Raw genomic sequence first — 61,775 nt, forward strand, 5'->3', positions numbered from 1 at the left:
GCACACTTCAGTAAAATGAGAATAACTTTTGAATGCGACATGCTAAAGAGTTCATTCTTTTTTTGGGTGTTTACTGTTAACAACCAGAACTGTCTGCAGTCTGCTAGAGCACACAGAACCAGAGTTATACACTATCAAAGACAGTATTTACAACATAAAAAAAGAAAATTTGGTGTTTTATCCTATGAAAAACCACATAAATAACAATATTTGTCACAAACAGCAGCTTTTTATGTAACTTCAAAGGGTTTTCTGCAAAATGATATAAAGATATTGCATTTATTCCACTGTATGTGGTTATGGGAGCACTTCAAATGTTTTTTGGCTGAAATTGTACACCATAAGCGTATTATTCCTCCCATCAGTTGGAGTAAAATAACTTTTGCATTTATTATGATAGAGAAAAAATTCATTTTTCCTCTGTAAGCTGGCAATTGCTAGAATCAAACAAAACTGTCTGCAGGTTTCGTTCCCACTCAGGGCCAGAGTTATACACTTTTAAATACAGACTTTAGAAAAAAAAACATCAAAAAGCGCCTATTTATTTTTGTGTTTATTAGAGGACTGACAACACATACAACCATGTTGAGCACTTTTAACAGTGTTTTATGTAATGTCAAAGGGTTTCCTGTAAAATGATACCAAACTTTTGTATGTAAACCTCTGCTTGTGGGTATGAGAAGCTTTTGAAATTGGGTAGGCCAAATCCAGGCGAAAATCCCCAAAATAGCCTGAAGCAGCCAATTAAGGTCTTACTAGGCATACTAGAAACTTTTAAGCAGGTGTGCTGAGGCAAGTTGGAGCTAAACTCTGCAGGACACCGGCCCTCCAGGACCGTAGTTGCCTATCCCTGATCTATGGTGAAGTTCTCCAAGAGTGCAAATACTCAAGAACCCTCTAAACCAGGAGTGGGGAACCCTCAGTCCTGGAGGGCCACTGTCCTGCAGAGTTTAGTTCCAACCCTAATCAAACATACTTGAATTTAATTTCCAAGTAATCCTGAAGACTTGAATTAGATTTTTCAGGTGTGTTTAATTAGGGTTGGAACTAAACTCTGCAGGACAGTGGCCCTCCAGGACCAGGGTTCCCCACCCCTGCTCTAAACTCTCTTGCGATACATTAATGTCATACGCTGATAGGTCTGCGCAGTGCTGCAGAAGTTATACACACTTCAGTGTAATGAAAGAGTGGCTGCTCAATCCCCAGAACAAAAGTAAAACTGCAACAAGATGTCATCTGTCTGAGGTAAAAACACAACAGGGTCTGCATTAATCTGCCTTCATGTGTTTATTATTTATTAGCCAACATAATAACATAATATGGCGGCGCGCACAGTCCCAGCGGTCTCTACAGCTCCGATATAGAGTGTAAATGTCGGTATTAAATGTTTGTTGCAGCAACCAAACACGGGTTATCAGGGAAATAGGGAATCCAGTTTTAAGTATAGCAGTGAAGCTCTTAAGATTTTGAGCTCAAACAGCAGCTACGGAACACCAATTTCAAAACTGTTAACAGCGAAGCTACAGGAGCTAGGACTACTACGCAGTCAAAGGTCCACCTCTGCGTCGCCTGACTTAGCTGCCCGGGAGGTGAGACACCGAAAGCTAGAGTTTTTAATGGTGAAAGGCCGACCGTTTTATTTACCTCGGGAATTCACTGCAATCATGGTTGTGGAGGTGTATATTCCTCCAAGTGCTAATGCTAACGAGGCGCTGCGTGCCAAACATGCCTGGATGAATACACAGACAGTGTGACTGGGTACATCGAGAAGTGTATCGAGGATGTCACTGTTGTAAAGACTGTAACTACACGCGCCAATCAGAAACCGTGGCTGACAGCAGAGACCCGTGCCCTACTTAGGGCAAGAGATGCTGCCTTCAGGTCAGGAGATGGAAGGCTCCACCGAGTAGCAAGGGCTCAGCTCTCCAAGGCCATCAGGAAAGCAAAACGTATGTATGCGCAGAAGATACACAACCACTTCTGTGATGCCAAGGACCCCAGACGTATGTGGCAGGGTATCTAGGCCCTAACAGACTACAAAGTTACAACACAGGTCAACAATAGTGACGCCCCCCTCCAGATAAGTTAAACAACTTCTATGCACGGTTTGAAGCCATGAACAGCACGCAAGCTTCCATACCCACCCCTGAAGAGCAGGCACTGCATCTGTACCCAGCTAACATGAGGAGGACATTTTCCAGAGTTGATCCATGCTAAGCATGCTGGTCCGGACAACATACCGGGAAGAGTGCTCAGGGACTGTGCCGACCAGCTAACAGGTGTTCTTACAGACATCTACAACATCTCCCTGAGCCAGGCTATGGTCCCTGCGAGCTTCAAAAAGACCATTATTATTCCAGTGCCGAAGAAGTCACTAGTTACATGTCTAAATGACTACAGCCCTGTGCCGCTGACTCCCATTTTGATGAAGTGCTTCGAGTGTCTGGTCAAGAGGCATATCCACTCTTCACTCACCACCTCACTGGACCCTTTGCAATTTGCATATCGCTCCAACCGCACTACTGACGACGCCATCTCCTACACACTGCACTCTGCTTTATCACATCTGGACACTAAGGACGCATATATCAGAATGCTGTTCATCGATTTCAGTTCCGCATTTAATACCATCACCCCCTAGCAGCTGTTTAGCAAACTTAACCTCCTGGGCATCAGCACCCCCATCTGCAACTGAATTCTGGACTTTCTGATAGAGAGAGCACAGTCTGTGCACATTGACAGCAGAACATCAGGTTCCATCACACTGAGCACAGGTGCCCCTCAAGGTTGCGTTCTCAGCCCATTATTGTTCACACTACTCACTCATGACTGTATAGCCAAGTTTGAATCCAACCTTATTATCAAGTTCGCCGATGACACAACAGTGGTTGGCCTCATCAGCGGCGATAACGAAGCACGAAACAGAGAGGAGGTGGAATTACTGCTAGGTTGGTGCAAAAACAACAACTTATCTCTTAATGTGGATAAAACACAGGAGATTGTTGTTGACTTCTGCAGAATGCAATCTGAACATCGCCCACTGTCTATCAGTGGCTCAGAGGTGGAGAGAGTCAGAAGCACCAAATTTCTTGGCTTACACATTTTTGATGACCTCACCTGGTCTGTTAACACTGGTACCATATTGAAGAAAGCACAACAACGCCTGCACTTTCTGCGGAGACTAAAGAGAGCACGGCTCCCCTCACCCATCCTTAAAATCTTCTACAGAGGAACTGTGGAGAACATACTGACCTACTGTATCACTGTGTGGTTTGGAAACTGTAAAGCACACAAACGTAAGTCCCTGCAGCACATAGTGAGGACAGCAGAGAAGATTATAGGGGTCTCTCTACCACCCATCCAAGACTTCTTTACGTCACACTGTGTGCACAGAGCTTCTGCCATCATAAAGGACCCCTCCCATCCCACACATAGTGTGTTTGTCCCTTTACCATCTGGTAGGAGGTTATGCAGCATCAGGATTCGCACTGTGAGATTCTACAATAGTTTTTTTCCACAAGCTGTCAGAGCCCTAAACACCAGGGTGACAGTCATCATACCGTTGCCATAAATTGCTGTTTCCCATCCCCCACCCCCAATGCAGGACTAAGAGCTAATTATCTTTAAATTATAATGACTTCCTTATGGTTGAGTTGCACAATTGTTTTTGGTTTTTGCTGTACTGTATGGGTTACTGTTGGTATGTATTGTGTGTATCAGGTGGTGTTGTTATATATATTTGTATATGGTTGCACGCACACGGATCTGTATGAAACAAAATTTCGTTCAACTATATACATGTATACAGTAGAATGACAATAAATTGACTATGACTATAATGGTTTCAGAAACACAGTGTCATGAGTTTAGTTCATCTCAGATTTTTACACGTTTGTTAATATTTTAATCACAATAGTATTTGTAATTTGATTTGTTCATATTTTCTGATTAGCGCAAAGGTTACGTGTTTTATCACCTCTGCTGTCAGTGTGAGAAACGTCTCAGGTTACGTATGTAACCCTTGTTCCCTGAGAAGGGAACGAGACGCTGCGTCAGAGCTTACGCTATGGGGAATGCCTACAGCGTGCCGGCGTCTGAGTATGTATATCAAATTCGACCAATGGTTGGGCGTGACATCATAGATGGAAGCCGGAGAGAATAAATACGGCAGAAAGGAACGCCCACTTTATCTCGCATAAGCCGAAGCTGGTATTCAGGCACGCCGGAAGTATGGCCAGGAATACGCAGCGTCTTGTTCCCTTCTCAGGGAACAAGGGTTACATACATAACCTGACATGTTCTCTTTCGAGGGAACTTCGACGCTGCGTCAGAGCTGACGCTATGGGGAACGTTATACCCAATCCGCCAGACTACAAGTGCCTGTCTGTGTGTAGAAAGCACAACTGAGACCAAACCGAAGCATTTAAATAACTGCTCTGTTCACCGGCAGTACTATGCACATACATGTCCATACATGTCCTAAGCATAGCAAATAAAGGGCAATCTGGCTAAATCCTTAAAAGGTGTAGGGCTGAAAGCCTGCAATATTATGGGGCATGGAATATTATTCCGAACCTTAGACCCGTAATCCGACCTAGGGTAGAAAGCCTTCACCATGCCTGGAGCGAACCCGAGGCAAGTGAGTGAAGCAGGTGGAGCCAATAAAATTCCTACCCTCTAAAGGGAGGTAATAGCTAGGAGAAATATAGTTTCCAGAGTAAGAAACTTTCTGAAATGGTATCAAAGCTCAAATGGTGCCCCTGATAAGTCCTCCAGGACCACAGACAGATCCCACGCAGGGATCCTAAAATGACTTGCAGGCCTCAGCCTCCGAGTGCCACACAGGAAACGCATGAATAGATGGTCTCTACTTAATGAGGGACCGACCACTAAGGTAAAAAAGACATACATAACTGCCACATAAGCCTTAATGGTCAAAGGAGGCAGCCCTGCTGCAAACTGCTCCTATAAAACTCCAGAACTGTACCAAGGGGCAGTTAACTGGGTCATATAAGTGCTCTTGGCACCACGTAATTAAAGTCTTTCTTCAAATGCGTATAATTTCCTGGTGGAGGGAGCTCTGGAAGTAAAATAGTCTGCACAACCTCAGTTGAGAGACCAGTTTCCATGAGTCTGTCCTCCTCAGAGGCTAAACCCAAAAACTCTAGGCAGGGGTAAAACACAGTGCCCCTTGCCTGAGATTACCGATCCTTCCAGATCGGCCCCTGAAATGGGGAGCCGTCTAGGAGGGAGACCAGGTTCGAAAACCACACTCGGGTCAGCCAACACGGGCTACGAGCAACAGCTGTGCCTGTGCTGCCGGACCCTCTCCAGAACTCCCGGGAGCTGAGCAATTGGGGAAAATCTCACCGGAGGCCCTCAGACTCTTCCTGTGTCATGGCAACCAATCCGAGTGGGACTGGGTGAAAGAGAGAAAACCAAAGAGTACAATGGGAATTCCCCTGAATTGCAAACAGGTCAGCTTTCGCTTGGCTGAACCTGAGCCAAATTTGCCCACCCACGTGTGGGTGGAGTCTTCATTCCCCAAGCTCACCGCCTGCGTCAGCAGAACGTCTGCTCCATGTGGACCTACATAGATTTTGACCTTATGGTGCTCCATAGCCACTTCCCGGCCTTAGAGGGATGCATCCGTCGTAAGCCTGATGTTACGACCCTGAGCCCCCAATATTGGCCTTCATGGGAAAGAAACCATGGTTTCTTCTATAATACTAAGGCACAAAGCATCATGAGAAACGGGTTGCCCCTCAGGGAACCCCATGGTTAAAGGATGGATTCTATACGAGCAGGAGACAACCGAGCCTGCTATCGTAGAAATCCATACTACACCCAGAAAAGAGGTCCTCTGTACTGGAGAAGCACACTTTTCCTGGCGTTTTAGCTGATTGGACATTTTCGTCCTTTTGGCATTCCATAGCTGATCCTCAGCTTAAAAGAGATGCATCTGTCATTAATGTCATGCAGCGACCGACCACACCTCACCTCAGGCTTTGAGACAGAAACCCGAAATCTTTACATATTCTAGAGTAAGAAGACATGTGCGCGTAATCCTGAACATGCAAAAAGGGTTGCCCCTCGAGGAAAAACCCCGATTTTAAAACCACCACTTGGTGTGCGATTGACCTAGCTTCATCTCATTCACTTATGTGAAAAATGGACATGACACGAGCAGGAGTCTTTACTGTGCCTGCATCATCGTCGAGTTCCATATTTTCCCCAAAATGTGATCACCTGTGTTGGGACTAACATACTTTTCTTGGTGTACAGTCTCAATGCTAGGTATCTAGATGTGCAAGCACAACATCTCGATGCTGTACTGCCATCTGTGCTGACTGTTCTAATATTAGCCAATCGTCAATATAAATAGTATGCAAATGCCCTAAAGATGCAATGGCACCAGGGCAGCATTTACACATTTTGTAAATGTGTGAAGGGATAGAGCTAGGCCGAAGGGAAGGCTGATATTGGTATGTCATGCCCCCAAAGGCAAACCTGAGATTCCATTAACAAAACCCAGTCCTCGGATCTGATTTGAGATTAATGTGAAAGACCGTCAACATCATGAACCATAATTTTGTGACAGTTTTGTGTACCCTTATGAATATAAGGAATTCCAATTCCTGCTCTAAAATTAGGGATGTAGCCCAATTTATTCATTTATTTTTGTGCATAACACCCATAGATAAATGTTTGGAATGTTTTTCCCTGCTATTATAATTTTTACCAAAGGAACCTGATTTACTATGCTCTGTACTACGAGAGGCAGAGTGTTCACAGTTAATACAGGAGGGCACTGAGAGGTGAGGGAACCCGTAAATGGCGGATAAAACCCACACTCCCCAGGAGGGCATACCCTGATATGGCTTTATACATATATTTGACAATGTTGGAGGCTTTAGGGATGAAACCACTCATGGCAAGATAAAAACATATAGCCTATTATGTTTAAAAGCTGAAGTGCTTGTGTAAACATGGTCAGAGAATGGTCTTTTCCATGACTTGCATAATAATGGAGATCAGGAAAGAAAGGAAGCCTCTGTGGATGCAGGACTTAAGCCGCGAGAAACGCGATCATTGTCTTGACTCGTCAAAACAACGACACACAGCCCCAGTTTTAGCATGTAGGAAGGGCTCTGGCAGCTTATCGTGCGGACGCTCTTCCGTCCATGCGGATTAAACTTCGACACATGCAGCTCTTATACTGAGCTTGATTAAATCATTACATGGCGGAGGGAGGATAGCTGCGCATCCTCACTACCCTGTACTCGAATATATCAACCCCCTCGAGGGAAGATTACACGAGATCACGTCCCTCTCAATGAGGGGAAGTAGCTGCAACGCAGGCTTCCACACCCAGAGAAGGAACAACGGAGCATTTTGAACGGTTAGTTATCATAATGAACGCACATCACACCACTCCCTCAAAAGCGGCGTGAGCATGCTCAGCTCCTAAACTTTCTGATTTCTTATTTTCCTTCATTATCAGCCACACAGTTAAACTATTCAGTCACACCGTTTAAGCTATTCAAACACTCTTGATACACACACACATAGATAGCCACTAAGGCTTGAAAAGATAAAGTGGGCGTTCCTTTCTGCTGTATTTATGCTCTCTGGCTTCCGTCTATGACGTCACGCCCAACCATTGGTCGAATTTGATATACATACTCAGACGCCGTCACGCTGTAGGCTTTCCCCATAGTGTCAGCTCTGACGCAGCGTCGAAGTTCCCTCGAAAGGGAACAGAGAAAAAAACATTTATCCATTTGCCTTATGTGATGTTAAACATGTAAAGGGCTGCAAAATCTATGTACAACTGTTCTTTTCACAAATAAATAAACACATTTTAACCTGTATGCTCATCTTGTAAGTTCATGATTAGAAATGAACATGTGACAAAAACAATTATTATCATTAAAACATTAAATAACAGATAATTGACTGTGACGGAATTTTTACAACACTGTTCATCAAAATAAAAGGAGATGGAAAAAGTCTAACGCAACCGCTGGCATGTGTGTGTGAGCGTGTGCAGAGGCGCACCTTGTCAACAGGCAAGGCAGGCAACTGCTTGGAGCCCCGAGCCACTAGAGGGCCTCCGAGTTTGTTTCTCGGATGGCCAGCTACACCCGGTAGATGAACAACATGACTGCATATCAAAATTCCGATTGGATGGAATGTTGATTGACATTGACTTAGCCCAGTCAAAATCCAACCCAGGTGGATAACTTGCCAGTTTCGAAAATGAACGTAGCGAATGGGTGACGTTGTATCCTTCAGTCGTGCTGTCGCAGTTGATCCGTACGGATCACGACTCACGGTTTGGCTTGCGATTGCCAGATTAATACGCAAATTTAAATAGGAAAAGTTTATCATTTGCACGTGTTTGAAAGGCTTGCAAATGCTAACACTCAAATGATTTAAAACAATTTAACCGCAAAAAGGCGCTAAAGTGAGCAGCCTTGTACCCACATGTGGTTTAATGTGTCCGGTCCAGCTCCAGTCAGGCACGTGCCCAAGTGTAAATCTTGTGTGCCCCGGTGTAAATCTCAAGTTTAAATTTCAGCAGTTAACTAGTGCAATCCTTTACAAAGACAATCGCGGCAAAAACTGATCTATATGCAATGTAGTTACCAACCAGTCGCAATGACGCGTACACGCACATATTCATGTCCGCGCGCGTCTTTGCGTTCATTCGCGCACAACCGCATTCAAAAGACGCCACGCAAGTGAGTTAGCTTATGAAAACATGACGAGACTAAAGGAAGTTTCTAAATAACAATGCAAATCCTATTTTGACTCGATCATTATTGGCTTCTGTAGATGGACATCAGAAATGTTTTGTGCAAAGCAGGGAAAGGGAAGAAGATATGAGAGATGATGAGTTCATTAAAGGAGGTAAGACAAACTACATCCTCACCCTGTCAGGTCTCAAACATTATCAAATAAATCTCTGGAAAACCTCTGTCAAGTCTGTAGAATTGCATTGTTGCTGAGAAAATCAACAGACGTATGTGTTATACTGTTCTGTATTTTCAGATATGAAATTAATATTTAGTTTACTAATATTTAACTCTAGGACACTAACTTACATAACAGTTAGCAATAACTTTACTGAGATTATTTAGTATAGCAGTCATAAAATGACTGGTTTCTGAAAACATTCTTGTAAAAATAAGTTATTAATTATTGCTATCATTGTATAATGTAGAAAATATTTCTCTGCTGTCATTATTTCCAAACATGTTATGCCATTTATGCATCCAAACATGTTAATAATGTTAGGTATGATGAAGATTACACTTGTATATATGTATCTTTCGCAATAACTGTTGCACTGTAGAATAGTGGGTTAAGCAAAGGACATTGTATAGAAGTTTTGCACACTTCTTGCACACAGGGAATTTTCTGCTTGGGGCCCCCATAGACCCTAGAATCGCGTGTGTGCATGTGTGTTTGAATAATTACCTTCAGTGGCGGCGTTTCACGAAAACCTAGGGTATGGCAAAAAATCTTCGTACAAGAAGGCCATTTTAAAATAACGAATCTATGAAACCACATAATATGTATACTACATACTCCACCAACCTGTACAAAATCATACTATGATTGCTCTAATGTAACTTTACACTTACTGAAAACAATACGGAAGCAATACAAATGAAAAACAAAAATAGAAATCATGGTTGTTTAAAATGCTTTTCAAATGTTGTCATTCTTAACTAAGTGCAACTCAGCAACAGATAAACTAAAACAAGATAATATCAAAACATACTGTAACATCCGTTCACAAATCTTGTCATGACAACCACCAATAAACACTTAATAAACACACAATAAAGACTTTTAAATGATGTGACAGAGCACACGTAGTTAACCGACTAAAACACTAAATAAAACTCTCAGTAAAACAGGGCTAAATGTAAAAACAAGTCTTACCTTTGTCGTCGTGCAGTTTTTATTCCACAAGTGACCATATTCAAAAATGCGCGCAAATAATTAATACAATTCACTTCGACTGCGCTACACTTTCCCAGTACAGAACATGTTTATTTATTCATAGAGAACAAATCATATTACTTCTGAAATAATGTATGCAATAGGCATAGCGCGAGTGTGGGGATGAGCCGTGAGTCTGTTTGATTGTTAAAACAAAAAGATTTTACTTGCGAAAATAAAGATTATAACAGCAGTGGTTATCATGAGACGTCCTGCAGAGACTTCAAGCTTCGCTGCAAGAACGAGAGGCTGATGACATCAAAGTACCGCGAGGGTGAGGCGAGGAATCATCGGAAGAGTTTGCTTTCAAACCGCTCTCGCGGCATGTAAATGTCATCCGCATGTCGGTTCCTGTATTATAGCATGAAGTCGAGCAAACGTGTAAATTGTCCATTTTAGTGATGTACCAATGTTCAGAAATGTTCTACTGAAAATTTTTAAAATAATCTTTAATGAGCATCATTATTGCCTGTTGATTTCTGGTGTTTTGTCTGAATGCTAGGGTATGGCAACTGCCATACCCTGCCATACGCAAACGCCGCCCCTGATTACCTTGATTAGTTCATTACTGATAATAAACCCAAATTTTTACTTAAAATTACAGATTCATAGTACATTAATTTCATGCTGTAACAGTTGACATCAACAGAAACATGTTTTGCATTTTAGCTAAGCAGTAATGTCGTCACATGATAAATGAACAGTCCTGCATTACTACAGTAAAAGTTTGTTTTTGAGTTTGTTGCCCCCACCAGAAAGCTTTAGCCCCAGCCGCCACTGCTTAAATGAATGGATCCTGTGGTGCAGGCTCTGGAGCGTATGGGTCAGGGACCTGGCATTTAATTCGATGTTGGTTTGAATCCAGCATTTGCTGACCTACTAGGGATGTATTGATGCACTCTGAGCCAGTTGAAAATCAATGAAAATATCTGACGATTCGTGTTGGTTGAGATGTTAAAAGAATCGCTATACGCGTTTTAACCAGCAGGGGTGCTAAAGCAGTAGCCTATTCTGACCTCGATTTACAGGTGCGATAGCGGCGAACAAGCTGTAGCTTTTAACTCTTTCGCCGCCATTGATGAGATATCTCGTCAATCAACAGAAAACGCTTCCCTGCCAATGACGAGATTTTCCGTCTTTCCGCAATATCGCTATTATCCACCAGGTGGCCTTCCGCAACTTTTTAAACCCGGAAGTATTGCCCCATGGCAAGCGGCTGCATGTCCTTGTCTGTTTTAAAGATTGCTCTGAATGTGATCTCTATGAAAAGTCCGTCACAAAAATTGAATTATCTCTGCTTTTTGCTCAAAATGTGGTGTTTTTGCAGAAACCTACCCATATTCAAAAGCTGATTACAAAAGAACCACTGAAGGTAGGATGAAAAGTCTTTTCTTTCATTTGGTGTATTGTATGTTTATATATTTAAAGAAGAACATTTTCTGGAAGGCATTAAACTTTGGTGAAAATCATGAAAAACGCAGGCGCTGGCTGGCAACTTTTTAAAAAAAATGCTGGCGGTGAAATAGTTAACAGAAGCAAAAACGTGAATGGGGGCTTCAAAAAGCCAACCATGGAATTGCTGTGGTCACGGACAACGCAAGGAATATGGATGTTGCTGTCAGAGAGGCGGGGCTGGCCCCCCATGTCAGGTGTTTTGCCCACACTTTGAACTTAGCTAGCCAAGCGGGTTTTAATGTGCCCAGCGTGATTTGTTTGTTGGGCAGAGTAAGACGTATTGCTGCCTTCTTTCACCGAAGCTCCACAGCCACAGCTGCGCTCGCAACCAAACAGATACTACTGGAGCTTCCACTGCATAAGTTAATCATCGATGTTGCAACGGGCTGGATCAGCAGTCTGGATATGATCAAACACTATCTCGAACAGCAAGCGACTGTGACAGCAACTCTCATGAGCAACGACTTTCAATGAAATGTACGTGACATCGATACTTTGGATGGCTCAGACATCCGTGATGCGGAGGACATTGTGAATCTTCTAAATCCACCCAAAACGGCCACAACTGTGCTGTGATGAAAAAACCTCAGAGTGTCTCTCATTGTGCCCTTAAAGCATATGATCGAGCATAACATGGCATTCAAAGAAGAAGATTTCCCCACTGTGAGCAACATAAAGAGAGCTATACTGAACAACCTTTACAACAGATACACTTCAGAGTACAACCACCTGCTGTGGAGTGCACCGTTTTAGACCCCAGATTCTGGGCTCTGCCTCATCTAGAGAAAGACCATAGCGATGATGTATTCCACAGACTGAAGGAGAAAGCTGTACTAATGTTGCAGACCCAGGTAACCTATTGTATTTATTTTACTCTTTCTCTAAATTGATTTTTTTATAATTTGTTTATTATTATGGCATCTTTTTCTAATTGTGTTTCCAAATGTGTTTGTGTAAACTCTGAGTAATGATACAAATAAATTATAACAAATGGTATTAAAATCTTGTTTTTATAACAATGTGAAACCCCTGTCAATGTTTTACTTAGATTTTACTTAGTCTTTCTTTATTTCTGCTAATCCTCTGTGAAGGATGTGGGCAAAGAAGGTGCCAGTGGTCACCCCCCTGCAGCAGAAAAGCCTCTTGACCAGACAGACAGAGCAGGAACAGAGCTGAAACCACCCCCTTTCAAAAAAACAGAATTGGAAGATCTCCTTGGATGGACTTTTGATGAACCAGTTGCACAGCACATCAGTCAGATTGATGGAGAAATGATTAAGTACAGAGCTGAAACATCCATTTCCCTCCAGTGCGTCTTCCATTGTTCTTCTTAGGTAACAGATTAAAGATAGGTTAAAGATAAACGCTTCTCTTCCTCAATGTCCAGACATAAATGAAGATATTCCTCACGTGTGTGTGTAAAGTTTATCATCCAAACAAGTCTTTAAATCTGATCAAACTTTACGCTTTGTTAATTATTGTTGGAACTGTTTGTCTGTTCATTACCATGCCAACAGTGTGTACCGCCTGTGGGCATGACCGCATTAAAGATAGTGAAGTCAGCCAGGAAAAACAGTACTCCCTTTACTTCAATGCAGATTATATAAACAGGCACTACTTGTTTTCGATTATAATTAGCTTGTTTAAAAGTAGACATTTCAGGCTTTCTTTGGATATGTGTATCATGTTTGGGTGATTAGTATTCGCTGAGTTTCAACTGATTTTTGAAACGTGATTTGAGAGACAGCTGGCGGAGACAGAAATGTCTGAAAGCGCACCCTGTTTATTTTCTATTTGACAAAAACACAAAGATCTCTTGTTATTGTGAATGTACACTAATTAAAGAGGACCCTTCACAGTTTCAAATGATGTCAAACACGTAAGTGTATGATTATTAATGATGGAGTATTTTAAGTTGATTCTGTAATGATAAGGAGGAAACACGTCAAAACGCGGCGCCACGTTTTTGGACCCCTGGGGGTTAAAGTCTGTTACATGAGTAGTTACATGGGTAAGTATGGTGGCAAACAATAAAATGTGGTGATTTTCCAAGCTGATAACTAAAATGTATGGCGGAAGAGCACTTAGTTTGCAGCACTTCAACCTTGGGCGCAGTAACATCATCATCTATCCCCTCTCCCCCAACTTCCGAAGTCAGAAGTGACTTTCTGCTGGGAAAATAGCCACTTTTTATTTTGTGCCACCATACTTACTTTGTCTAGCACTTTTTGTATGTTCGTGAATGCGGGTAGACTACCATTATTCAACAAAGACAAGGTTAAATGGTTTTTCATTCTCTGTCCCCTTTAAGTGGCATAATATAGAGTTACATTCTGGATAACGGCTTTATTTGGATAGAAGCGCATTTTGGGATTGATTATGATTATAATCAAGACATGTAGTTACAAGAATACACTGAATTTACAAACATCCAAAGTGTGCAAATGGCATGGTAATATAAGACTTTATCAAAGACAGTATCTGAAATGTGTAACTGGCATTGTAGTGCAAGATAGTTCGATCATAGCAGCATAAATATGTGTGCGACTGGCATGTTAGTGCGAGGACAGTCATGGGGGGCTATCAAAATGTGCAAATGGCATGGTAGAGTAAAACAGTATCAAAAACACCACTTGAAATGTGCAAATGGCATTATAGTGCAAGATAGTTCAATCCTAGTAGCAACAATAAGTATGCAAATGTATGATAGTGCAAGGACAGTCATGGGGGGTCATCTTATTGGCGGCCTGGCGATTGAGGGGAAAGAGTTCAGCATCCTAACAGCCTGGTGGAAGAAGCTGTTGCTGAGTCTGGTGGTGCGGGAGTGGAGGCTCCTGTACCTCTTCCCCAGATGGCAGGAGACTGAACAGGTTATGGGCTGGGTGACTTACATCACTCACGATTGTGGTCGCTTTGCGTGTGAGGCGGGTGGTGTATATGTCTTGCAAAGTGGGAAGTGGGGCACCAATGATCTTTCCGGCTGTATAAACTATACGCTGAAGAGCTTTCCTGTTGTATTCAGTGCAGCTCCCACCCCACACAGTGATGCAGCTGGAAAGGATGCTTTCAATGGTGCCTTTATAGAAAGTGCTCATGATGACTGGAGGAGCCCTTGCTCGTCTAAGCCTGCGCAGGAAGTAGAGACGCTGCTGAGCCTTCTTCACCAGAGATGCAGTGTTGGTTGTCCAGGAGAGGTCTTCTCTGATGTGCACCCCCAGGAATTTGGTGCTGCTTACTCTCTCCACATCGGCACCATCGATGGATAGTTGCAGGTGTTCAGTGTTCCCTCTCCGGAAGTCAACAATAATTTCCTTTGTTTTGCTGACGTTCAGCAGGAGGTTGTTATTTCTGCACCACGTGGTCAGAAGGTCCACCTCCTTCCTGTAGTGAGTCTCTTCTCCCTTGGTGATGAGACCCACCAGAGTTGTGTCGTCCGCAAACTTAATAATGTGGTTAGTGTTATGAATTGTTGTGCAGTTGTGTGTCAGCAGCGTGAAAAGCAGCGGACTGAGCATGCAGCCTTGAGGGGTCCCTGTGCTCAGTGTGATGCTGCTTGAGGTGTTGTTGCCAACACTCACTACTTGAGACCTCTGACTGAGGAAGTCCAGTATCCAATTGCAAAGTGAAATACTCAGTCTTAGTTTGTGAAGTTTGCAAATGAGTTGATGTGGAATTATTGTGTTGAATGCAGAACTAAAGTCTATGGATAGCATTCTCACGTATGTGTCTTTTTTTCATCTGTAGATCGTTTGGCTCGGTATGCAAACTGGTAGGGGTCCAGGGTGGGTGGGATTATGGATTTGATGTGTGACATGACAAGCCGTTCGAAGCACTTCATAATGATGGGTGTCAGTGCCACAGGTCATTAAAGCAGGATGGTGCAGGTTTCTTTGGCACAGGTATGATGGTGGCTGCTTTAAAGCATGATGAAACTGTGGCTTGCTTCAGGGAAGTGTTGAAGATATCTGTGAAGACCTCCTTCAGCTCCTCTGCGCAGTCCTTCAGTACCCGAACAGGGATGTTGTCTGGACCTGTTGCTTTGCGGGAGTTAATTGTGGTGAGTGTCCTCTTCACGCAGGTGGTGGAGAGGCACAGGGGCTGATCATGGGGAGGGGGAGGGGTCTTCTTTGGCCTTGTGTTGTTCTGTTTTTCAAAGCGTGCGAAAAAACTATTTAAGTTGTTGAGCAATGAGGTGCTGCTCTCACTGCTCTGTGGTGTGGGCCTGTAGTCCGTGATGGCCTGAATGCCCCGCCAGAGACTCCGAGCATCTCTGCTGTCTCTGAAGTGGGAGGTCATCCTTTGTGTGTAAACCTGTTTTGCTTTCCTGATGCCGTGCGACAGGTTGGCTCTCGCTGTTTTCAGTCCAGATTCATCCCCATCTCTGAAGGCTATGTTTCTAGCTCTCAGTAGCCTAAGGACATCACCTGTCAGCCATGGCTTCTTGTTAGCCCAAATGATGATGTTTTTATATGAGTCACATCATCGATGCACTTGGTGATAAAGGAGGTTACAGAGTCTGTATATTCCTCAAGTTCTGTCTGGTTGTTATAAGTGGCCGCTTTTTTAAACATTTCCCAATCAGTTTTTTCAAAGCAGTCTTGAAGAGCAGAAGTTGCGCCCTCTGGCCACACCCTTACCTGTTTCCTAACTGGTTTGATGGTTTTCACTCTCTGTCTGTGTGCTGGCATTAGCATAACAGAGATGTGGTCAGAGAGACCAAGGTGGGGGAGGGGAATGGCCTTGTAGGCTCCTTTTTGTGTGGTGTACACTAAGTCCAAGTTGTTTTTCCCCCTTGTTGGGAAATTAACATGCTGGTGTAATTTCGGAAGAACAGTCTTGAGGTCAGCATGATTGAAATCCTCGACGAGGATGATGAAACCGTCTGGGTACGCTGTCTGTTGTTCACTGATAGCCTGGTACAGTTCGTTTAGTGGCTCATTTCTATCGCTGCTGTTGTTAGTGGGAGGTAAATAAACCGCTACTAACAAGATCGGGCTGAACTCCCGGGGCAAATAGAATGGTCGGCACTTCATGATCATGAACTCCACCACTGGTGAGCAATGTTTACACACAACTACAGCGTCTCGGGACCACTCGTTATGGATATAGACACAGACTCCACCTCCACGCGTCTTTCCCCCGACTACGAGAGCCCTGTCCGCCCGGTAGCATGTTAACTGCTCCAGTTGTACAGCAGAGTCGGAAATGTTGTCATTTAACCATGTTTCAGTGAATATAAACACACAGCAGTTACTCACTGTTCGGTTTGCTGACATTAGCAGTCGTATATGATCCATTTTGTTGTCCAGTGAATGTACATTTGCCAAGAAAATGGATGGTATGGCTGGGCGAGTTGGGCTAGCCGCTAGCCTGGTCCGTATGCCTCCGCGCTTGCCCCTCTTTTGCTTCCTCGCACACCGCTTCCGACGCCTCCATTCCGGGGGAAGAGTAGCAAATGAATCCGGTCTTGTCGTAGACCGCAGGAGTCCCAACTAGATTAACGTCTCTGTTGCATAATCCAAAGCGTTGCAAATCTTGTTTCTACTGATATCCAGCAGAGCTTGTTGACTGTACTTGTGTTTAAGACGAGACAAACACGTAAGACATTTATGCAAACACTTTTTAAATGAGCATATCACCGCATGATTGGGACAGAGAGCAGCCGCTGCGTCTGCATGCGCCGCCATTGTTAACATCAAATGACATTCCATTGAGGTTCCCAGATCAACTACATGCCCTCCTCTTCCATTCAGAACCCCAGGCCCATATATATAAAAAGTCTCAGAAATGCTCTTAAGAATAGTCTTAAACTATGAATAAAGTGTCAAAAAATTCTTAGTAGTGAACTATAAACAATATTTTAACTATTAAACTAGCTTCCAGATGTGCCGTGCTAGTGGCAGTCGGTTGACAAAATGCGGAAGAGCAAAGAATTCAAAAGTGGGTGGGACGGAATAAAGTGAATACAATAAAGTTACAGTAACATACAAGACATAATGTAGCATTTAAATGTGCATACTCTGATAGAAAGTACCTTATACTGATTTGTATTGTACAAATTCTGGAGAATGAGTAAGCTGTCTTAGCAATGTGATCAGTAAAAGTTCAGCTGACTGTCAAACGCTACTTTGAGTTTACATTTACATTTTGTCATTTAGCAGACCCTTTTGTCCAAAGCGACATACAAGTGAGGTAAACAATAGACGCAATTATAGCAACACAAGAACAGCAATACGTAAGTGCATTGGACATAGTCTCATCAAGTCCAACACAATATACATAGCCAAGGGGTTGTTAGTATTAATATATTTTTTTTTAAGTTAAGAAGAGATGAAGAAAACTGTAAATAGAGAAAGAGACAGTGGTGGCTGGTCACTAGAGGGCGCCGCCCCCCAAAGTTGGCCAGAGAAGAAAGCAAGCTTAACATGTTACAAAAATTTAAATATATAATGCAAATTAATACAAATGCAATCCTTTAATGGTACTATTTCACTGTTAGTCATGTTATCATTTATTTAAAAAAATTAAAAATCAAAACTGAGTTTGTTGTGTGTGTGTCATGTTTGTGTGTCTGGGGCGCACCCCTTATGTCTATGTAGGTTAGTAAAAAGGGTAAAAACATGTGACCTGAGGCGGAGCTCTAATTGGCTGGTTTCTGATCTGCCCTGGGGCGCAGGACTGTGCGCCCCAAATCCTCCCACTTATGTTGTCAGCGAATAAGAATAGTTTTTATGTCTTTGACCTCATGTGATTGGATCGTTTTCAGAGTCTCATAACCGCACTGCAGATTTCCATGTAACTGCTAGATACAGTACTGATCAGTGAGAGCAAGTAAAATACCTTGAGGTAAAAGAAAATATGATTTTATATTTACAAAATCACCCTTTACAAGACGTTCAGTTGAAGAATAAATAAAGGATTAGGGAGCTTGGACCAGATTGAGCAGCAGGAAATGATCATGGTCGAGTTTACATGCTTTTCCAGGACTTATCCCTTACGAAAATTAACCATGGTTTTACTACAGTTAAAACAAAAAACCATGGTTACTGTAGTAAAACCATAGTAACTACAAAATAACCATGGTTTTGACAATCATGGTTTTCAAAAACCATAATTAAACCATAGTTAGTGTAGTAAAACCATGGTTTTGCTGATAGTAATCAATAGACCAAAAAAACATGGTTACTACACTTTTACCACAATAAAACCATGGTTAATTTTTGTAAGGGATGGCAAACGGAGTTGGCTAACGTTAACTGGATGCTAGTCAAATGCTTTTTATTATTTCCCTGTTTGCTGTTTATAAGTCTGGGTGATATACTGGGTGAAATTTTGTGCTGATGTTTATAACTCTACGTGATATACTGGGTGAAATTTTTTGCTGCATTTGAGCTGCCTTTGCGTGGACATGATGCTCAGATAATCCGGTATTTTCCGTGGCTTAGTCAACTTTGTTGCAACTGGTCTGTGTGATTAGGCAACTTTACTGTGTGTGTGTGTGTGTGTGTGTGTGTGCGTGCCTGTGTGTGTGTCTGTGCGTGTGTGTGTGTGTGTCAGATCGCGTTAACCGAAGCGTAATGTTAGAGCACGTGATCAATCTCCAGAACAGAAGTAAAACTGCGTTGTCTATCTGAGGTAAAAACACAAAATCTAATGACAAGAGTCTGCATTTATCTGATCGCGTTAACCGAAGCGTAATGTTAGAGCACGTGATCAATCTCCATAACAGAAGTAAAACTGAGTTGTCTATCTGAGGTAAAAACACAAAATCTAATGACAAGAGGCTACATTTATCTGCCTTCATGCGTTTATTACACAAGATGGTTTCAGATACACAGTATTTAATTTAATTCAGATTTTTACATGCCTGTTGCTATTTCAATTGCAATAGTATTTTGTGATTTGATTTGTTCATATTTGCCTGTTCAGCACAAAGTTTGTGTGTTTTATCGCCTCGAGCTGTCTGTCACTGCAAGAAAAAATAATTCATTAATCTGCTTCATGTGATGTTAAATGTAAAGTAATCTCTGTTCATCATATGTTCTCTTCACAAAATAAACACATTTAAACTTGAAAACTCGTCTTGCAAGTTCATGATTAGAAATGAACAGGTGAAAGAATACAATTCTTATCATTAAAACATGACGGATAATTGACTGTCGGGATTTTCAAATGAAATAGTCTAATACAAACTCTGGTGTGTTTATGTGTGTGTGTGTGGGGGGGTGATTACCATGATTAGTTAATTACTGATAATAAACCCACATTATACTTAGATTTACACATTCATGGTACATTTTTTTCATGATTTAGTTGACTTCAACAGTAACATTTTCAGCATTTAAGCTAAGCAGTAAAGATATTTATCACCTGATAAACGGCTATTTACAGACCTGCATTACCACAGTAAAAGTTTAATTTCAAGTTTGTATGCGCTCCCACAATTTTTTTTACCACCAGCCGCCACTGGAAAGAGATAAAGAGAAGGGTAACTAAAGAAAGATAGTAAGTCCGTTGTTAGGAAGTGAGGTATTGGCGGAAGAGATGGGTTTTTAGCCGAGTCTTAAAGACAGCTACAGTGTCAGCAGATCATTCCGCAGTTGTGGAACAGCTCCTGAGAAGGCACGCGCTAGTGATTTTTTTTTCCCTTTTTGAGATGGCACCACAAGCCATTGCTCGGTGGCAGAGCGCAGGGATCGAGAGGATACATAAGGCTCTATAACAGGGGTCTTCAATTAAAATAGCTTGAGGTCCAGTAAATGAACTCTCCTCCAAGCCAAGGTCTGGACAATTATGTACTGCACGTAAAAACATAAATTGACGGTCTTTCGCGAGACTAAAGAAATTAGTGTAAGTATTTGCTTTTATTGAACAAAATGTAATGTTATCATGTATACTGACTAATCTCTCTTAATTCATATGGATTTTCTCTCTTAATTTGTATTGTTCCTTTAAGTCCATAAAAATGTAAATAAGCTCAAATGAAATAAATCCTGTTAAACTGAATTTAACTTAAAGATGGAAGCATAATCTTCCTAGTTTAAAAAAAATCGCATTTACAATTATGTTAACTTGCATACATTAATCTGCCTGAGAACTTTAGTGGGAGAAATTGCTTTCTCCTTTCCAGCTAACATTTTAAATATTATTTTCCTAACTTCATGTCTTTCTTTTCCATCTAAAAATGTTTCACGCAGCCTCCATGCACTATTTCCCCCTCTGTAACGGGCTTGTTGCTTTACTAAAATCCACTGTATTTTCAGTGAACACTCATAGGCTCGTTGTTGGGTGGTGAGTAAGTGAGTGAGGACCCGTGTGGGTCGCTCATACTGGGCTTTTAGTTCATTTATTTTTCACACCCTTACCTCGTACTGCTGAGGGTAAGTTTCTTAAAGTGTCTATGTTAAGTTTCGTAATAGCATTTAATGTTACCACTTTTGACAACCGCAACAGACTCCGAGCAAATGAGGAAGAATAAATGCGTATTTTTCCACCCACCTCAAAAAAGAAGTTTTCAGCACCAACTTTCATAATTTATGAGAATGCCATTGTTTTTCAGTCATTGAAAGTTGTATTAGCGTGTGCCGCTTCTCTGCTCTCTTCACTGCACATCTGTCTGATTGTTCGTGTCGGCGCGCAGCACTCAAACCTGGGTCGGTGTAGGACCCAAATAGCGCTACTGAGCTGCCTTTAAGTGCCTGATATAAAAAGGATTTTAAAATAACGTTAAGAAGTATTTGCTTTTTATTCATTTCATTGCATCACAAGGATTTAGCGGTCCGGATCGATGCATCTTGCGGTCCGGATTCGGACCGGGGTCCGCCATTTGGTGAACAGAGGCGATTCTAGGGTCTATGGGGGCCCCAAGCAGAAAAATCCCTGTGTGCAAGAAGTGTGCAAAACTTCTATACAATGTCCTTTGCTTAACCCACTATTCTACAGTGCAACAGTTACTGCGAAAGATACATATATACAAGTGTAATCTTCATCATACCTAACATTATTAACATGTTTGGATGCATAAATGGCATAACATGTTTGGAAATAATGACAGCAGAGAAATATTTTCTACATTATACAATGATAGCAATGATTAATAACTTATTTTTACAAGAATGTTTTAAGAAACCAGTCATTTTATGACTGCTATACTAAATAATCTCAGTAAAGTTACTGCTAACTGTTATGTAAGTTAGTGTCCTAGAGTTAAATATTAGTAAACTAAATATTAATTTCATATCTGAAAATACAGAACAGTATAACACATACATCTGTTGATTTTCTCAGCAACAATGCAATTCTATAGACTTGACAAGAGGTTTTCCAGAGATTTGTTTGATAATGTTTGAGACCTGACAGGGTGAGGATGTAGTTTGTCTTACCTCCCTTAAACTTATCATCTCGCCTTTCTGCTTTCCTTTCCCTGCAGTGCACAAAACATTACTGATGTCCATCTACATGAACCAATAATGATCGAGTCAAAATAGGATTTGCATTGTTATTTAGAAACTTCCTTTAGTCTCGTCATGTTTTCATAAGCTAACTCACTCGCGTGGCGTCTTTTGAATGCGGTTGTGCGCGAATGAACGCAAAGACGCGCACGGACATGAATATGTGCGTGTACGCGTCATTGCGACTGCTTTGTTGCTTTTACAAGCGTAAATTGGTAACTACATTGCATATAGATCCATTTTTGCCGCGATTGTCTTTGTAAAGGATTGCACTAGTTAACTGCTAAAATTTAAACTTGAGATTTACACTTGGGCATGTGCCTGACTGGAGCTGGACCGGACACATTAAACCGCATGTGGGTACGAGGCTGCTCACTTTAGCGCCTTTTTGCGGTTAAATTGTTTTAAATCACTTGAGTGTTAGCATTTGCAAGCTTTGAAACACGTGCAAATGATAAACTTTTCCTATTTAAATTTGCGTATTAATCTGGCAATCGCAAGCCAAACCGTGATCGTGATCCGTACGGATCCACTGCGACAGCATGACTGAACGATACAACGTCACCCATTCGCTACGTTCATTTTCGAAACTGGCAAGTTATGCACCTGGGTTGGATTTTGTCTGGGCTAAGCCAATGTCAATCAACATTCCATCCAATCGGAATTTTGATATGCAGTCATGTTGAGTATCTATGTTCATCTACTGGGTGTAGCTGGCCATCCGAGAAACAAACTCGGGGGCCCTCTAGTGGCTCGGGGCTCCAAGCAGTTGCCTGCCTTGCCTGTTGACAAGGTGCGCCTCTGTTGGTGAACCCTGCTCTATAAGTAAGTGAAGGTAAGGTGGTGCTGACCCAGTGGTGGTTTTAAAGGCCAGGAGCAGAGCCTTAAATTTGATGCGAGGTGCTATAGGAAGCCAGTGTAACTTGACAAAGAGAGAAGTGACGTGCGCCCTCTTTGGCTCATTGAAGACCACTATTGCTGCTGCGTTCTGAATCATTACCCTGGCCTAGTTTAACATAATTGTTGACAAACCTAGCTGAGTAGTGAATTTTTACCTTTTGGTGTGAGATCTAAACTTCAAACAATGAAATCACGGCATAAACAATTTTGAAATATGAACAGTTTATGTAATGATGATATTGACTACAGTATGTCACTTAAATAAAAGACAGCATACTGGACTGTTTACCGTCCTCCAAAGGCAAATCCTAACTTTTTAAATGATTTCTCAAACTTTTTAAACCACATTAGTTCTCTATCGGTCAACGTGATTTTAACTGGTGATTTCAATATCCATGTTGACAATGAAAATTGTACTTGTGTAAGGGATTTTCTATTTTGCCTGGACAGTTCGACATACAACAGTATGTTGAAAATCCTACCCATTTAAAAGGTCATATACTTGACCTAGTTTGTTGTTCAGGTTTTATACCACCTAATATTACTATCTCTGACTTAATACTTACTGTTTTTTCACCTCTGATGAACTGGTATGTCATTACAATGAAGCGTTTAATGCTGTATTTGATATTCATGCACCTTTTAAAACTAGGTCTGTTTCTTTTGTTAATTCAGCACCTTGGAACACTACTGACCTGTGTAAGTTAAAAGCCCAAGGTCGTCACTTGGAGCAATTATATTCCAGGTCTAAACTTGTTCATAAACAGTTATATACTGACCATATGCTCCTCTATAAAACTGCTATTGCCACAGTCAAATCTGATTACTACTCTAATTTGATCTCATCCAATAAAGATAATTCTAAAACACTTTTTTTCTGTAATGAATACAATTGTAAAGCCTTCCCATTCCATACAACAACATACATTCAGCTGAACAATGTGATGCATTTTTTGGCTTATTTCACTAACAAAATTGATAACATTTATCAGTCTTTGTTAGTTTCAGATTTTTCAGCTGATCTTCCCTTTGATAGGCTTGAACAGTCACTTGGCACTACTTTTTCTTCTTTTCGACTTCCCACATCATATGAGGTTATTTCTGTGATTAATAAATCCAAATCAACTACCTGTTGTTTAGATCCTTTGCCGACACATTTAGTTAAAGGACAAGTACGGTATTTCACACTTAAAGCCCTGTTTTCAGATTGTTTATGATGAAATAGAATGGTTTGGACTGAAATTTCGACATATGCAACTGCCCCGAGAATTTTCGGATGTTTGTTTTTCACCTCCCACCTTTACAATGGGTCTATAGGTGCACTGGAACAATCCTTCCTAAAATGCATTAAACTTTGTTTACAAAGACGTGAAACTCACCGAGTGGTCAGGGGTCTTCACTGATATGCTCACACAAAAATCGCTGCAAACGATGCTTTCCAACAGGTGTTTTAGCATTCGTTGTAAACTTGTGGACCTATTTTTTTTAACGCCTCACACCCGTATATTCTTCCGTTGAGAGCTTGAATAATAAACACTCCGGCCCAGTTGGTGGCGATAATCCGCCTTTGCCAATTGCAAGAATAAAAACAAAATTCCACCGGCACGGAGTAATACCGTACCTCACAGCACATCTAATACAAGTCAATGGAGTTGGATAAAACTACAATAAAACCTGTTGGAATGCGTCTTTTGCAGCGATTTTTGTGTGAGCATATCAGTGAACACCCCTGACCACTCGGTGAGTTTCACGTCTTTGTAAATAAAAGTTTAATGCATTTTAGGAAGGATTGTGCCTGTGCACCTATAAAGCCATTATAGAGGTGGGAGCTGATACAAGAAACACACGAAAATTCTCGGGCCAGCATCATATGTCCAAATTTCAGTCAAAACCGTTCTATTTCATCATAAACAATCTGAAAACAGGGCTTTAAGTGTAAAATACCGTACTTGTCCTTTAAAGCCTGTCTTCCAGTTCTTTTTCCTCACATCACTGCGATTATTCATTCATCTCTTATATTTAGTGTTGTTCCTCAATCTCTTAAAAATGCATTAATATCTCCTTTACTCAAGAAGCCAGGTGCATATCCTACTGATTTCAATAACTTCAGGCCAATTTCTAACCTACCATTTTTGTCAAAATTTTTAGAACGTGTCATTGCGGCTCAGATTCATGATTACTTATCTGTTAAAGGACAAGTTCGGTATTTTAGACTTAAAGCCCTGTTTTCAGATTGTTTATGGTGAAATAGAATGGTTTTGACTGAAATTTCGACATTTGCGGCTGTCCTGAGAATTTTCGCGTGTTTGTGTTTCAGCTCAGACCTCTACAATGGGTTTAATGGTGCACTGGAACAATCCTTCCTAAAATGCATTAAACTTTCGTTTACAAAGACGTGAAACTCACCGAGTGGTCAGGGGTGTTCACTGATATGCTCACACAAAAATCGCTGCAAAAGATGCTTTCCAACAGCTATTTTAGCATTCGTTGTTAACTTGTGGACCTATTTTCCCAAACGCCTCACACCCGTACATTCTTCCGCTTAGAGCTTGAATAATAAACACTCCAGCCCAGGTGGTGGCGCTAATCCGCCTTTGCCAATTGCAAGAATAGAAACAAAGTTCCCGGCGCGGAGTAATACCGTACCTCACAATCTAATACAAGTCCATGGAGCTGGTAAAAACTACGATAAAACCTGTTGGAATGCGTCTTTTGGAGCGATTTTTGTGTGAGCATACCAGTGAACACCCCTGACCACTCGGTGAGTTTCACGTCTTTGTAAACGAAAGTTTAATGCATTTTAGGAAGGATTGTTCCAGTGCACCATTAAACCCATTGTAGAGGTCTGAGCTGAAACACAAACACGCGAAAATTCTCAGGGCACCCGAAAATGTCGAAATTTCAGTCAAAACCATTCTATTTCACCATAAACAATCTGAAAACAGGGCTTTAAGTCTAAAATACCGAACTTGTCCTTTAACAACTTATATGAGGAATTTCAATCAGGATTTCGTACCATGCACAGCACGGAGACTGCACTTGTCAGGATCTCTACTGATCTCCTGGTAGGTTCTGACTCTGGGCTTCTTTCTTTATTAATTCTTTTAGATTTAACATCGGCATTCGACACTATATCGCATGACCTCCTTTTATGTCAACTACAGTCAATTGGAATCAATGATATTCCTCTGGCTTGGTTTACTTCTTATCTGGCTAATTGAACCCACAATGTTCAGTTAGGTAAATTTAAATCAACCCCCTTATTACTACTGGTGTTCCGCAGGGCTCAGTTTTGGGTCCGTTACTTTTTATCATTTATCTGCTACAGCTTGGCATTATTTTTCGGAAACAGAATCCACTTCCATTGTTATGCTGATGACAACCAGCTTTATCTATCCTCCAAACCTGCTGCCAATCTCCCTCCACTAAGTTTAATTAATTGCTGAAATTCTTGTTGGTACAAAAAACAATCTTAATAAGGCCAGTGGTTTTTCTATGTGTATTGATGGTTCTACAATTGTTCCTTCAAATTATGTTACGAACTTGGGGGTCATGTTTGATAACACTCTATCATTTGAAGCCCATCTAAACAAAATCACTCAAACTGCGTAATATCATATTCAAAATATAAATTTGCTGCGTGCTGCCCTTTCTACAAAGAGTACTGCTATTTTGGTCCATGCTCTTGTCACCTCTCGCTTGGACTATTGTAATGCTCTTTTTTATGGTCTCCCGCACAAATCACTGAACCGGCTGCAACTTGTTCAAAACTCAGCAGCTAGAATCATTACTCGAAGCGACCACATATGTTTTGATGGTTCATTTGAACCAACATCTGCACTGGCTTTCTGTTAAGGAGCGTATTGAGTTTAAAATCTTACTCCTGGCATTTAAGGCACTTTATAACCTGGCGCCGACTTACATTGCTGATCTCTATGAAAGATATACTCCCTCTCATTCATTAAGATCTGAATCTTCTCGGTCCCTAGCAGTACCATGTGTGCGCCTGTTTTCTGTGGGTCCGCTAATGTTTAGCAACGCTGCTCCTTTTTTATGGAACAAGCTTCCACAGGATATTCAAACTAGTGACACTCTGCCCATTTTTAAATCTTTTTAAGCAGGCCTATTATTAATGTTTTATTCTGCATGTCTTGACTAATGTGATTTGACGGTTTTGTATTTTATGACTGTTTTCTATATTTATTTGTTGTAAGGTGTCCTTGAGTGCCATGAAAGGCACCTATAAACAAAATGTATTATCATTATTATTACTGGACACTCAACAAAAATTGAACAAACTTTTCATATATTGAATGTAACACCTGATGATGTAACTTAAACACATCATTTACAAGTCATTATATTGTTTTGACCTCTTAATTTGGTCCCCTGGCCATCCAAAGAAAGCATTCTGTCCATCACATGGACCAGTGGGCCAAAATAAATAGACCTAAAGGTTTAATTAAACGTTTAGACACTAATGAAGTCCCAGTGGCCAAAAGGCCAAAGAGAGTCCCAAAGAGACAGATGGCTTTAGTTTTAGAATCATTAGCATCACTTATGAAAGGCCAACACAGAGATGGAAACAGTGGTGGAAAATGTAAAGACTTCTTAAAAATGGTAAAAATAGTAAATGCTATAGTACAATAGCAACATCCTGAATGCCTGAAGTTTCAAAATTTAAGAACAACTGTGTAGAAGAAGATGTCACTTAATAAACCCTACATCATTTTTATTTGCAAATTTGGACCATCAAAGCAACTTTTAACAAATCAGGGAAGATTCAACAGTTCATAATTATTAATAATATATATATATATATATATATATATATATATATATACATATATATATATATATATATATATATATATATATCAGTGGCGAACCGTGGGTACTTCAGCTGGGCCTTCAAAATATGCAATGAAGTGCAAATGCCTCTCCATCCATAATACTAGGCTATTCGTATTTCGTTAAATCATACAATGAACGTGTTGAAATTCTAAGCACGCAAAGTTAAATTACAGAATGGGCATTGTCTGCCTTTAAATGCAGTTTTAAAGTTTAAAATTACTTTAATCTAACTGATAAACACAAATACAGACTCTGCTGCTCTGTAATGACAGGGGCTCTGTAAATTTGCATTTAACAAGCTTAAATTATGTTCTTTAATTTATTTTTTAATTTTTTGGAAATATATATTTAGCTGTAGGATACCTTGTTAGTCTTTTCATAAGGGGAAATATACCACCCAGCGTTCTCAGTGCACCTCCTTGTGGCTTATAACTGTTGTTAAGATATCCAGGGCTCGCAAAATCGCTAACCCGAGCCCCGAGGTCCCGGGGCTATTGCGAATTCATGTCGAAAAATGTATCTCCGCCCTGCCCATCGGGTATATGGTGGAAAAAAAATATTTGTATGTTTTCGCATTCTCTCAGATTTAGTTAGGAAATTATATTGTATGTAATTCGGCGTCGTCTGTCAGTCATTACTATCCTCACGTAACAAGTGAAACTGTCAGGAAGTAAAAGTATAATTAAACCCATTATTTTTCTCGTGTTCGCGTCACTCTCCTCTGCACGCGCTTCTCCCGGCAGTGCTCTTCACGAGTACGCGCTTAAGTAATTTCGTTTTTACCTCACCCCTATCAAGCTAGCCACAACGTCAATCACGTTTTCCGCCAATTACCTCAACCACTCTCACCGCAGAGTTTCGGGCCATTAGACTGTATTAATATTAACGGTCTATGATCTTCGTTTTTGGTGTTTTACGGCAGCTCGCATCCAGTTTGTTGCATGCTTAGGACTTCATGAAGGCTTACAATGCTTTGTTTTTTACCCGCCCACTTGAAATCAAAACGTGATTGGTCAATTTGCCCGTCACTCTCCACACCAAAACACATAGCTTGGCCTTCCCTGGGATTCATGAAGTCCTAACCAATGAATGAGCCAGATAACCGGGCCTTAATAGAGACAGACGATTCTGATTGGATTAGATGTTTTCATGACATGAACCTGACAGTAAGCTTAACGTTAGAACATAGATGAGAGAAAATATATTACATGTATTGTATTAAATTGAATTAAATAGAAATTTAAAAATGTAAAAACATATTTTTATTGAATACTATATTATTTATTATTTATTTATAAAAAATCTTTTTATAAATTTTTTAAGGCCTTCTCTGAAGGCGTAGAAGGCCCTGAAGGTTCCCCACTGATATATATATATATATATATATATATATATATATATATATATATTAACAGGAATTGTTAGCATATGTGCATATGTGCACTGCACAGTTTCTTCTTCTTTCTTTTCTCAGATCCTGACTCCTGCTGTTTTGTCGGGACATTTCTATAAAAGTTGCCTACTGTCTGTCATCGTCAGGCACCTGCGCAAATATACCGGCACAGACCATCCAGGGCGTGGGGGCATACTTTCTAGACTAGAGCAATTAAATAATCTTGTTCCCCCTTTTTGTTACATATATATGGCTAAAAAGTGCCTAATAATATTTCTATATGCTAATTTAAAAAAATCAGCATTATAATTTTTTTCATTAAAGAGCACCTATTATGGGATACATGTTTTTAAACATCCTTTTGTGTGTAAGTGTGTATTAGTACATGCTAACGATATTCAAAAAGTACATACCTCAAAGAAAACGATGACACGAGTTATCGTCTCTAACCTTCGAGGACTACAAAAAACACTCGGATTGTAGGCAACAGTTTACTTCCTGGGATTGGTGACGTAGATAAGACCAACATTATCATAGTTCAGCCCTCTCTGCTTTGCTTGGGTACGCCCTCAAAGACGGGGGTGGGGAGCGCTGAGTCAGAAGAGAGCTAAAATGGCGGAGGTTGTGAGTCCCTGCCTCGACTCTGTTTGCAAACTCTTGTTTCATTGTTTAAGCGATTAAATCTCTCGAGTAGACGCTGTCTCTTTAGATGCGAGGGCAAAATAGCACTTTATGGACTTCCACAGAGGACATCATGTTTAATTTGATTTTCTCATTTATTGGAATGCTATGCAGGTATTTAAGTATTTTAGTAACTGTTAAATAAAGTAGTATTTACTTTTACAATAAATTTATGCTTGCTTATATTTTTACAGGTTGTACCTTGCAGCCATCCATTACAATGTCACCAAGCCGTAACAAAAGCAGGAGAGGGAAAGTACAAGGCTATGTTCCCAAAACACAAATGACATACCGTAAGCAGTAATGTTTTCTTTCAAATACATTCATAATTAAAAACTTAATGTATGAAGCAGGGAAATAAATGATCAAAACAAAAGATTTATTGACTGCAATATTTGTACAGTTATGTGGATGATGTGATCAGGCTTGTGTTTGCTGAGGTATTTGAAGATAAGCTGAAGGAAACCCCGATTCCAATGGACCTGGCATCACAGTTTGAGAGACCTTCAAAGGAGGACGTGATTGCATGCCATCTTCAGTGCAGGGGTCGTCGGAAGCCAACATTCCGATCAGGAAGCTCCAAGCGTATCTGGAGAACAACACACGACATGATGATAACCTTATAGTGTCATCTTAGATAGCACCAGCTGACAAAGCTTTGATATGCCATTTATCTGAATAGATAGCTGTAAGAAGTGAATTGAACAATTTTTGAAAGAAGAGCACAATATGGTTACTAAAGTATGTTTATTTGTATATTGTTTAACATTTAAATATATATTTGTAATAAATAAACTTTTGACTGACTACTATATTTTCTTTAAAGTTACATCTTTTGTTCTTTTGGGTACTTTGTTACTAATAATACTTTAGTGTTATTGGTTTAAAAATGTAATAAAACTTACTCTAGTCCTGCGCCTCAAAGGCTTATAGTCGGTACAATAAATGTTCTGTGTGTAGGGATTTAGACAATTTGTGCAAAACCTGGATGATGAATCACGCAGGTAAGAGGCCCTGGAACCTGTTGCATTCTCCTTAAAACCTAGTAAGTAAAAACATAGCACAGTCTTTCATAATAAAGTTTACCATAGTAAAATAATGTAGAACTAACATTCATTTCAATTAATACTTTCTTTGTGCTACATTTGGTGTTTCCATATAGTTTGCACAGTAAAATAGTATGTAAGCAGTATTTTATAATTAAGTTTACTATAGTAAAATAATGTAGAAATTACCAAGTGAAATCGTTTTATAATCATTTCAACAAATACTTTATATGTGCTACATTTGGTGTTTCCATATAGTTTGCACAGTAAAATAGTATGTAAGCAGTATTTTATAATTAAGTTTACTATAGTAAAATAATGTAGAAATTACCAAGTGAAATCGTTTTATAATCATTTCAACAAATACTTTCTATGTGCTACATTTGGTGTTTCCATATAGTTTGCACAGCAATACAGTATGTAAGCAGTCTTTTATAATAAATTTTACTAGAGTAAAATAATGTAGAAATTACCAAGTGAAATCGTTTTATAATCATTTCAACAAATACTTTCTATGTGCTACATTTGGTGTTTCCATATAGTTATGTAGTACGTTATAATTACCTTTTGGATGTCTTTGCAACACATTTTCGTCTTCGTTTAGCATTCTGGCAGAGCTAAGGACACCTAAAAAAGTTAAATCCAATCGCATTCATTGACGGAGATCGTTTATATCGTAACGGCCTTCTGAACTCTCTGGATCGAGCTCGAAGTGGTAAGGCAGTACAGACACCATCGTTTATAGAGAAATATAGCGCTTGTTTACGATGCCTCTGAGGCTATGACTCTCAGTCAGAATCTGTGTCAACCCACGCGTAGTCAGGGGCGTAACCTTTCAAACACACGCCGAACCCAGCTGACCAATAACAGTTGAGTAGTCATCTGACCAATCCGATTACACTAGACATTTTGGGAGGCGGAGACAGGAACTAAACAGAGCGTTTTCCAGACAGTGGGAAATCGGTGAGGTATGTAAGCAATTTATAAGACTCACAATGCATTAGTTCAAGTTTTAATAACATGTATGTACTATGGGATATTGCAATAACGTGCTAACGTGCCAATTTATTAGCATAATTGGTGCTCTTTAAGCTATTTTTGGTGCCCCCTAAGAACTTGGTGGCCTACGCACAGCCAGTGGCATGTTTACCATTTTGGTGGCCCTTTGCAAAGTCCAAGAATCGGGGCCCCCATGCCCCAGCATTGCCCAAGGTTTTTCATTTGAATTGCACAACAATAATATTCTGTATATAGAATTAAGTGAGATATATAAACCTGGTTTATTTTGTTTTACGCTGCTTAAAACAATACTTAATTGTTAGTTTGGTATGACAAAAATTCTTGGTTTAAAAAAATGTTTCACGCCCCTCTCAGATATATCTTTTGCTTGCAAATGTATTATAGGATGTATTTTAAACAATGTTATTAAAACTGTAACTTCAGTGTCTGAAATCTTACTAAAAAAAACTAAATGAGGAAAAAGAGGAAGCATTAGATTAAGATTCATACTGATCTAACAAACTGAACTTATTAATGTGAGGAACAGGAGACGAACCCAGGCGCAGGCGTAGATAAAATCAGAAACTTTATTAAACAAGACAAACAAAACAAAAGACCCACGAGGGGGTAAAACAAGACTATGACTAAATTAACAAGACTTTACTAAACAAACTGGAACTAGACTTGGATATACAAATGGAAACATTAACTTGACAAAATACTCTAGACTTGAATTCACACATGTGAGAACAGGTATGAACAAAACGAATCCGCACAAGACAGCAAACACAAGGGCATTAAATAGGGGAGCAAATCAAGAGGGGAACAGGTGACATGAATAAAACAATAATGGGATAATTAATGAGGAAACAAGTGGGCGGGGTAAGGAGACGAGACAGAAAGCACATGGCTAAATTAACAAGGCCAGTGCTTTCACACAAAACATGGGCCTGTCATGATTCTGCCTCATGACTAATACTAAAACAAGGACAAGAGGGCAGAACCATGACAGAACCCTCCCCTTAAGGAACGCCTACCAGGCGTTCCTCAGGGGAACACTAGACACGACAGACAGACAGACAAACAGACACAAACCAACAAAACATGGCAAATAAACACAAAGGCAGACAAAAATATACTACGAGAGGATTGGGGTTACATAACAAAAACAACATCCATGGGAGGAGGGGCGGGGGCACAAGAAAGTTCTGGGGGGACAGTCCAGGCAGGGTAGAACTGGGTGGGCAAGGGGTCTTGGGTCCAGTAGAGGGCTTGGGACGCGGAGTCCGGGCAGGCTTGGAGGTTTTAGTGGGAGAGGTGGGTCCAGTAGGGGCAGACTGAGGCAAGTTTAAGGACGGGAGGACAGGAGGCACAATGGGGAACAAGGCAGGGTCTCTGGGCAGGAAAGGGGCAGACACAGGAGCAGGATGAGACAAAAATTAACACCAGCAAACAACATTGTAAGTTGGTTATTGCTTGAATTTATGGATGGGATTCACATTAAACTCTTGTGTTCATATTGCAAATGTATTTTAATGACAATGATGAGATACAGAATATGATTTGTTGTCTATTTTTGACGTGATTAAAACCGCTGCGTGGTGTCTTTATCATGTTTATACCTGTACGAGTGTGGAACAAAAGATGCGTGTCATCAAACCAAACCACCAATCACAGGTGTGAAGCCCAAAGTCTTTAAAGTAAACTTGACCATCGAGTGAATGTTGTGCAGTTACGAACGCACAGAGAGAGTCGAGCGAGCGCTCATTCCAGCACTTGTGTGGTCACATTTGTGCGCGCTGAGCAGAGGTGCGCTTTCCCGTAGAGTTTCACTCATTAAGTAGCCTATATGTGCCCTCGCGAGGATGAGCGCAAATATTATTCTACGTGCATACTCGCACATCTCTCGCTGGGGCGTGCTTTATCCATACCTTAGATCCGGGTCTGAATAAACGTGACATACTTTCGCACACCTTGTGGCCAGTAGGGGGCCCCCCAAGCCCGTGAGGCCCCACGCAATTGCGTGGTTTGCGTGGTGGGTAAACACGCCACTGAGCACAGCGCGTGGTGGAAGCGGCGGTGCTGCGTGTAGCCTATTTACCTTGTACATTGAAATGTATTTATTTAGAGAAACAGGGACAGCGTACAATAAACATTAACCTAAAGGAGAGAGATGCATAGTACCAGGTTTTAGATCAAGAGCTAATTTCCACCTGTACCATATACATCACTGATTCTTGAAACTTTGGCAAAAACATGGCAAAAAGTGCTAATTCTGTTTGAAATTAATACAATTTTCATGAAGAAAAAGAATCAATGTTATAATCAGGGGGTCCTTTGCACATATGTAAGGTTCTTTTATAGGTTTATTTTTATTTTTTATTAATTGAATGATTATATGCTGGCTCATTGCCTACAAAATCAGCTGTCCTCGGTTAAGAGATAATCATTTCAACTTGATTAAAAAAGCCTAAAGTAATAATTGAATTGAATAATATATTTACCACATGAAAGGGTACATTGTAATATGTATTAAAAACTACAAACAGTGAGTTTTGAACAATATTTACTATTATCTTGTGATTGCTCAAAATGTGTCCCACATATTCGTCACCACCGTCAGATATTTATAAAAAGCAATAAAATCAGACAACTACAGGGTCAACTGCATTCCTGAGGACCCCATTTTCAAACTTTCAGGTCTACTGCATGCTTCAAGATCACTCAAGCTCCTGCATGTTTGCTATTTTCTCTTAAACTTCTTCATATTTTTGGACCCTGCTACTGTAACAACCATAACAACACTGTCATCTTTGTAAAAAAAATATTAGATTAGATTATGTAATAAATGTATCATTTTTAAGAAGAGGTCTGAAGTAGCTAGCAACAGAGGGGAAACAAGATGGCTAATGTGAACAACTCATCTATTTTTTTTATCTATATTAGGTTTTTGTCACCACCGTCAGATGTCACCACCGTCAGGTTTTCTGTATTTTCTGCCAGGTTTTATGTATTTTAGGAAGTTATGATTTGATATTTGTTTATCACAGTGCTCAGGATTGTTATTTTTTGGACCAAATATTTACATGAAGTTTAAGCAAGACGCCATTGACTTGTAGTCTAGTAGCCAGCCCATAGAGCCCCATTATGAACCCGGAAATCTTGAGTACACCAAAGTTTTATTGCATGAATGTGAAGTATGGGTCCCCAACATACAGAAACTGCCGGATGCTAATTTGCATATGTTGAGCAATTTGCATAATTTGCATATTTAGCTATATTAGCTTAATTGTCCATTTTGGCCACATATTTTGCTCTGTATGGCCAATTTCTACAATAAGTGAGTGGTTTTAGAGGTTTTAGAGGATGCTGATTTCATTTCTGGCATTTTCAGATTTCGAAATGGTAATTCTATAACAGATTTGGATTAATTAAGACACATTTTTTATTAATTTCGGACAAATTTTAGGTTATATCGGCTTACAGTATTTCTCGGTTGCTTAAACACATTTCTTGAAACTATGCCTCATATTCTCAAAACAGTAAACACAATTCCATAACATCTCACCCAATACTCCAAACATCATATTTTCACGTCAAAATGAAGCTGTACACTTAAAACCATTCACTCTTACTGAAAAACCCAACTTTTTCCTCAGACTTCACACACAAGCTTTCAAAAACACACACACACTACAACATAGTATTACACACTGGTGCAATAAATTCAAAACAATATATCCAAAACTGGTAAGTTGCTTGTTGTTCTCCTCCTCAAAAACCTTTTCACATGACCAAAAAAGACACAATCAATGTATGCATTAGCACATTTTTATTCATTCATGTGCTACACAGCACAACTGTATATAAAAAAATACTCTGCCTCAACATCCCGTCTTTGTTTTGGGTCAGGCCAGAGAATCTCATCCACATCACAGGCTATATTGGTCTTAGCCAAACAGCGAGGCTAAAATATGGTCCACCCCTGGCATTCATCTACTAATATGTCTATCTGTATGCAAGGCAATTTGAAGCATTTCTTTATTCCAGTAGCATAGTCCAACAGTGTATGCACACTTAAGTTACTGTACAGAGCAGTCTTACTGTAAGTACATCTATCTGTTTTCCTCCCTGAAGGCTCTGAAGATGGAGGCAACAGTGAAGTGACTCAAATTAGGCTTTACTCGTTGCTCAGCCTCTCTCATAGTCATACCATGGACAAGGACATGGGCAGTTAGAGTGGCTCGAATTTCATCTGAGACTGCTTGTCACCCTGCCCTTCGTCTCCCTCCTCCTCTTTCACCACGTCCTCCTCCTCTTCCTCCTCCTTCACCATGTCCTCTTCCTACTCTTTCACGACGTCCTCCTCCTTTCCCTCCTCTTCTGCCGCCTCCTCTCCCTCTTCCTCTCCCTCCTCCTCCTCTACCTATTTCTTCACCATGTCCTCTTCTTCCTCCTTCACCGCGTCCTCCTACTTTCCCTCCTACTCCTCCTCTTCCTCTCCCTCCTCCTCAACCTATTCTTTAATTTCTCTGTGGATCCATTGTTCCAAAGCTCAGTGAACTGATTCATGAACGGCAGGATGATTGGGCAGAAGTTGTGAAGCTACGGGTGAATGGCCTACCTGCACCTGATGCTCAGTATCACTCCAAGTGTTACAATGCTTTCAGGAAGATATCTATTTACTCAAGTGCAACTGCTAGTAAACCAATTGACAATGGCCATGCATGCTCTTTCGGGATGTGATATGACCTCATATCGTGTCGGGAAGGGAAAGGTGTCTGCACTCTAGGCCATGAGAGTCATACCTGGTAAGCTTCCCCACTGTATTGGAGAGGCAGAAGGCACAGATTTACAGATCACAAAAGCAACAAGGGCTTTCTTTCTGGCTCTTTACAATCAGAGGAACTTTGTAACCTTGGATGGAGCCCGGTATGAACTTTACAGAAAGCGCAAAAGTCCCCCAGCACTGAAAGCACTACCTCCTACAGAGTGTAATATGTGCCTTCATGGAAGACGTGCCTACCTACAGGTGCTGCTATGGAAATCAGTTGACCGGCCTGGGACAAGAAGATGGGTTTAAAGGAAGGAGAGGAACTGATTATGCCCACCCAGGATTAAAGTCCAGTTGCTTCTCCTGCTTTGATAGATGTTGTCAGCTGTGGTTGCAAAGCCGGGTTGAAACCTTGTACATCAGCAAAGTGCAGCTATGCAGCTGCAGGTCTGGCCTGTACCAGTTATTGTTCCTGCAAAAGCAATGATGACCAAGAACACAAAGAAAGGGATGAAGGGTCTGGAGAAGATGATGACAGAACAGAAGAGGATAGTAAAGATGATAAGGCTGCCTTTTAAAGTGAGGCATAGCAGTTTGCCTGAAGGTGGTAGCCAATGTGTGCTTTGTCTGGTGTGGAGGTAAGGCCCTCTTGGTTAGACTTGGGCTGACCCGGGTTGCCTAGACTTAGTTTTAACTCTTGCATCTGGCGAAGTTTTAGTTGGGTCCCCGATGGATCTTGCGACTTGGGGACCAACCTGGGCAACCATTATGCCATTCGGCTGTTGCATTAATGACTTGCGAGACCTGTCTGGTATGGCATGTCTATAGTGTATATTTGTAAATAGTTTGTTTATCAGACATGGTGATGTGCTTATGTGATGTCATCTCATTGGGTGTCTTAAAAAGCTAACCCGTTAGTATGTATCATACAGTTGCAGGATCCAAGTTATGTCAAATACCACATTGCTTTTTCATCCAGAAATGCATAACATTAAGCCTAACAAAGATTCATTGTTTATCCAAAAAGCAATTTTGAATCTTTAAAAGTGTCAGGACTGGGATTCAGCATCACTACAGCCCTTAAGCAATGCATCAACATTCACAAGAGCACTCATTATTCTAAAAATGTTAGATTATTTTAGTTTCCATAAAATAATCTAAAATTATGACTGAAAGTAATCAAAATTTGTAATAAAATTAGCTCTTTGACATCTGAAAATGCCAGAATTGAAATCAGCATCCTCTAAAACCACTCACATATTGTAGAAATTGGCCATTCAGTGCAAAATATGTGGTCAAAATGGACGATTAAGCTAATATTGCTAATTATGCAAATTTTGCAAATTGCTCAGCATATGCAAATTAGCATCCAGTAGTTTCTGTATGCTGGGGACCCATACTTCACATTTCTGCAATCAAACTTTGGTGTACTAAACATTTCCGGGTTCACCTCGTTGGCTACTAGACTATTGAGTGGTATACATTTTGGAATAATGAGGCCAATCGTCAGACAGAGTTTTATTTGTTTTAAATGAATATGCTTACAATATGTTTCTTCAGTGCTGTTGAGTTATTAAATTAATAGTTTCTCTTAATACAAAAATATGTTTATTAAATAAAAAAAATCATTACTTTTTCTATTTAGGCTTAAAGTAAATGTTGTATGAGTAATAACTGGAAAAACGCCTATTTTATGAAAAAAAAAATACGAACAGGGGAGGTTGCACCGGTAAATTGCTGAACAGCCAAGACCTTGGTCTATAATGATAAACCTTCAGATTTTGTAATTTAACTAACTTTTATCCAAATTCCTAAGAATCACTGACATTATTACCATATATGGTAAATATGTTGTACTTACAGACAAATGTGTGGTACTTAGTTTTGAGTATCTACATTGTAATTAAATGGTATCATTACTGTACTTACCGGTAATACATAATCTAGATAAGTACTGGGTAATACCAGATACACACTTATAATATATATATATACTAAAATTAACAAGAAACACTATTGTATTTACAAATGAATGTACAATATAAGTATTTAGTACTTAGTAGGCAAGCGTGGGTTAATAACAGGTACTTATAGTGTGCATATAGTATAACTAATAACAAACACTACAGTACTTACAATTTGTATGTAAATGGTAAGTGTGTAGTACATACAGGCCAGTGTAAGTTATTGACGGCACATTTAGTGTATGTATGTCAGGAACCACAAAAGTCAGGAATCCCAATGCAGAGGTTCTTTAATGAGTCACACAATAATCAGGTATGTATAGGAGATAACACTCTATGTCTTCATGTAAAATGTGAATGTGTATGGAAAAACACTCTGTGTCGTCAGGTACAGGCAAGCACTCGAAGTGGGAAACCCAGCAGGGCTGTAGGACATCCACCTTCCGTCCACACTCGAAACAACCCGACACAGGGCAGAGAGAGAGTTCCAGGCGGGGCACAGCAGGAGAGAGAGAGAGAGGCGGTCTGAGTCTTCAGCAGAGAAAGTGCTGGACAGCGCACAGCAGGCGTCCGAGTCTTATGCAGGATTACGCGCAGAGCGCACTGCAGCTGGACAGCGCTAGATGTAGTCGGGCGCTCAGAGAATCCGCAGACAGAGTATTAACAGAGGCTAGGCGGGGAACACACCACTCGGGAGAGACTGACAGCGGGGCGAGGAATCTGAAGAGATAAGGCAGCAGAGAGCACGGTAAATAATCCAGACAAAACTACACACAGGTACTCGACACGACAGGACTAGAACTAGCCAGGCTAGCGGGCATGAACATACAAAGACGAACTTGCAAAGAACAGAGGAAACGAGGGGAATTTAAATCAAACCGGATGGGCAATTAATATGGATCAGGTGTGGGACGCCGGTGAGAAGAGTCGGAGATAATGAGGTCACCAGGTGGAAGGCGCGCACGTGTGGAGCTGTCAAAACATAAACACAACACAACACATGGTGAAACAAAGACAAAGCGGCCAATAAGACCGAATTCATGACAGGACTCCCCCCCCCACGACCGCCACCGGGCGGTCCATGAGGAGGCTCACCCCGTCGCCGGCGGAGATCCTCTATCAGCCCAGGGTCCAGGATGTCCCGGGCCGGTACCCAAAACCTCTCCTCCGGACCATATCCCTCCCAGTCAACGAGATATTGAAATCCCCTACCCCGGCGACGCATATCCAGTAAAGACCTAACAGAATACACAGGGGCACCATCTATAAGCTGAGGGGTGGGAGGGGTGGGGGCAGAGGGAACAGGGTTAAGGTGGGAAAAATACACAGGCTTCAGTTTGGACACATGAAAAACTGGATGAACCCGACCGAGTGCTGGGGGCAATCTGAGCCTGACCGTCACGGGATTAATGACCTTAACAATGCTGTATGGCCCAAGGAATCGTGGAGCCAATTTGCGAGAAGGCTCACGGAGAGGTAAATCCTTGGACGAAAGCCATACTTTCTGCCCACAGATAAAACGGGGCGCAGTTCTACGGTGACGGTCGGCCGCGGCTTTGGTTCGTCTGGAAATCTGACGTAATGAAAATCTAGCCTTTCTCCAGGTGCGTTTGCAACGACGGACAAAAGCCAGCGCAGACGGAACCACCGCATCGGGTTCCTGTGATGGGAATAAAGGGGGCTGAAACCCCATGGACGCCTCAAAAGGGGACATGTTAAGGGAAGAAACAGGGAGAGAATTATGGGCGTATTCAACCCAGGGTAACTGTTGGCACCAGGAGCTCGGATATTGCGATGTCAGACAGCGGAGAGCTCTACCTAAATCTTGGTTAGCCCGTTCACATTGCCCGTTGGTCTGAGGATGATACCCTGAAGACAAGCTAGCTGTGGAGCCTATTTGTCTACAAAATTCCTGCCAGAAACGAGAAATAAACTGAGGACCCCTATCTGAAACAACGTCTGTGGGCAGACCATGTAAGCGAAAGACGTGTTCGATCATAACCTGGGCAGTTTCCTTGGCAGTGGGCAACTTGGGCAAAGGGACAAAGTGAGCCGCCTTGGAGAAGCGGTCGACAATGGTCAAAACTACAGTGTTTCCCTTAGAACTAGGCAAATTGGTTACAAAATCGATGGCGATATGTGACCAAGGACGAGAGGGAATGGGTAGTGGTTTAAGCAGACCAATAGGGGCTTGATGAGAGGCCTTATTACGGGCACAAACCTGACAGGCTAACACAAACTGTCTGACATCGGGGCCCATAGAGGGCCACCAAAAACGCTGACGTACGGTAGCCAACGTTCTCCGAACCCCCGGATGGCAAACAAACTTGGACTCGTGACCCCACCGGATGACCTCGGAGCGAAGCGCATTCGGAACCCACAATCGACCCGCTGGGCACCCTTCTGGCACTTCCCCCTCCCGGCCGGCCCGTCTCACCCGTTGTTCTATTCCCCAGCGCAAGGCACCCACCACCCGCCCCTCCGGGAGGATGGTTTCGTCCCCTGCGGAACCGGGACTTTCGAACAAACGAGAGAGAGCATCGGGCTTAGTATTCTTGGAACCGGGCCGGTACGAGAGGGTGAAGTTAAATCTGTCAAAGAAGAGCGCCCAACGAGCCTGACGAGAAGATAACCTCCTGGCTGAACGGATGTATTCGAGGTTCTTATGATCCGTCCAGACCAGGAAGGGCTCCGAGGTCCCCTCTAACCAGTGACGCCACTCACCCAAAGCCAGTCTGACCGCCAGCAGCTCCCGATTGCCTATGTCATAATTTCGCTCTGCTGGGTTTAACCGATGGGAGAAGAAGGCACAGGGATGCACCTTGCCATCCTTAGCAGACCGCTGAGACAAAACGGCGCCTACCCCGACATCCGAAGCATCCACCTCCACAATAAATTGAGCAGCCGGATCTGGAATAGAGAGAACAGGAGCAGAGATAAACCGGGACTTTAAAATATCAAAGGCCTCCTGAGCACTGGAATTCCAGACAAACCTCTCCTTAGTGGAAGTGAGAGCAGTGAGAGGTTGAGCAATCTGACCATAGTTTCTGATAAATCGCCGGTAAAAATTGGCGAAACCCAGAAATCTTAATAAATCCTTACGGGAGTCGGGGACTGGCCATTCGGCCACCGCTGTGATCTTGGCAGGGTCGGGACGGATCTCACCGGGGGCAACAACAAAACCCAGGAACGAAACTGACTTACGATGGAATTCGCACTTCTCCGCCTTGACATACAGCTTATTTTCTAACAGCCGGCGTAAGACTCGGCGGACATGCTGAGTGTGTTCCTGCATAGAGGGAGAAAAGATGAGAATATCATCTATGTACACAAAGACAAACTTGTTAACCATGTCTCTCAGCACATCATTAACCAGAGTTTGGAAGACAGAGGGGGCGTTACAAAGGCCGAACGGCAGAACGCAGTACTCAAAGTGTCCGGTAGGGGTGTTAAAGGCTGTCTTCCATTCATCTCCCTCTCTTATTCGCACCAGATGATAGGCGTTGCGTAAATCTAGCTTAGTAAAGAACTGTGCCCCCTGCAGGAGCTCAAACGCAGTAGACATTAAGGGAAGGGGGTACCTATTCTTAACAGTAATGTCATTTAAGCCCCTATAATCAATACAAGGGCGCAGGGAGCCGTCTTTCTTGCCAACAAAGAAAAACCCCGCCCCTGCAGGCGAGGTGGAGGGACGAATGAGACCGGCACGCAGGGCATCATTAATATACTGGTCCATAGCCTCTCTCTCAGGACCTGATAACGAATAAAGTCTACCCTTAGGCGGAGAAGTGCCGGGGAGGAGATCAATAGCGCAATCATATGGCCGGTGAGGAGGCAGGGAGGTGGCCCGTGCCCGGTTGCATGAAACTCCTTAAGTGAGGGTTTCCCTGAGGGAGAAAAAATCCCTGAGGTAAGGGATTTATTTAAGAGCGTTGCAACAAAGGTCTTAACTGTCACCCTTACCTAAGTGTTGATACTAAGTATTTTACGATAGTCTCTGCCAAAACACAGCAGCGGAGAAGCAGTTGCTACGGTTACAAAATCTCACAGCGTAAACAAATCAACGCACGCAGCTCAACAGACGGCGAATTTGTGTACAATGAAACATCGCAAATAACCGACTGTAAAGTGCCGCATGCATGAATACTCAAAGTAATTCAAACTGGAAACACTTTATTTTGACGGACGATCAAACCGCCATTCTTCTGATAAATGCGCATCACTTTTCTCTAGGGATTATTTCGATTGTTAGAAATGCGCGTTTGTGCTTCATTTTCTTAAAAAAAACATAAAATCAGCCATCGCGTGTGACGTTAAGGGACCTGTTTTAGTCCCTTAAGTTTTTAAGGGAAAATGGGACTTAAGGACTTTGTAGCAACGCATAGCAGAACTTAAGGTAATACTTTAGCATTCAAGGGTAAATACTTATTGACAGCCTTAAGGTTCACTTAAGGGTTTTTCTTGCAACCCATTTTTTATTAAGGGTACCCTTAACCTTATATTTAAGGGATTTCTTAGCTTAAGGACTTTCATGCAACCGGGCACCGGGCTTTACTAAACACCTGAGCGATATCCGCATACTCCGCCGGGACCCCGGTCAAATCGACCGCCGGAACCGGAGGAAGAGAAAGAACAGAACCAGAAACAGCAGAACCAAGACATGACACATGACAAGACTGGGACCAAGACAAGATAATACTATGCTGCCAATCAACGTGAGGATTGTGTTGCACTAACCATCCATGCCCAAAAATAATAGGAGATAGAGACGCATGAAGGACGTGCAACACAATCTCCTCACGATGATTACCAGACACAGAGAGACTCACAGGAGAAGTGCAATGTGTAATCCGCGCCATCTGCTGCCCCTTGAGTGACCAGACATCCAAAGGGGATTGGAGAGGAACAACCGGAACACCCCAGGCGCGCACCAGCGCTTCATCAATGAAGTTGCCCTCCGCACCAGAATCGAGAAGGGCAGTAGACGGATGATCACGCCCAGCGAAGGACAAAATGACGGGGAGTTGGGTACTGGAAACAGGGGAGAGTTTTGAAGAAGTGCCCACCAGGACTCCCGTACTCACTGATGGGCAGCGGCTTTTAACGGGCAGACCCTTGCAAAATGCCCGGGCTTCCCGCAATACAAACACAGGGCCTTCTGTATACGCCTCTCTCTCTCTCTCTGTGACAGGCGCAAACGCCCCAGCTGCATGGGTTCAGGCTCGGCTGATGGCAAAGGTGAAAAAGGGGAAGTGGTGGTCTCCTCCGTAAACAGGCAGCCGCTAAAGTCTTAAACTCAATGGCATATTCTGTAACTGTGAGTCTGCCCTGAACAAGATGTGCCAAGCGAGCTGCAGCGGCGTCCCCGCGCACCGATCGGTCGAAGAGTTTCTTCATTTCCTCCCTAAACTCGTCAAAAGACCGACAGCAAGGATCGCTGGCATCCCACACGGCCGTAGCCCACTCGCGCGCCTTGCCAACCAGAAGGGTAATTACATACGCAACCCGGGTGCGTTCAGAGGCATAGCGGCGGGGCTGGAGGGCAAAAACCAGAGAGCATTGTGAGAGGAAAGCCCGGCAGGAGGCGGGATCGCCATTATATGGAGGTGGAGCTGTGACGTGAGGTTCCGTCTGCAACGGCTGACTGGGCTGGGTGGCATCATGACTGACCTGGTCAAGCCGAGAGGAAAGGTCATTCAGACGGGTTGATAAACCCTCAACCTCTTGAGAAGTGGTGGTGAGGTGAGCCGAGTGTTGTCCTAACCATGAACCCTGCTGGGCGAGCGCTGACCGGAGAGCATCAACCTCCGCGGGATCCATCTTGGCAAGTTCGTCCTGTCAGGAACCACAAAAGTCAGGAATCCCAATGCAGAGGTTCTTTAATGAGTCACACAATAATCAGGTATGTATAGGAGATAACACTCTATGTCTTCATGTAAAATGTGAATGTGTATGGAAAAACACTCTGTGTCGTCAGGTACAGGCAAGCACTCGAAGTGGGAAACCTAGCAGGGCTGTAGGACATCCACCTTCCGTCCACACTCGAAACAACCCGACACAGGGCAGAGAGAGAGTTCCAGGCGGGGCACAGCAGGAGAGAGAGAGAGAGAGGCGGTCTGAGTCTTCAGCAGAGAAAGTGCTGGACAGCGCACAGCAGGCGTCCGAGTCTTATGCAGGATTACGCGCAGAGCGCACTGCAGCTGGACAGCGCTAGATGTAGTCGGGCGCTCAGAGAATCCGCAGACAGAGTATTAACAGAGGCTAGGCGGGGAACACACCACTCGGGAGAGACTGACAGCGGGGCGAGGAATCTGAAGAGATAAGGCAGCAGAGAGCACGGTAAATAATCCAGACAAAACTACACACAGGTACTCGACACGACAGGACTAGAACTAGCCAGGCTAGCGGGCATGAACATACAAAGACGAACTTGCAAAGAACAGAGGAAACGAGGGGAATTTAAATCAAACCGGATGGGCAATTAATATGGATCAGGTGTGGGACGCCGGTGAGAAGAGTCGGAGATAATGAGGTCACCAGGTGGAAGGCGCGCACGTGTGGAGCTGTCAAAACATAAACACAACACAACACATGGTGAAACAAAGACAAAGCGGCCAATAAGACCGAATTCATGACAATGTACTGTATACTGTTACAAACGAGAAACACTATTATACTTACAAATAGTATATACATGGTAATTGTGCAGTTCTTAAAGGCCAGTGGAAGTTTATGACAGTTACTTATAGTGTACATTTAATAACTAATAATAATAAACACTACTGTACTTACAAATTGTATATAGACTGTAAGTGTGTGGTACATGCAGGCAAGTGTAAGTTAATGAAAGGCACTTATAGTGTACAAGTATGATAACTAATAACAAATGCTATTGATGTGCTATTTTTTTACTCCGTATCTTTGGCCTCTATTGTACCCTTTAAATCCAAGAATTAAATCCAAGCATGGAATACCGTACACATTAACTAGTTGCATTTTATAGGGATGCACGATCTAGATTTTTCATGGCCGATTTTTATACTGATTTTCTTAACAAGCAAATTGGCTGCCTCCGATTCAATTTCCAATTTTTTTCTTATCAAGCAACAAACAAGAAAGAATGAAAGTATACATAAACAATATGTTTATTTGGTGTTTAACAGGCTAAACTTGGTTTGGCTATTGAAAACAATAGACATTGCTAATGTGTCGTCATCATGAGGTATTCCCAGTGGTGAACGCAAAGCATTTTGGGAATCCGCGGCACAAACGTACAGGCGCCAGACTTCTTTGCATGGAGGGAATGACGCAGTGTTCAAAATGCCATCTACTTTCTGTGTTATAAACTGGAATAGTCGTTCTCATGATAAGTGCAATAAAGCTTTAGAACGGAAAATCCTTTAATCGTTTTCAAACGTGGAAAAATATAAGTACAAGCTATGTTTCAGAGGTGAAAAAAAGGCGATGAATGGCATGGATAGCAGCAGTAAGGAGACCCAAGATATGTTTGGTAATTTTATCTGAACGAAATTGAAATAAATTTGGTATATTTCATATCAATATATTTGTTTCCCTTAACATTTTAATTAACACTAACTTTATTCTCATCTTAATTCTAAAAATATTTATGCTTATATTACCAATTAAAACACATTTGAGAGAGAGAGAGTGAGTGAGTTTTTGGTTAAGTTACAGTTTGACAAGTTTACAGTTTGACAAAAGCACAATGTTGTGTTGAGTGTACAAATATGTGTAAACACTTTGCAGTTTGAACGATGTCCTGTATAACCAAAATGACGGAGTATGTTTTCCTGTTCGATCGTGCCCGCGCCTCTCTCACTCTTCTTCTTCTTCCTTTATTTCTTAACGCCATTCCAGCATGTACGGCTATATTCATGGCGAGAACCAGGTAATCCATACACAAGTTTTATTCAGACAAGTTGATTCATACACAAGTTGGTGGAGGGACAATTTGGTATCTCCAATTTGCCTAACTTGCGTGTTTTTGGCCTGTGGGAGGAAACCGGAGTACCCCGAGTAAACCCACGCTGACACAGGGAGAACATGCAGAAACTCCACACAGAAAGGCCACCTGCCCTAGCCGGGGCTCGAACCGGGAACCTTCTTGCTACCCTCTCTCTCACTCACATATCTCGTCTTTGTATTAGGATTTAGTTTTAGGCGGCATGGTGTGAACAATGTTTTCTTTAGCCCTGCTGCATTTTGAAGGATTATATTCTGTTTTTCACGCAAATTTTTCAAAATGTTCATGCCAGAACACTAGCCTGCTATGCCAGTCCATGTAAACGGCCAAACATACCCATAATTCTTTGCGTTCTGATGACGTTGCCGCTCAGTTTGTCACGTGTCTTAGTGATGTCTATAACTGTAACCATCTAAAATGAACAGCAGTAACTGTGCAGTAGGCTACGTTCAATACAAACATAAGTGGTTAAATGAGACCATGACATGGATGGTTGAATGAGGGTTGATGGTCTTGTCTGTTTTGCATTATCAACAGACTTTTGATACTTATTGTGTTCTATCAGGTGATGAACTTAAATGTCTGACCAAGTTTGTTGTGGCGAAAATGCAGGGCTCTCAGGTTTTATTTAAAAGTTTGGAGTGTGATAACATCTGTTAGGGGAGAGACTCCTCTGCCCCACCAAATTCTCAAGTTTTTGCTAGCAGTTCAATGTTACCTATTATTCATAACTGACCCGCACAAATATAAATTATAACAATTGGTAAGTCTGATAAAAGACAAAAAAAATTATCCAAATTAAATAAATTACTACATATTAAGAAATACAAATGTATCAACATTTAAATGAAATCTGTATTATATACAGTAGGATTGCAGCACTTGCCATCAGCATGTATTTTAAGATGTGTTTAAGAGAGAGATAAGCTTACATGTTCAGTACTACATGGCAATAATAATGAAATACATCTCTGGTCCTTTCATTAATTTCAAGAACCCTCTACGCTAGTTTGAGGTAAGATCAAACTTTTGATTGCAAAGCAGTTGGAAAGTTTTTTTTAAATAAATCAAGCATACTTTAACACGTATTTGGCTATATTCAAGAAACCTGCATTATTTACAGCATTTATCGGATCTTGCTCTTCTAACTTTCACTCTGCGCCATGCATCCAAATGATTGACATCAGAGGAGCACGAGAAAAACTCGAGACAGCTAAACTCGACAGACAACTTCCCTGCGCCTCGTCCATTAATTGTATATAGCAGGAAAAGTTATCAGTCTCTTAGAAATACAAGGTGTGAGTGTGTAAACTGACTGAAATGCGTGTATCTCACAGTGAATACATGAGATTTGAGAGCCCTGCGAATATATAGGGGAGAGTGGGGTAAAGTGAGACATCGGGTAAAGTGAGACACCCCCTGTATCTAGGCAACGGAACACATTTGTGGTCCTATGACCATTATGTTTTTAAGCCCCTCAAATTTCCCCTTGGCCATGAAGGACAGGACCTCATGCTGCTGTGGTTAACATGTTTTTTTCACAAAAATATATTTTTTGCTTGTAAAAGTAAATTTTCTTGCTGTCAACTTAATCAACTGTTGTGCCAAAGCAAATTGATTCAGGTAGAAAAACTTATATCACACATGTTTATGAACTACCAACATATAAAACCTTGTGTTGATGCTAGCTGAAGATTTGCCTGAATTTCCAAGAGAGAGAGTTTTTTTCCAAAATGTGGTGGTGGGGTAAAGTGAGACAAATGATGTGGGGTAAAGTGAGACACGAGGCACAAGTTCAGTTTAGTCTAAAACATATTTTAATGTAATATTACATTACATATGTTTTATTTTTAATGTTATAAACATTGCAGAAAAACCATTATGCCTAGTCAATACACCAGGAAGACAGCCTGGGGAAAAACACCCCTTGAGGAGATGGAGAGTGCAGCTGCTTAGGCCAAGGAAGGAAAGAATTCTCTAATGCTATGTACACACCAAACGCGAGGCATCATGGTACTGTGGGTTCACACCAGACACAAGTTCAACAATTTGCGCAAGTAGATTACATACAAAGTCAATGCAAAGACGCAATCAGACACGTCCTCGCATGTGGCGATGCGAATGACGTGATATGGGTGGCGCGTTTTCCACGAAAAACACGTGCTATTCGCCGCAAACATGTCTTCGCCCAATTTGAAAATATTCAACTTGAGCGAAAAATTCCATTACACAATGTTAAATCCTGCGAGTAATCTAGATCAAGTAACGCACTGCCCCGCATTTGGTGTGTACGTAGCATTATTCACTCTAGATTACTCACGGGATTTAACATTGTGTCATGCAAATTTTTCGTTCGAGATAAATATTTTCAACTTGGGCGAAGACATGTTTGAGGTGAATAGTGCGTGTTTTCGCGGCAAATGCTCCGCTCATATGGCGTCATTCGCATTAACATGCGTCTGATCGTGTCTTTGCATTAACTTTGAATGTAATCTACTTGCACAAATCGTTGAACTCACGTCTGGTGTGAACCCAAAGTAAGAGCAGCTGCAAGGGATAGAAATATTGATAGATGGTTCTGATTGTCTTTTGCGCTGACCCGCAGACACTAGCTGGCTCTAAGGGTCCTTTGTTCTGACCCCCAGACTGCGTTCTAATCTAACTGGTTCAATATGTCATTTGAATGTTAATTAAAAAAATTTGAATTGTCGGAGCCAATGGTCTACAGTGGGCAGCGCTCCGACATGTGGTGCTTTCACACTTTCTGAGAGTTCGATTCCCGGCTCGTGGTCATTTGCCGATCCAATACCCTTCTCTCCTTCCTGTACTTTCCTGTCCTCTCCAAAACTCACTGTTAAATAAAGGCAAAAACTGGCCAAAAAATATAACTTTTGAATTATGTTATGTTGTATTTGATTTTGGTTCAGAGTTACTGTACTTTCAAGTGTTTAGAAAAATAATGTTCTTAATTGACCAATCCCCTTGATTCTGTTACTAGTCCAACTTTAGTTCTGGAATGTGTGGTTGTCAAGCTAGCCGTCAGGATTTTATCTGTTACAATATGTGCTGTTATGGTAGTTTCAGAGTGTAAAAAGTAAGTGGATCAGTTTACCCCGAGCTGGTTCACTTTACCCCCTTGATTTTTCTGGTCTGTCTCAGTTTACCCCTAAGCTGGGGTAAAGTGAGACACAGGACCACTTTTTTTAAAACAATCATATTTTCACTGCTCTTCGTCCTGAATACATTCTGGTAATTTCCATAGCTAGGAAACATCCTGAATTAATGGGAAATGTGTAAATTTGACTGATATATCATTTTAGCTCGCTTAGAGGGGAGCAAATGTAAAAAATGTCTCACTTTACCCCACTCTCCCCTACTGTTGTTTCTCCGCGATTAACCCGTCCTTTACAGACATTGCAGCTTGCAATCTTAAAGTCCTGCGCACAGATTTCGAAATGCTTTTACACAAAAGACATGTTTGCGAATGATAAAAATGTACTCTGTGCACGCGGGTGCAATTCTGGAAAAATCAGCCCAAAAAATACGAAAAACAACCGTTTGCCGATTGCGCAAAAAACGTCCGGTTCCGATCTCTGGCCGGTCAACTGGTGCATCCCTAGAATTTTACACAGTTATTGCACAGGACCTTCTACCTAAGATGTAGTTTAGCATAGTATGCATATGCCACTGTGAGGCAAGCTAACCCAACCATTGAATACGGTACGCATTAACTACCGAGTATATTCACTAGTAGGTCCATAGTAACTGCATGGAAACAGGACTTTAAAAATAAAGTGCTACATTTACACAGTTAATACAGATAATCTACCACCTAAGATATAGCATAGTATACATATTTCACTATAGGTTATATTAACCAGTAAGACCATAAAATGACATGTATTGTTGTGGAGAACTGGTCATTAAGAGTGATAATACACTACTTTTAACTCATTCCCAACCAGCCGTTTTTTTTATTTGCCCGCCCATAAATTATATTATTTTTTTAGCAAAAAGTTGAATTAATTGCATTTTTTGTGAAATCATTTTGTTAGATATCAGATTCAGAACGATTATTAAAACATACATAAAGTTTAAAATTAGTAACTAACGCTTTGGCTTAATTTTTTTATATATATAAATTGGTTAAGTGAGAAAATCTAGTGGATAATCACAGTATTGCAGGTTAACATAAAATTATTCAGAAACACATTTTCTATGTAAATGTTTTCTCTTAATTGACAAGATAACTCGTCAGTGGTGGGGAAAGAGTAAAACAATGACTGCCTGTGTTTACATCAATCTTTACATTCACATTTATAAAAAAAAGACAAACAACATGCAGTGTTACGACATACAAAGTATAACCAAACCCATCACCTTTTATGATGCTAACACAATGCTCAACCACTGACCCAGCTAACAGAGAAATGTTCTAAGAATGTTCTTAAAAGTTCCCAAAGTTTCCAATAATGTTACGCCAGCATAAAAAGTGTAAAAAAATTATAATTTGTAATATAATGTGTTATACATCATTTGAAACTGTGAAGAGTCTTCTTTAATTTGTGACCAGTCACGGAAAGTAGGGACACAAGTCGGATCTGGGCATTTTGAGTTATTCACAGATTCTGAAAGTGCAGTTTCTAAGCTTTCCAACGATGTGTAACACATGGAAATCTGATAAGATTTGGAGAAGTTGTGGCCATTTGAATATAGGAACTCATAAATACTCAAACCGAGAAAATCGAGACGAAAGGGACTCTTCTTTTCAGCTGGGGGAGACAATAGGGCTCATTTACATCTCATTTAGCTAAGCCATGCCCCCTGTAAAACCCTTTTTGAGATGTTCTAGCATCATATGTAGTATTTTATGACCAAATGACAACCCGCAAAAATAAACATGACCCTTTTACCTTTGTGGGGATCACAAGTCGAATCCAGTCTGTTTCAGATTATCCAATGCCCATATTTGTCCAAAAATGCGTATAATCCGTGAAATATAGATTGTTTACATCAGATTTCGCATGAATGTCTGGTAATACAATATAATATATAATCTGAAGACTATTTAAATCGTAACATGTAAGTGTATATGAGCTTACACTCCGTTAAACACATGAACCCGCCTTCAAAGTTTGTATTTAAAATAGGGAAGTAGTATAATAGATCATCCAAACAGCGCCGTCGAAAACGTGACATCCTTTAGAGATGTTACCAATGGCTCGCTCGTTCCTCCATCAGCCAATGACTTTATGGAAAATATTGATAGACAAAACATGTAGCCAATTATATGAAGAATACAACGATATCTGTGTAACTTCTGTGTGTTTGGACTCATGCTGCGCTGCAAGAACTGACATACAGATGACGTCAAAGTACCGCGAGAGCGAGTCGAAATTAAACTACTCCGTAAGATTTCTTGAAGAGCTCTCGCGGTACTTTGACGTCTTCCGACTGCGGCGCCGCATAAAGTCAGTGACGCGGCTGACTGTTATTTGTTCCGCCCCAGCTTCTTTTATTTTTCTTTTGTTTTGTGCGCCAGAGCTTTACAGTCTGGGGAGACGCACGCTATAAGTTTGAAAAAAAAAAAAACTTAGCAAACATGTCTGAGGAACAGGGCAGCGCGTCACTACAGTCACGTGACTTCACGCTCGAGCCGGAAGAGAAGACAATGCTGAATAAAGTCGTAATTCTGCTATTTTTGGACCAAACTGTATTTTCGATGCATCAACACAATCTTACTGACCCACTGATGTCACATGGACTACTTTGATGATGTTTTTATTAACTTTCTGGACATGGAAACCATACATAGATTTTCAATGAAGGTGAAAGCTCTCGGACTAAATCTAACGATAAAACATCTTAAACTGTGTTCCGAAGATGAACGGAGGTCTTCCGAGTTTAGAACGACATAAGGGTGAGTCATTACTTACATTATGTTCATTTTTGGGCGAACTATCCTTATTTAGTAGTCACGCTGTTCCCTTTGGGGGCGGAGGCGAAAACACAAGCTTATACAGTATGTAAATATACACACAGACAATGACGCCCCCCGCTGCACGCTAGAATCTCCGGAAAAACAAGCCTATTTTAAACGCAAAATGTACGCTTTTAAATATACAAAAACTGCTATCTCAAACATGGAGAGGCTTCTACGTGATCTCAACTAACAGATTCTGCAATAAAACGAAAATCACAAATTTCGAAAAAAAAACTTTGTTTCTCATTTTCTCGAAACTTGTGCTGCCGACTTGAGTCCCTGGTTTCCGTGACGGGTCACATTTGTGTACATTCACAATAATAACAAATCTTTGTGTTCTTGTCAAATAAAGAAAATAAACAGAATGCGCATTCAGACCAGGGTTCCTGCTGGGTCTTAAAAACATTGAATTTATTAATTAGGAAATAATACCTTAAAAAGATTTTAAAAAGTCTTGAATTTTGATGTCTGGGTCTTAAAAATTGTGCTTTATGTAACTTTTCCTTATTGTATTTTTCTAAGTGTTTTTTTTTTTGTGTGCGAGCACATTGTGTCTCTTCCGATGAGTTTGGTGTATGTTCACGTGCTCTCATACATGTTTCTCAATTAATTGGGTGCGACATGAAGCGAGTTCAGCGTCACATGTTTCTGAACTTGAGCAGAGTTGTATGCATTAGATGTTTTCACGGAGGACCGGGTCCGATTAACATTGTCTGTAAAACCCGAGTCGATCGGAAAACGGCCGTGATCAGTCAGTCAGCGCTAATGCTCACATGTAGTTTCAAGCTGCGTGCCTCCATTTCTATGGCGATAACAACTGGCTTGTTTTGAAAGTCACGAACACGTGCTGCACTTTCTTCCTCCCTCCCTTTTTTAAAATAATATTATTATTAATGAACCATCTTTTTATATCTAAAAAGTTTGCTCATAGATCACAGAGATGGTAGCAAAAAAGCAATGTGAATTAGGCCTGGCAAACTGGATTCCTTTTAAGGATCCGGGTTATTGTGAGTCACTCACTAAAGTGATCCGGGTTGTGTGATTCACTTGAGTCATTTGAGTCAGTATTGCTAAATTGCCAAGGAAACTCAGTACAGACCCACTTGTAACCGGCTGATCCACGCGACTCGAGATTCTCAGAGCCGGAAACATTGCAGACTCGCAGACCATGGACATGAGACTTGCTCTACAGATCCACTAACCGGCTGATTCGCGTGGATCAGCCGGAGCCGGTTAGTGGATCTATAGAGCGACTGAAGTCTACTCAAAAGCAAATCCATAACAAAAGCCTTTCACTTCTGAAATAACATGCTTATAGGTTTTAGGTTTGGTGTGTATGGTCGACCATTTAAAAAAGAAGCCTAAAAACAATAGCATAATAATATAGAGAAAATATAGAAAAAAACTTTATGTAGCCCCCAGAGCCGGAGAGACAGTTTCGCGCAGATCAGCCGGTTACGGATAAGCTGGTGGATCAGTCGGTTACGGATCAGCCGGTTACGAGTTGAGAGACTCTCGAGTCAGAGCAGATTCGCATGTCTCTTGGGTCCGCATTGTTTCCGGCTCTGAGTGAGAATCTCGGGTCAGTTCGCGGCTCGCGCGGATCCACAGGTCTCCCGAGTTTGCAATGTTTCCGGCTCTGAGTGAGAATCTCGGGTCAATTCGCGGCTCGCGTGGATCCGCAGGTTTCTCGAGTTTGCAATGTTTCCGGCTCTGAGTGAGAATCTCGGGTCAGTTCTCGAGCAGATCAGCCGGTTACGAGTGGATGTGTAGTGCGAGCGAAGTCTCATCAATAATGTTGAAAGAGGTTTGTGTGTGTGGTGGCGCTGTTAATGGTTTTACATTGAATTGTAGTAGGACTCAACTGAACTGGGTTAATGACACTAGAGACTTGCGACTCATGAGTTAATTTAAAGATCCGGGTTAAAGATCCGAGTGAGTAATGACTCGAACAGGTCTAATGTGAATGTCAAGCCCATTGCATAAGCAAAGCTCAAGCTGACTCAAGATTTAAAAAAAACGCAAAGCTGTAATGTAAAGGCACCAGTCACTGGGACAGCAAGTAGACTTTTAAATCTAAAATAATAAATGGATTAAGCTCTTTTAATCTGTAAGAGAGGAATTAAAAGAGAGGCACTTTTACTGATTCTGCTCTCTCTAAAAAAAGGAAAGAAAACTACATAAACCATTATAACACACCAGTCAAATTTAGAACCTCTAGACCTGCACTTTCTATCATTAATATACTATACATATTATTGTATTCAATAGAGTTTGATAAAAGGGGTCATCTACACATGTATTGCTTCATATGTCAGTGTTATTTGTGGATATTTGCCGGGGTGAGAGGGCTTCGATTACCTTTCTCTTTTTTCAACATACATGTGTTTGCATCCCTGTTTTATTTAATAACGTAGTATAAATAAAGAGTGGCGGATCCAATAATTGAGAACGCAATACAGTCCTGGGTCACAGTACAAAATACTGCGAACATGTGATGCCTTCAGTAAATGAAGATCACGCGCTACAGCACCACAACCATAGACTGCAACACAACACAGCAACAAGCAAAGGAGAAGCGGGAAAAATCAAAGAAAATCTCAGCAATTCCTTAACAACTTAACATTGTTCGGCAAACTTTCTTGTGGCCTACTGAAATGTTTTTATTTTTTACACCTGCTTGGCTTATCATCTTTTACCCATTCCACATTTGAAAAATAAATGAACACAAGTTCAAGGATTTAGTCTTTCTTTGCTGGTAGGGACGTGAAATAGGTATTAATTTTTTATATAAATGGTCTTAAAAGGTATTAAAAAGATCTTTGGTGTGAGAGACCCGGGTTCGAATCCACTGCGATACACCGTCCCTGAGCAAGACACTTAACCCCTAGGTGTGCGACCTCTGACATATATAGCAATTGTAAGTCGCTTTGGATAAAAGCGTCAGCTAAATGAATGAATAATAATAACCCTGTCAGACATTTCTGTTTCTGTCAGCTGTCTCTTTAAAAAAAACGTTACAAAAATCAATTGAAACTCCTCGAATACTCGTCACACAAACATGATACACATATCCAAATAAAGCCTTAAATGTCTACCTTTAAACAAACTAATTATAATTTAAAGCAAAAAGTGCCTGTTTATATAATCTGTATTGAAGTAGAGAGGGTACAATTTTTTCCTGGCTGAGCTCATTATCTCTAATGTGCTCACATCCACAGGCGGTACCCGCTATTTACTTGGTAATGAAGAGATCGAACAGTTCAAACAGTGACAAACAAAGCATAAAGTTTTATCAGATTTAAAGACTTGTCTTTGTTTTTGGATCATAAACAATATAATTCAATTCAATTTTAATTACATTTTTATTTATATAGCGCTTTTCTTTTTTGGTAATTGTTTCAAAGCAGTTTTACATTAATAGAAGCAGTGAAAAGCACAGAAAATCGACAGATAGCATAACATAATACAGATAACATAAGTAGCTAAATTTGCTGCAGCTATGAATCAACATTATAAGCAAGCGTATTACTAAAGTAACGTATAGAAGAGGGTGCTAAGTTAAGCCAATGAAGGCTGCCTCCCCGGGTTGAAAAACCCCCTAGGAGAACCCCCCCCCAGACTTTTTAGCCGGGGAAAAAAGTCCTAGGAGGAAAAAACCCTTGGGAGATATATATATATATATATATATATATATATATATATATATATATATATATATATATATATATATATATATATATATATATATATATATATATATATATATATATATATATATATATATATATATATATATACATGTAAACGAATAACGAGATTAAGCGGAGATTAAGCGGGTTCTGCTGGTGGTCGTTGGTCAGACATCAGCTGTGTATCACGTTAAAGGACGGCCAGTAGATCAGAGGTGTGCCGACCTTCACATTTACCGGAACTGGGTCTGTTTGTCTCATTGTCCTCGGGGTCGAGGACGAGACAGGTAGAGAGAAACAAAATCCTATTAGCCTAGGGGCCGTTCACATGTAATGCAAGTGTCACACAGTGATGTGGTTTAAATCAGCTTGGTTCCAGACAGGCTAAGTATTGCGGCATAAGTATGTTACCCACAGTTGAGGATTTAGGATATTGGGGGCCCAAGGCGAAGGTATCTATGGTATCTATGGGTCCCCATCCGATCTTTAAAAGAAAATGAAACATGCCAACCCGTTTGACTAAGGCCAGAAGCCCCACTGTCGTCGTTAATGCAGGTTCAGTGGCAAACGGGTCTGTATGGCATACTATTCACAAGACCACAAGAAAACGGCAAAATCGCAATCCAACCATATGTGCCAACCCGTTTGACTAAGCCCCCACTGTCGTCGTTAATGCAGGTTCAGTGGCAAACGGTGGCAAACTATTTACTGCAATTAATTTTGAAGTGTTCATGCTGATAAGGTTTTTATTTATTAGGATAATATTGCTGAAGCAAGTAATTTAACCTCATTTATATTTGCTATCATGTAATATGCTTATGGCTTGTGCAGTTCAGCCTACATAAGCGACCTCAGCAGACTAAACCCTTCGGATTGAGAAACGTTCACATTGTTTACAAACAAGAATGGGTGTACTCGCGTAATTAATAGCGGATAACTCTCTACATTCCTTTGCTGTAAGACACAGTAATTCACTTTCGTATTTTTCATGGCAACTTTCAGTAAAGCTGCACTGCAGGATCTTTTAAGTGTGTGCTGTAATAAGATCAGGGGCGTCATGCACCATTTTTTTAAAGGGGGCACAGCTCACAGAAATTTGTGCATACACAGACATCATACGAAATATTATAATATATAACAACTGCATAATCCTATAAAATTAATGTAAATTCAAATCCATAAAGTATATAAATAATGAAAATAACATAAGCTATAGCCATGTGATTGATTTTAATGTTCAATAATGATTTTAAAAAGAATTTTAGATAAAAATATTAGAGAAACGCATTATTGCATCAAATTTTACCTCATATGTGAACATGTGATTTCGCGCCCCTGTGAACTTTGGCGAACTTTGGCGTTGTAGCAAGATTTAATTTAATCTAATAGAGACGGTGACATTTTAAACTATACATTTTCTACACAGAGGAGGTTAACTGCACATTACCGTACCAGGGTTTGGAAATGTTGTGAGCGTTTCTTACACGTTTTAATTCCCCAGATAGCAAAATGCAGCAGCAACAGCAAAGAGCCCATGAGCACTCTCAGACACTAATGACGTCTGCAACTGCGCTGTCTGCAGTGCCTGCACCCAGAATAAAGTAATGTAACACAATCAAAACACTATCAAAGCGGCGGAAATCTCCGAATAGTGACAAGGATGCAGCACATAATTGATAATTTTGTGCCTATTAAACAGATTAAAAGTCAAATAACAGATTAATGGACGTTTTTTTTATGTTGAGGTTGCATGCAAAACCCATTTGGCTCAATAAAAACCCAAGGGGGCAACTTCCCCCTCAGTTTGAATGGGCATGACTCCTCTGAATATGATTCCATATAGGCTACATTCGGATGGTAGGGTCACAATTTGGCGTCAACAACATGAAAGCATGGATCCATCCTGCCTTGTATCAATGGTTCAGGATGCTGGTAGTGGTGTTATGATGTGGGGGATATTTTCTTGGCACACTTTGGGCCCATTAGTACCAATTAAGAATCGTGTAATCTCCACAGCCTACCTGTGTATTGTTGCTGACCATGTCCATCTCTTTATGACCACAGTGTACGCATCTTCTGATGGCTACTTCAACGTCATGTCATAAAGTGCGAATCATCTCAGACTGGTTTCTTGAACATGAGAATGAGTTCACTGTACTCAAATGGCCTCCACATTCACCAGATCTTAATCCAATGGAGCACCTCTTGGATGTGGTGGAATGGGAGATTTGCATCATGGATGTGCAGCTGACAAATCTGCAGCAACTGTGTGATGTTATCATGTCAATATGGACCAAAATCTCTGTGGAATGTTTCCAGTACCTTGTTGAATCTGTGCCACGAAGAAATAAGGCAGTTCTGAAGGCAAAAGGGGGTCCAACCCGGTACTAGTAAGGTGTACCTAATAAAGTGGCCGGTGATTGTATGTTAAGAGTATTTTAGTCAGTGCCCTGATAGCAATAGGCTCCGGAACGGATCTGCAACGGATATGCTCCGAAGCCGACAGCTCCGGTCTGGATCCGTTGCGGATCCGTCCCGGAGCTTATTGCTATCAGGGTGATAACCCCTTAGGGACATTTTAGGGAATAAAGTCTTTCACCATAAAGCTTTACTATATTGAACATGTATTTGTGTGTGTGTTTATCTCACTCTATTTATCTAACCAGAGCGGCGATAACGTGGAGAGGCAAACCAGAGGGATGCTTATGGCGAGAGTTTCCTCCTGTAAAGGTGGAGGAAGAAGTTATCCTAAAGGCCTTGCAGATGTTCTGTCTGACTTTGGAGTGCTTTTCAAACTGTTTTATGGTCTCTATTTAGAGTAGACTTATTTCTGTATGTTCAGTCTGTATGATAACTGATTGTAATGAATAAAAAACTTAGATTTTATGTGACTGAACTTAATAATTTTGTTAACAAACCAGCATAAAGTTATTTGGTAAATAATGACTTACTAGTTACTAAAAAATAAATTCATTGAGCCAACATAATTTTTTACAGTGTACTCTACTCGAATCACTGCAACATGGCCACAGGTATGTGTGTAATGACAGTGTGACATGTTTTTTTGATTGAGGTTAAATATGTGACCAGTCACGGAAAGTAGGGACACAAGTCGGATCTGGGCATTTTGAGTTATTCACAGATTCTGAAAGTGCAGTTTCTAAGCTTTCCAACGATGTGTCACACATGGAAATCTGATAAGATTTGGAGAAGTTGTGGCCATTTGAATATAGGAACTCAGAAATACTCAAACCGAGAAAATCGAGACGAAAGGGACTCTTCTTTTCAGCTGGGGGAGACAATGGGGCTCATTTACATCTCATTTAGCTAAGCCATACCCCCTGTAAAACCCTTTTTGAGATGTTCTAGCATCATATGTTGTATTTTATGACCAAATGACAACCCGCAAAAATAAACATGACTCTTTTACCTTTGTGGGGATCACAAGTCGAATCCAGTCTGTTTCAGATTATCCAATGACCATATTTGTCCACAAATGCGTATAATCCGTGAAATATAGATTGTTTACATCAGTTTTCGCATGAATGTCTGGTAATACAATATAATATATAATCTGAAGACTATTTAAATCATAACATGTAAGGGTATATGAGCTCACACTCCGTTAAACACATGAACCCGCCTTCAAAGTTTGTATTTAAAGCGTAACTAAACCCCTGGTCAGAGCCTGACTCCGCCCACTGGCAATATTTGAAAAAAGCAAGAAAAGTGGGCAGATCCCAATGGAGATAGAGGGGACAAACTAAACTCGTACCAAGTGTGTGGTGAGATCGTAACAAGGGCGTGGTGAGCTTGAACCTGCTTACGTCACGAGTCATTTTTTGGACCCAATATCCAATAGGAAAATTCAACTGCAGTAGCCACCGTTCAACCTGAAGAGGGCAGCACTCAGACGTTTTTACACCATATATTGCAGTTTTGAAACACTTTATATCCAAATGTCAAAAAACTTACTAAAATCAACGAACAGCACTAATAAAGCATCATTCTTACAGATCATTAACTAAAAAAAGTTGGTTTAGGGTTTAGTTACTCTTTAAAATAGGGAAGTAGTATAATAGATCATCCAAACAGCGCCGTCGAAAACGTGACATCCTTTAGAGATGTTACCAATGGCTCGCTCGTTCCTCCATCAGCCAATGACTTCATGGAAAATATTGATAGACAAAACATGTAGCCAATTATAGGAAGAATACAACGATATAACTTCTATACAACGATATACAACGTGTAACTTCTGTGTGTTTGGACTCATGCTGCGCTGCAAGAACTGACACACAGATGACGTCAAAGTACCGCGAGAGCGAGTCGAAATTAAACTACTCCGTAAGATTTCTTGAAGAGCTCTCGCGGTACTTTGACGTCATCCGACTGCGGCGCCGCATAAAGTCAGTGACGCGGCTGACGTACGATGCGGCTGATTGTTATTTGTTCCGCCCCAGCTTCTTTTATTTTTCTTTTGTTTTGTGCGCCCGAGCTTTACAGTCTGGGGAGACGCAGGCTATAAGTTTGAAAAAAAAAAAAACTTAGCAAACATGTCTGAGGAACAGGGCAGCGCGTCACTACAGTCACGTGACTTCACGCTCGAGCCGGAAGAGAAGACAATGCTGAATAAAGTCGTAATTCTGCTATTTTTGGACCAAACTGTATTTTCGATGCATCAACACAATCTTACTGACCCACTGATGTCACATGGACTACTTTGATGATGTTTTTATTAACTTTCTGGACATGGAAACCATACATAGATTTTCAATGAAGGGGAAAGCTCTCTGACTAAATCTAACGATAAAACATCTTAAACTGTGTTCCGAAGATGAACGGAGGTCTTCCGAGTTTAGAACGACATAAGGGTGAGTCATTAATTACATTATTTTCATTTTTGGGCGAACTATCCTTATTTAGTAGTCACGCTGTTCCCTTTAAGGGCGGAGGCGAAAACACAAGCTTATACAGTATGTAAATATACACACAGACAATGACGCCCCCCGCTGCACGCTAGAATCTCCGGAAAAACAAGCCTATTTTAACCGCAAAATGTACGCTTTTAAATATACAAAAACTTCTATCTCAAACATGGAGAGGCTTCTTCGTGATCTCAACTAACAGATTCTGCAATAAAACAAAAATCACAAATTTCGAAAAAAAACTTTGTTTCTCATTTTCTCGAAACTTGTGCTGCCGACTTGAGTCCCTGGTTTCCGTGACGGGTCACATATTTGCTGTACACCTACCTTGGCCTCAGGAGTAATTTAATCCAAAACAAACATATTGACAAACATAATGTACGCTCAAATGTTGTTCCTTAAACAATATGTTGAAGTTGTTTGTAAAACTAAATATTAAGCATACTTTTGTTATGTTCAGAAGGGACATTCTAAAATACCAAATGTATTTTAACAAATCAAGAAAGTACTTAACGTAAAATATAACTCATTCCCCGCCAGCCTTTTTTAAAAAAGTTGCCAGCCAGATTTTCTTCTATAAATATATCAAATGAAAGAACAGACCCTCTGCTTTCAAACAAACAAACAAAGTTTTTTACCGAATCTGGTCTTCTA

At 41.0% G+C, this 61,775-nt stretch overlaps 2 long non-coding RNA genes across 2 annotated transcripts; one reads left to right on the forward strand and one right to left on the reverse strand.

Annotated features, from left to right (window-relative positions):
• The first annotated feature begins 29,835 nt into the window (after positions 1–29,835).
• On the forward strand, positions 29,836–30,295 carry LOC135770573 (uncharacterized). Its single transcript, XR_010542701.1, has 3 exons — positions 29,836–29,865; positions 29,946–30,044; positions 30,155–30,295. It is a non-coding gene; the product is annotated as an uncharacterized lncRNA (long non-coding RNA).
• Positions 30,201–31,566, reverse strand: LOC135770571 (uncharacterized). Its single transcript, XR_010542700.2, has 3 exons — positions 31,362–31,566; positions 30,657–30,793; positions 30,201–30,340 (listed from the first exon to the last, which is right to left on the reverse strand). It is a non-coding gene; the product is annotated as an uncharacterized lncRNA (long non-coding RNA).
• Positions 31,567–61,775: the final 30,209 nt, after the last annotated feature.

This window comes from Paramisgurnus dabryanus, chromosome 8 (assembly GCF_030506205.2).
Source record: "Paramisgurnus dabryanus chromosome 8, PD_genome_1.1, whole genome shotgun sequence".
Lineage (NCBI taxonomy): Eukaryota > Metazoa > Chordata > Actinopteri > Cypriniformes > Cobitidae > Paramisgurnus > Paramisgurnus dabryanus.